This window comes from Hordeum vulgare, chromosome 5H, assembly GCF_904849725.1.
Source record: "Hordeum vulgare subsp. vulgare chromosome 5H, MorexV3_pseudomolecules_assembly, whole genome shotgun sequence".
Taxonomy (NCBI): domain Eukaryota; kingdom Viridiplantae; phylum Streptophyta; class Magnoliopsida; order Poales; family Poaceae; genus Hordeum; species Hordeum vulgare.
In genome coordinates this window covers 446164394-446236482 of record NC_058522.1, presented here as the reverse complement: position 1 = coordinate 446236482, position 72089 = coordinate 446164394, and the positions used below count along the sequence as shown (strand labels likewise).

Below are 72089 nucleotides of genomic sequence, written 5' to 3'. Positions count from 1 at the left end.
TGTCGGACTGACCAACTTCCTCATAGATAAGTGTGATCAATACTACCCCCTTACTAATTCCTTTGTTCAAAATTTCTATTTCATAAACACGCCTGATGCTCCCACTTTATGTTTTGACTTATATGAAACAAACTATGAATTTCCTCTAGAAAGATTTTGTGAAATATGTTTGCTTCTCTCTGACGGGGAATGTGTGATCCTAAGCGTGAGGAATTTGAGGACTTCCTCCTCACCTTAACCGTGGGGGAAACTAGACATGTGTCTGTTGGGGATCGTAGTAATTTTAAAAAAATTCCTACGCTATACAAGGATCTATCTATGGAGAAACCAGGAACGAGAAAACGAGTAGAGCATCTTCATACCTTTGAAGATCGCTAAGAGGAAGCGTTGCTAGAACACGGTTGATGGAGTCGTACTCGCAGCGATTCAGATCGCGGTAGATTCTGATCTATGCGCTGAACGTCGGCGCCTCCGCGTTCAACACATGTGCAGCCCAGTGACGTCTCCAACGCCTTGATCTAGTAAGGAGGGAGGAGAGGTTGAGGGAGATCTCTGGCAGCACGACGGCATGGTAACGGTGGAGCTACGTGGCACTCCGACAAGACTTCGCCAAGCACTATGTAGGACGAGGAGGAGGAGGTGTAGGGCTGCGTCGAAAGAGAGAGAAAAGTTTTCTCGAATTAGCCCCAAAACCCTCACTATATATAGGAGGAGAGGAAGGAGGGTGCCCAACCTTAGGGTTTACCACCCTAAGGGTGCGGCAGACCTAGATGGCCCTTGGGGCGGCGGCCAAGGGTGGAGGGAGCGGCGCCCTAGGGTGGGCTAGCCCACCACGCCTAGGGTTAGCCCGCCTCCCTTCTTCTTGCGCCTTGGGCTGCTGGTGATGGCGCACCAGCCCACATATGGGCTGGTTCTCATCCACCTTTTGGCCCATATACCCCTTCGGGGCTGGTGGCCATTGCCGATGGACCCCCGGAATCCTTCCGGTGGTCCCGGTACATTACCGGTGTCGCCCGAAACACTTCCGGTGACCAATTCCTCACGTTCTATATATAAATCTTTACCTCCGAACCATTCCAGAACTCCTCGTGATGTCCGAGATCTCATCCGGAACTCCGAACTACCTTCAGTAACCACGTACACTATTCCCTTATAACCCTAGCGTCATCGAACCTTAAGTGTGGAGACCCTACGGGTTCGGGAAGGATGCATACATGACCGAGACACCTCCCCGGTCAATAACCAATAACAGTGTATGGATATCTATGTTGGTTCCCACATGTTCCTCGATGATCTCATCGGATGAACCACAATGTCGGGGATTCGATCAATCCTGTATGCAATTCCCTTTGTCTACCCGTATGATACTTGCGCGAGATTCGATCGTCGATAACCCTATACCTTGTTCAATCTCGTTACGGCAAGTCTCTTTACTCGTTCCGTAACACATCATCCCGTGGCTAACTCCTTAGTCACACTGAGATCAATATGATGATGGATTACCGAGTGGCCCGAGAGATACCTCTCTGTCACACGGAGTGACAAATCCCAGTCTCGATTCGTACAACCCAACACATACTTTCGAAGATACCTGTAGTGCACCTTTATAATCACCCAGTTACGTTGTGGCGTCTGATACACCCAAAGCACTCCTACGGTATCCGGGAGTTGCACAATATCATGGTCTAAGGAAATGATACTTGACATTAGAAAAGCTTTAGCAGATGAACAATACGATCTAGTGCTATGCTTAGGATTGGGTCTTGTCCATCACATCATTCCCCAAGGATGTGATCCCGTTATCAATGACATCCAATATCCATGATCAAGAGACCATGATCATCTATTGATCAACGAGCTAGCCAACTAGAGGCTCAGTAGGGACACATTGTGATATATATACTCACACATGTATTACGGTTTCTGGTTAATACAATTATAGCATGAGCAACACGCAATTATCATGAACTAGGAAATATAATAATAAGCATTTTATTATTGCCTCTAGGGCATATTTCCAACAGTCCCCCACTTGCACTATAGTCAATAATCTAGTTACATTGTGATGAATCGAACACCCATAGAGTTCTGGTGTTGATCATGTTTCGCTCGTGGAAGAGGTTTAGTCAACGGATCTGCAACATTCAGATCTGTATGTACTTTAAAAATATTTATATCTCCATATTGGATGTATCCAAGAATGGAGTTGAAGCGGCGCTTGATGTGTTTGGTCTTCTTGTGAAACTTGGGCTCCTTTGCAATGGCAATAGCTCTAGTGTTGTCACAGAACAGAGTCATCGGGCCCGACGCACTGGCAATCACTCCTAGGCCGGTGATGAACTCCTTCATCCAGACTCCTTCCTGTGCTGCTTCCGAAGCAACTATGTACTCCGCTTCACATGTAGATGCCGCCACGACGCTTTGCTTGCAACTGCACCAGCTAACTGCCCCATTATTCAAAATATAAACGTATCCGGTTTGTGACTTGGAGTCATCTGGATCTGTGTCGAAGCTAGCATCGACGTAACCCTTTACGACGAGCTCTTCGGCACCTCCATAAACAAGAAACATATCTCTAGTCCTTTTTAGGTACTTAAGGATGTTCTTGACCGTTGTCCAGTGATCCACTCCTGGATCACTCTGGTACCTTGATGTCTACGCACGCTTCTATTCTTGTAGACTATGTTGGGCCTCCAAGCGCAGAGGTTTGTAGGACAGCAACAATTTCCGTCAAGTGGATGACCTAAGGTTTATCGAACTCAGGGAAGTAGAGGTTGAAGATGGTCTCTCTCAAGCAATCCTGCAATTAAGAAACAACAAGTCTCTTATGTCCCCAACACACCTAATACAATGGTAAATTGTATAGGTGCACTAGTTCAGTGGGGAGATGGTAAAATATGGGTGATAGGTGTGGCACAGCAAGGTAATATAAATCTGTAATAAAAATTGCAGCAAGGTAGCAAGTGACAAAAGTAGCACAAACGGTGTAACATTGGTGAGAAACAAGGCCTAGGCTTCATACTTTCACTAGTGGCAACTCCCAACAACATTAACATAGTCTAATGACAAGATATTTCCACTAAAACATGCAATCGAGACGTACTCGGAGGTCATTTCTTTGTGATCAAGAGAGGACGAGAATTATGTAGGGATACAAAAGCACACCTTAGAGTTCGTAGTTCTCATCTATGGATTTCCCAATGTCACCGCGGCCATCCAAAGAGAGTACCACAATCACCACAACATATCTCAAGGATAGTCAAATACAAGCACCAAGAGACTCTCAATCTTCAATCAATTCACAAAAGAGGAAATCACTCATGAAAATATTCTTCTAATCCATGTCCAATAGACCGCTGTCACCATGGTCTCGGAGATTATACTAGATAAGATCAAGTGAGTATATCAATCCAATGCATAGAAGAAGGGGAAATATCATGGGATCGCCCTAGATTAACATAGCCCATGATCACAATCAAGATCACATCATGGGAGAGAGAATAAACCACATAACTATTGTAGAAGACCTCAGCACCGAGGAGGAACTACTCCCGCTTCATGGAGGGAGGAAGCAACATCGATGGAGATGAATCCGGGGGCACTTCCCTGTCCCGGCAGGGTGCCGGCACATGAATTCTGGTTCCCCGAAACTTCTTAGCGATGGCGGTGGAGATCGGCATTTCTTATGGAGAAAAGGGTTCTCCAACCAGGGTTTCCTCCACGAGGGTAAAATAGGGCCAAAGGAGGGCACCAGGGGAGGTCCCACTCGCCCAGGCTGCCTGGTGGCGCGACCTCCCCCTAGACCGCGCCAGGTGGCCGCCTGGGTGGGGATGGCCCCCTCTGGCTCTCCTTCAGGCGTCTGGAGTCTTCTGGAACGCTGATTTTTTATATATTTTCTGTGGAATTTTTCAGGCACTGTAAATATGGGTATAAACCTGCAATTCACAGACATCAGCAGACAGAAAATGGCACTAAATGCACTGAGTTAGTAGGTTAGTCCAAATATGTTGAAAAAGGTATGAAAGTGTACAAAACACATAGCAATATCACCCAAAACTTGCATGGAGCAAGCATAAATTATAGATACATTTGGGACGTATCAACATCCCGAAGCTTAATTCCTGCTCGTCCTCGAGTAGGTAAATGATAACAAGCATAATTTCTGTGGTGGCATGCTAACACACATATAAGAACTTCAAAGTAAAGCAAGTAAGATATGCAATTCAAGTCAAGACAATAACAAGCAAGAGTCTATATCTACTATTGAAACTAGCAAAGTAAGAACATAAAGGTGCAAGAGCTCTCGCTGTCCGTGACTCGAATGTCTCCAAATGATGTTTGTGTGCAAGAAGTGGGAGATGGGTTTGGAGCATAAAAATACTATATTGTTTAACTGAGAACTCAATCTACTAAAACTTCACATTTGGTCTCCTTCTAATCTTATTTTGACTCGTCCCCAGACCACTAGTCAGGCACAAGTCAAAATGATCCTCTCCCTTTTGACTTTGAGCACTCATGCAATAGATGAGCGCGAGCAAGATATATTGGCACTTAGGATGGCAAAGAGAATAATGATGGGGAAAGAAGACAAAAAAGGTGTGAAAGGCTGACATCAATGAGGACAATCATAGGTGAGAGAAAGCCAAATGATAGATATGATGTGAGGAGTAGGGATTGCCATGCAACGATGCACATATGAGCTAAGGTAAGCTCTCCAATGGAACTAGTGAGGGTGCATCCAACTTGCTTGCTCACGAAGACCTAGAGCTCATTCGAGGAGGCTCATCATTCGAATATCCAAGCAGAGTTCTATAGTGTAAGGGTCCCCACATAGTTATGCATTAATGATAATCTCTATGGAGTACAAATATAACAATGGAGTACGAGCGTGGATCTTTCAAAAGGAATAGTAGTGTTGTCCCCTTCTTTCTTTTTATTTCTTTTTCTTTCCTTTTTTAATTATTTTTGTGGCCTCTTTGGCTCTTTATATTTATCTCTCATTTGTCCTCTTTGGGATCTTTTCATGTGTCCTCTTTTGGTATCTTTTAATTTGTCCTCTTTGGGATCTTTTCCTCACTTAAGGGCAACACTAGATATTTTACAAGAAATAAAAAGAAGATCTTCACACTTTATAAGAAGTACTCAACATAAAGATAAATGAAAAATGTCATGATGTATGCCAATGTATGCCTCTGCCAGTGTAGCAGGATATCCAATGATTCTAGCGTGCCATGTAGCAATAATAAGGGCAAGGCTCAACTACCATGCGGCTCCTCGATCAAGCAAAAGCATGTATGACATGAAGATCAAGTCATGAGATGGTGGATGTTGCATGGCAATGTATCTCGGAAAGTCTATGGAAATGCCTTAATAGGTAGGTATGGTGGCTGTTTTGAGGAAGGATATAATGAGGTTTATGATGACATGGCGTATCATGCCAAGGGTTTGGATGCACCGGCGAAGTATGCATCAACTCCGAAGATGAGAAAGGGCAATGCACGGTACCGAAGAGGCTAGCAAAATATGGATGGTAGAAGTGCCAACAATCGAATACTCGCATTAGTCTGAAGAATTCATGCACTTATAATCGGTAACTCTCTATCTAGTCAGGATATTCACAAAGAGACAGGTACCCCAAGGAAGAATGTTTGGGGGTTTGGTTATCCTTGCGCATCCTCGACCCATGATAACGTGAGGTTATTCTATATATTCCAACCCCTCCAGAGGTTAGCGATCCATCTAGTAGCTAGAGTTCTCAACTAATATTGTTTTTAGTTTTGAAAATACATACGGATTGCCCAAAATACGACACCTATCACTAATAGGCTCAATCTCTTGACACCAAAAGGCCAAACATTACTCAAATCAATACCTCAAAACTATTGCAAGTTACTACTATACTTAAATAGCAACCTCAATTACCTACTCATGCAAGACACACAACTCAGTGAAAAAAGCCAACTCTCGAAACAAGATAAGCATGATAACTAAGAGAGTTCCAAAAGCAACCTAAATAAAATCTCTTAAAAAGATAAAGCATGAAAACTAAGAGCTAAGCATGACAACAACAATGAAAAGATAAAGAACACACAAAAAGATAAGCATGAAAACCTATGTTCTAGGGTGAAGTGGAGCGTGTTTCTCTCCCAAACAAAGAAGGCTAGGGTCCAACTTGTTATGAACAGCAAGCAAAACTAAAACAAACTAAAAAAGTAAAGAGCGGTACGCTCCAAGCATAACACATAACATATGAAGTGATAAAAATATAGCATGGAGAAGGACGAACTGATGATTGTTGATGGAGAAGGGGATGCATGGGGGCATCCCCAAGCTTAGACACGTGAGTCTCCTTGAATATTTCTTGGGGGTGCATGGGGGCATCCCCAAGCTTGAGCGCTTGACACTCCTGGATCTTCTTTCATCATCTTTCATCGCATACTTGAAAACTCCCTTCATACAAAACTCATCATAAGCTAATTAGAGTGGTTGGTGCCCATAATAAAATAATTTTTTTCTACTGGAAATAAAGATTTTCAGGAATAGCAACTGTTTCTCAAGATTTCCAAAAGTTTTATGCAAAGAAAAAGCAAGCTTAAGATTTGCAAAACGATGAAAACGCAAAACGTGGCAGAATCTGTGAAAAACAGACCAGCAGGTAGTAAATAATTGTTTCATGGCACTTATGCAACTCAAATCAAAACACTCAGAACATACTCCGGAAATAAAGTTGTATAGATCATACTTTCAAAAAAATTCAGATCCAAAATATGATATGGTGATTTTCGGTGAATTTTTCCATCAAGCAGACAGAATCTGTTTCTGGACAGCATGTCACAACTTTTGAACTTTCTTGCAATCGAAGGCTAAAACTTGGCACAAAGCTTAAAAATAAAGATACAATGATGTTTCCACAGTAGTAACACACATCAAGACCACTAAAACCTGAAAGTAAAAACGCAAAGTAAAGATAACAAGGGTTGTCTCCCTAGAGCTCTTTCTTTATAGCCATAAAGATAGGCTTAAGATTTTAATGATGCTCTCGCAGGAATAAGAGTTGTAGAACAAAAGAGAGCATCAAGAAGCAAATACCAAACACATTTGAGTCTAACATGCTTCCTATGCATAGGAATATTACAATACAATAATTCATTGAAGCACAAAGCAATAAGCATAGGAAGGCAAAACAAGTGTAGCTTCAGAACCTTCAACATAAAGAGAGGGAACTTGATATTATTGAAATATCTATAAGCATATGTTCGCTTCTCATAATAATTTTTAGTGGGGTCATGAATAAACTCAACAATATAAGTATCACATAAAGCATTGTTACCATGATCCACATGCAAAAAGGTACTCTTACTCTCCACATAAGCATAATCTTTCTCATTGGTAATAGTGGGAGTAGGACTATCATAAACAACATGAACATTATAGAATAATTGTGTATTGGGGAGCCCATGGTTAGGACATTTTAGCATTAAAGATTTCAGTCTCCCCCAAGCTTGAGCTATGCTCTCTCCGTCATGAGGATAGAAATTATAAACATAATTCCTATTCTCATGGACTTCATGAAGAGGATAAAACTTGGAGTAAAAGAGAGATTGAATCTCTTCCCAATCCTGTAGGTGAGAATCATCTAGTAGCCTATACCATTCTAATGGTTTTCCTTTCAGTGACAAGGCAAATAATTTCCTCATGACTCCATCTCTTGTCAAACCTGAAATGTTAAACAACTCACAAAGTGCTGTAAGTTTCAACAAATGAATACTAGGATTGACTGTTCCATCTCCTGCATAACAATCATTCCTAATTATTTCAATTATCCCAAGTGCTATTTGGAATGTGATACATTTAGTATTTGGAGGAGACTTCTCTACCACGGGTGTGGTAAAGCGGTCTTCCCCAAGCAGCGAACTAAGAGTGCAGGTTTACATAAGCCTAACTTATTAAAATAAAAACAAGAAACAAAAATATTTAATTGCAAGATCTAAAGATATACCTTCAAGCACTCACCTTCCCGGCAACGGCGCCAGGAATAGCTTGATGTCTACGCACGCTTCTATTCTTGTAGACTATGTTGGGCCTCCAAGCGCATAGGTTTGTAGGACATCATCAATTTCCCTCAAGTGGATGACCTAAGGTTTATCGAACTCACGGAATTAGAGGTTGAAGATGGTCTCTCTCAAGCAACCTTTAAGAAACAAGAAGTCTCTTGTGTCCCCAACACACCTAATACAATGGTAAATTGCATAGGTGCACTAGTTCAGCGGAGAAATGGTAAAATATGGGTGATAGGTGTGGCAAAGAAAGGTAATATAAATCTCTAATAAAAATCACAGCAAGGTAGCAAGTGAAAAAAGTGGCACAAACGGTGTAACAATGGTGAGAAACAAGGCCCACGCGTCATACTTTCACTAGTGGCAACTCCCAACAACATTAACATAGTCTAATCACATGATATTTCCACTAAAACATGCAACGGAGACGTACTCGGAGGTCATTCCATTGTGATCAAGAGAGGACGAGAATTATGTAGGGCTACAAAAGCACACCTCAGAGTTCTTAGTTCTCATCTATGGATTTCCCAATGTCACCTCCGCCATCCAAAGAGAGTACCACAATCACCACAACATATCTCTAGGATAGTCAAAGACAAGCACCAAGAGACTCTGAATCTTCAATCAATTTACAAAAGAGGAAATCACTCATGAAAATATTCATCTAATCCATGTCCAATAGACCGCTATCACCATGGTCTCGGAGATTATACTAGATAAGATCAAGTGAGTACATCAATCCAATACATAGAAGAAGGGGAAACATCATGGGATCACCCTAGATTAACATAGCCTATGATCACAATCAAGATCACATCATGGGAGAGCAAATTAACCACATAGCTATTGCAGAAGACCTCATCCCCGAGGAGGAACTACTCCTGCTTCATGGAGGGAGGAAGCAACATCGATGGAGATGAATCTCGGGGAACTTCCCCGTCCTCGCAGGGTGCTGGTACAGGAATTCTGGTTCCCCCAAAGTTGTTGGCGATGGCGTCGGAGATCGGAATTGCTTCTGGAGAAAATGGTTCTCGAATTAGGGTTTCCTTCACAGGGGTAAAAATAGGGCCAAAGGGGGGCACCAGGGGAGGTCCCAATTGCTCAGGCGTCCTGGTGGCGTGGCCTCCCCCTAGGTCGCGCCAAGTGGCCTCCTGGGCGGGGGTGCCCCCCTCTCGCTCTCCTTCGGGCGTGTGGAGTCTTGTGGAATGCTCATTTTTTTATATTTTTTGTGGAATTTTTCAGGCACTGTAAATATGGGTATAAACCTACAATTCACACACATCAACATACAGAAATTGGCACTAGGTGCACTGAGTTAGTAGGTTAGTCCAAATATGTTGAAAAAGGTATGAAAGTGTACAAAACACATAGCAATATCACCCAAAACTTGCATGAAGCAAACAGAAATTATAGATACGTTTGGGATGTATCATACCTCCCTACCAAACTTATGGCAGGTTCACATCAGGTATGGTACACAGCATGGCATACATGATAGAACCTATGGCTGAAGCATAGGGGACGGTACTCATCTTCTTTCTATTTTCCGTCGTGGTCTGGCATTGAGTCGTACTCAACCTCACACTTTGCAATACAGGCAAGAACCCCTTCTTAGCCTTATCCATATTGAACTTCTTCAATATCTTGTCAAGGTATGTGCTTTGTGAAAGACATATGAGGCGTCTCGATCTATCTCTATAGATCTTGATGCCTAATATGTAAGCAGCTTCTCCAAGGTCCTTCATTGAAAAAATCTTATTCAAATAGGCCTTGATGCTTTTGAATAGTTCCATATCATTTCCAATCAACAATATGTCATCCACATATAATATGAGAAATGCTACAGAGCTCCCACTCACTTTCTTGTAAATACATGCTTCTCCATAAGTCTCTACAAACCCAAACGCTTTGATCACCTCATCAAAGCGAATGTTCCAACTTCGAGATGCTTGCACCAGCCCATAGATGGAGCGATGGAGCTTACATATCTTGTTAGCATTGCTAGGATCGACGAAACCTTCCGGGTGTATCATATAGAATTCTTCTTTAAGAAAGCCGTTCATGAATGTTGTTTTGATGTCCGTTTGCCAGATTTCATAATCATAAAATGCGGCAATTACTAACATGATTCGGACCAATTTTAGCATCGCTACGGGTGAGAAGGTCTCATTGTAGTCAATCCCTTGAACTTGTCGATAACACTTAGCGACAAGTCGAGCCTTATAGATGGTCACATTACCATCTGCGTCAGTATTCTTCTTAAAAATCCATTTATTTTCTATGGCTCGCCAATCATCGGGCAAGTCCACCAAACTCCATATTTTGTTCTCATACATGGATTCTATCTCGGAGTTCATGGCCTCAAGCCATTTGTTGGAACCCGGGCCCGCCATCGCTTCTTCATAGTTCGAAGGTTCACTATTGTCCAACAACATGATTTCCATGACAGGGTTCCCGTACCACTCTCGTGCGGAACGTACCCTTGTGGACCTTTGAGGTTCAATAGCAACATGATTCAAAGTTTCATGATCATCATCATTAACTTCTTCTTTAGCCGGTGCAGGCGCCTCAGAAACATTTTCTTGCGCTGCGCTACTCCCCGATTCGAGAGGAGGTACAATTACCTCATCAAGTTCTATTTTCCTCCCACTTATTTCTTTTGAGACAAACTCTTTCTCCAGAAAGGATCCGTTCTTGGCAACAAAGTCTTTGCCTTCAGACCGAAGATAGAAGGTATACCCAAATGCGGCAGTTTCCAATGCATATCCCCGATATGATAGCGGTAAATCGGTAAGAGACATCATAGATCGCACCATATCCAATAAAGTTCGATTACGATGTTCAGATGCACCGTTACGCTGCGGTGTGCCACGCAACATGAGTTGTGAAACAATTCCACATTTCCTTAGGTGTGTGCCAAACTTGTGACTCAAATATTCTCCTCCACGATCAGATCGTAGAAAATTTATTTTCTTGTCACGTTGATTCTCCACCTCACTCTGAAATTCCTTGAACTTTTGGAAGGTTTCAGACTTGTGCTTCATTAAGTAGACATACCCATATCTACTCAAATCATCAGCGAGGGTGAGAACATAACGATAGCCACCGCGAGCTTCAACGCTCATTGGACCACATACATCAATATGTATTATTTCCAACAAGTTGGTTGCTCGCTCCATTGTTCCGGAGAACGCAGTCTTGGTCATCTTGTCCACGAGGCACGGTTCGCACATGTCAAATGATTCAAAATCAAGTGACTCCAAAAGTCCATCTGTATGGAGTTTCTTCATGCGCTTTACGCCAATATGACCAAGGCGGCAGTGCCACAAGTATTTGGGACTATCATTATCAATCTAACATCTTTTTGTACTCACATTATGAATATGTGTAACATCATGATCGAGATTCATCAGGAATAAACCATTGACCAGCGGGGCATGACCATAAAACAAATCACTCATATAAATAGAACAACCATTATTCTCAGATTTAAATTAGTAGCCATCTTGCATCAAGCCAGATCCCGATACAATGTTCATGCTCAAAGCTGGTACTAAATAACAATTATTAAGGTTTAAAACTAATCCCGAAGGTAGATGTAGAGGTAGCGTGCTCACGGCGATCACATCAACCTTGGAACCATTCCCGACGCGCATCGTCACCTCGTTCTTAGCCACCCTACGCTTGTTTCGCAGTTCCTTCTTAGAGTTGCAAATGTGAGCAACAACACCGATATTAAATACCAATGAGCTACTACGAGCGCTGGTAAGGCACACATCAATAACAAGTATATCACATATACCTTTGACGTTGTCGGCCTTCTTGTCCGCTAAGTACTTAGGGCAATTCCGCTTCGAGTGACCGGTTCCCTTGCAGTATTAGCCCTCAGTCTCAGGCTTGGGTCCTTTCTTTGGCTTCTTCGCGGCAACTGGTTTACCGGGCGCGCCAACTGCTTTCCGTCTATCTTGAAGATTTTCTTACCCTTGCCCTTCTTGAAACTGGTGGTGTTATTGACCATCAACACTTGATGCCCTTTCTTGATTTTTACCTCCACAGATTTCAGCATTGAATACAACTCGGGAATAGTCTTTTCCGTCCCTTGCATGTTCTAATTCATAACAAAGACTTTATAGCTAGGTGGAAGCGACTGGAGGATTTTGTCAATGACCGCATCATCCGGAAGTTCAACTCCCAACTGAGTTAAGAGGTTGTGCAACCCACACATTCTGAGTATGTGCTCAGTGACAGAACTATTCTCCCCCATCTTACAGCTAAAGAACTTGTCAGAGACTTCATATCTCTCCACCCAGGCATTAGCTTGAAAAACAAGTTTCAGCTCCTCGAACATCTCATATGCTCTGTGTGGCTCAAAATGCCTTTGGAGCCCCGGTTCTAAACTGTAAAGCATGCGGCACTAAACGAGAGAGTAGTCATCACTCCGCGGCTGCGAGGCGTTCCTAGCGTCCTGGTCTTCCGCGGGAATGGGAGGATCACCGAGCGGTGCATTAAGGACATATGCCTTCTTGGAAGTAGTGAGGATGAGCTTTAAGTTATGATCCCAATCCGCATAGTTGCTCCCATCGTCTTTCAGCTTGGTTTTCCCTAGGAACGCGTTGAAGTTGAATGAGACATTTGCTTTGGCCATTGGATCTACAATATTTGTAAATACAATTTTAGACTAAGTTCATGATAATCAAGTTCATCTAATAAAATTACTAATGAACTCCCACTTAGATCGACATCCCTCTAGTCATCCAAGTGTTACATGATCCACGTCGACTAGCCCGTGTCCGATCATCACGTGAGACGGACTAGTCATCGATGGTGAGCATCTCCATGCTGATCGTATCAACCATACGACTCATGTTCGACCTTTCGTTCTCCCATATTCGAGGCCATGTATGTACATGCTAGGCTCGTCGAGTTAACCTTCTACAAGGACCGCCTTTGTCGAATCTAATTCAAGTAAGGTGGGAGAGACAGACACCTGCCAGCCATCTTTATGCAACAAGTTGCATGCCACTCGATGGAACTAGTCTCTCGTACGTGAACGAGTAAAGTTGGTCCGAGCCACTTCATCCCACAATACAACTGAATCAAGAAAAGACAAAGGAGGGAAGCAATATGAATATGAACGCCCACAAACTCCTTTGTGTTCTACTCGTGATGTCATCTACGCATAGACCTAGCTCATGATGCCCATGTTGGGGAACATCGCATGGGAAACAAAATTTTCCTACGCTCACCAAGATCAATCTATGGAGACTAACATCTATGAGAGTGGGAGTGCATCTACATACCCTTGTAGATTGCTAAGCGGAAGCATATATAACGCGGTTGATGTAGTTGAACGTCTTTGCGATCCAAATCAAAATCCATCCCGCGATCCCATCACGATCCGTCCCACGGTCCCATCACGATCCGTCCCACGATCCAATCACGATCCATCCCGATCTAGTGCCGAACGGACGACACCTCCGCATTCAGCACACGTACAACTCGATGACGTTCTCCACCTGCTTCGTCCAGCAAGCGAGGGTGGAGAGGTAGATGAGTTCTCCAACAACACGACAACATGGCACCGGCGGTGGTGGAGCTATTCCGGCAAAGCTTCACCAAGCAATACCGAAACCGATCCACAGGAGAAAACTGATCTACAGGGAGAGGGAGAGGCTGCGTCGTGGCTTGTGTTACGACTACCCTCTCTCCTCCTCACTATATCTAGGAGGAAGGGAGGAGGGGCGGCTCCCTAGGGTTTCCCCTAGGGCCGGCGGTCAAGAGGTGTCCACCTCCTACAAGAGAGGTGGGGCCACCCTTACGGAGGAGTCCCTCTCCTCTAGGACTTCGCCCACCTATCACCATTGGGGCGCATGGGCCCTTGGGATTGGCTGCTGCCCACGAGGGGCTAGTATGCCACCTCCTCAGCCCATGTGCCCCCCAGAAGGGTGGGCCCCTCCCGATGGATCCCCAAAACCCTTTCGGCACTCTGGTATATTATGGAGAACGGCCGAAACCTTTCTAGAACCCGAATACCTCTTTCCTATATATCAATCTTTGTCTCCGGAACATTCTGGAGCTCCTCGTGACGTCTGGTATCTCATCCGGGACTCCTAACAACCTTCGGTCACCATCATTCATAAATCAACAATAACAAATCGTCACTGAACCTTCAGTGTGCAGACCCTGCAGGTTCGAGAACTATGTAGACATGACCTGAGACACTCTCCGGTCAATAAACAATAGCGGGACCTAGATGCCCATATTAGCTCCTACATATTCTACGAAGATCTTTATCAGTCGAACAACGATGTCAAGGATTCATTCAATCCCGTATATTTTTCCCTTTGTCCATTGGTATGTTACTTGCCCGAGATTCGTTCGTTGTATATGCATACCTAGCTCAATCTCGTTACTCGCAAGTCTTTTTACTCGTTCCGTAATACAAGATCCCATGACTAACTCCTTAGTCACATTGCTTGCAAGCTCATTGTGATGTTGTATTACCGAGTGGGCCAAATACCTCTCCGTCATACGGAGTGGCAAATCCCAGTCTCGATTCACGCGAACCCAACAAACACCCTCGGAGATACCTGTAGAGCACCTTTATAGTCACTCAGTAACATTGTGAAGTTTGACGCACACAAGGCATTCCTCCGGTGTCCGGGAGTTGCATGATTTCATGGTCATAGGAACATATACTTGACATGCATAAAACAATAGCAATAAACTCACGCGATCATATGCTACATTCATAGTTTGGGTCTTGTCCATCACATCATTCTCCTAATAATGTGATCCCGTTATCAAATGACAACACATGTATATGGCCAGGAAACCTTGACCATCTTTGATCAATGAGATAGTCCTTTAGAGGCTCACTAGGGACAGTGTGTTGTCTATGTACCCACACATGTATTTGAGTTTCCAATCAATACAGTTATAGCATGGATAATAAATGATTATCATGAACAAGGAAATATAATAATACCCAATTTATTATTGCCTCTAGGGCATATTTCCAACATTAATATAGTTCAATCTCGTTATTTTGGATTGAATATTCAGGTTTGAGAACACTTGATGTATGTCTTGCATGCCGATACCCGTAGTGACATTGGGGTATTCAAGTGATTCACTTGATATATGCTATGGCATCATCTTGCTGATTCTAGTGTCCTCGGGGATCTATGCATAGGGGTTAATTGGACGTTTTCATAATACTGTTCTCCGATAGAAATCTTGGGGTGCTCCTTGAAGTTCTTTGTGTTGGATTGAATATGATAGATCTCAAATTGTTCGATTCATGTCACACAGTTTACTGACACATACTTCAGGTGACATTGGAGTATCTAGGTGACATTAGGGTTGATTGATATGTATCTTGGGTGTTATTCTAGTACAACTATAGGGCTGTTTGGGACACTTATAGGAATAGCTCAAAAGATTGATCAAAAAGAATAACTTTGAGGTGGTTCTACTAGTTACACCAATTTCATCTTATTGTTCTCTGATAGATAGGCACTTTGGACTGATTTTTTGTTGCACGTTGAGGGATGATCATATGATTCTACTATGTTAGCATTGTTGAGAGATTGCACTAGTGAAATTATGAACCTTAGGCCTTATTACCAAGCATTTATACAACGTTTTGCTCGCTCTTTTACACTTGCTACCTTGCTGTTTTTATATTTTCAGATTACAAAAACCTATATCTACTATCCATAATACACTTGTACACCATCTCTTCGCCGAACTAGTGCACCCATACAATTTGCAATTGTATTGCGTGTGTTGGGGACACAAGATATTTCTTGTATTTGATTGCAGGGCTCTTTGAGAGAGACCATCTTCATCCTACACCTCGCATGGATTGATAAACCTTAGGTCATCCACTTGAGAGAAAATTGCTACTATCCTGCAAAACTCTGCGCTTGGAGGACCAACATAGTCTACATGAATAAAGTTGTGTAGTAGACATCAGGCACCTCCTATTCTTCCTCCGGAGGGTTGATCCGGAGTCAGTTTGGGGCTTCGGAGAGAGGGGTTCATCACCGTCATGTCCATGGATTGGTCCATCTGTCCGCGGATGGATGCGGGAGGAAATTTGTGCATCGCAGTTGGAGTCTCCCTAAGGGCATTTCCAAAGGCGACCAACAAACTGCCTGCATCCACCCGAACCGCTCTGCACGGACCATAGAAGCCATCCAATGCGGGCACGTGTCGGTCCGTCGAGCGTGTTTTCTCTCGCAAACCGGAACCAAACATGGGAGGGGGGTTGCAGAAGTCCGGACACACGAAACGTTACTTTCTGCCCCCGACCCACCCAAAAGGAAGGAGAAGCCCACGCTTTCGTAGCACCCCACATTGTTTCCGTGCCAAAATCCCATGTTGTTCTTCACCCAATTCCCGCTCTTTCTCTCACAATCCCCTTCTTTCCGCCGCCATCGCATAGAACCGTTGGAGAACCTGGCGGAGATGGATGCGCCAAAGGTACCAGAGGATCTGAGCATCATGTTCACCCAAAAGATCAAGTCACAAAACCGCCGATTCAAAACGAAGGCCTCAAGTAGGAGAAGATCAAGAAGCATTTGGCCATCGATGGTCCTGGTGGTGACGCTGCGTGTGACGGACGTCATTGGACGGGTGCCCCACACCACAGACAACATCGTGGCGGGAGCATTACAAGCCTCCGTACTACTACTCCGTCAAGCAACTTGGAACCCCCGTCGGTAAAGTGCCTTACATCATCAACGTAAACGGGGCGCCGCTCTTCTCCAAGTATTCTTCCTCACAGCTCGTCTTGACACGGACGGCGGCCAGGGAGCAGATGGGTGCCGGCACCCTGTTCGCTACAATTCTTAGAGCGGAGGAGCTGGCGTACAATGATTAGGAGAGAAAGTTGCTCGACATCATCCACGACACAGGCGACAAAGGAGGAGAAGGTCTGTGTGATGACAAAGTGATATATTTTTGGATTCGGCCATGTAAAATCTAAGCATACCTGCCTCTTTTTAGTTGTGTTCGGGCATGTGATTCGGCGCTGGTGTGATCCGACATGCTGTGTGTTTTAGACTAAGTTTTAATTTAAAGTTGCACTTTATTGACATACATATACATGATAATATTGGATGGCGGTCTCGCACATCCATATTCGCGAACTGGTATTCTGTCTGCGGATGGATGCGGAAAAAAAATATGGATGCGAAAGAAAATTTGCGGGTTGCCATTACAGATGCCTAAAAAGGTAAAAAAAAACAATTATATTTGCACAGGAAAAGCTTACTACTATTGTACTGCTAGCAAAAAGGAGTTTGGTTCCTTAAAAAGAAAAGAGTTTGGACCATTAGTACCTCCCCACACTCAAAAAGACCATTCATCTGCGTCTAGATGCGCCTGATCTTCACTTTCTACTAAAATTGCACCGTATCAAATCCTCCCGATCTTACGCCTCCTGAGGTGAAAATAAAGCTTGATCGAATATCAAATCCTCTCTCATCCCCTTTCTCTTCCTCCTGCAAAGGACTATATGTTGCAGGCTCACAGCACGCAAAGCTGGCTTTGCACGAAACGAAAGAGAGGCGAGACTGCTGCATCTCCAAATGCCGACCGGTTGATCCCCGAGCCCTCGAATAGTCACCACCCCACGGAGAAAGACCCATCATCATATCCCCTTTCGTGTTGGGCAATCGCGTCCCTTTCACTCAACTAACCAAAGCTACTAGTACTACGATTAGTAGAATAAACGAGGAGGAAACCACATGCATATTAATCCATGAGCTGCCAAGATAACAACGAGCAACCTAAGATTCCAAGCATCATCCACACAATAAAAGAACTGAAAACATAGCACGAAAAAGGAATAACAAAGTAGGTTAGTGAGTAAAGCGTGGCGACCAAATTCCCCGTCCAACCGCAAAGGACAAACTTGTGCGTGTAAACAAATCGAAAAGTTGAGACGAGCAAAGGCGGGAAAATAAAAGGAGGACGAGGGAGAAAAGCTGATGCAGATGGAGGGGAAAGAAAGGCTAAAGCTGGCGCAAAGCCAGAAGTACCAGCCCCGGATCAATATATATACTGACGTTAAATAACAAACATGATGCTATGATAAAACTAGTCATAATGTGGAGAAAAGGGGAGGAAAATAATGACAACATTAGGAAAAAGAAAAAGAAAGAAGAAAAGGGAGTGCCCGTGGGCCGCAGCCGCTGCAGTGGGGTCCGGGCCTGCGGCCTGGTGGGAGCTGCTGGGCCCGCCACGGAGCCCACGGGTCTGCGGAAATGCGACCGCGGAGGCGAGCGGAGACCGGGTCATGCTGCATGGTTCCGTGGACGATGGCGTACGTCGAGGGTTTCCTCCGCCGTTGGTGTGGGGCGCGGCGGCGCGGCCGTCGCGGGCTCGGCTCACGGCTTGGAGACGGACGCGGCGTCCTTGGGATGCGACCCCTCGCCGTCGTTGGCGCACGCGCCTCCGCCGTTGGCCATGGCCGACTGCGCCGTGAGCACGGACATGCTCGGCGACGCCGGCACGCCGCCGTCGCCGACGCCCATGCGCATGGCGGCGCTCATGTGCTGCGCGGCGGTGAAGGGGCCCCCGGCCGCGGCCGCCGGGGGGCGGAGCTGGCACGTGGCGGAGGAGATGGCGGAGGCGAGGGAGACGGGCATGAGGCAGAGGCCCTTCCCCTGCAGGTACTGCATGGCGGCGCCCATGTCCTCCTCCATCAGCTTGGCCACCTGCTGCTCCGTCACCGTCAGGCCATCGCTCCCGTCCGCCGCGCCGCCTCGCCCCTGCAAGCACAATCACAAAGCACACACGCACATGGCCCGTATCAGCACAGTGGTACGACGTACGACGACCGGTACAGAGGGCAGCCGCGTCATTTCGCGCGGCGGCACGCGAGCCACTGTGGCATGGCAGTGGCTATCGCCTATCGGCCGTGGCGCTGAAAAGTTTGGTCACATCCTGGTGATTCTTTCGAGCGCGGAAAAGATGGAGAGAGAGAGAGAGGGGGAGAGGGAAAGCGATCGAGCTAGGCGAAGAGGAAGAGGGCGCTCGTAGTACTGTGCTGCTTGTCATATGGGAGAGAGTGCGAGTGGCGAGCGAGGGTTACCTCCGAGGACATGTCGGCCACGAGCGGCGCGACGGCAGCGGCGCCACCCAGCCGGCTCATGCTCAGCACCTGCGTGTGTGTTAGCGTAGACGTCAGCAAAATTAACCATGCACATACTATATAGGATCGACATTTCATGACGGAACGCAGAGTAGATCGATCGTGGGAGTTGATTCATGCAAGCTTGCCTTGACTTGGAGCTGGAGGAACTTGACGTAGTCGATGATCTCGTCCAGCATCGTCGCCTTGTCCGTCTGCAGCCACACCAAAAACGCGCACGCATGCACGGAGATTCAGCAACAAACAGCGAAAGGTAAACATGGAAACGCACACGCAGCAAGCTCGAGAGAAAAGCGCCGTCAAGTCAAGGACATTCTCGGAACCGGCGCCGGCCAGCGACGCGACGCGAGAAGACGAGACCCGAGCAAGACGGCAGGGATTCTAGGGGACGGGAAAGCCATGGCGGGCAGACCCCAGCATGGAGCACACGCGGTTGCCGAGGGAGCACGGCGGTGGTCAAGTAGGCCAACGTGCGGGTAAATGTGCCCCGCACGCGCGCCCACCTGTAGTACTACTGCAAGCAAACTCGATGAAATCTCAACCCGATGGCTCCAACTTTTTTGCTCCATCGGCTACTGTTGAAGCCACTATTTTAATCCATCTCCGGCCGGCCGGCCGGCATTGAACTGATGGATATGCAATTACTATAAAGCAGCAGCTTCCCAACCGAAACCCTAGTGATGAAGCTCTCGTCGTCGACCACTTGGATCTAGCTCCAAGAATCAAATTAAGCTCCAAGCACAATCTATGGATCGCTGTCATCTTTGCTCACCTTGTTGGCGTTGGGCACCAGTTCTTGCAGGGCCTTCATCCTCTCGGCGATCCTCTCCCGACGAAGCTGCGAGACAACGACGTCAGTTCATTAGGAGAAATCAGACATTAAGTGTAGAGACGAAGAAGAGGTCCGTGGAGCTAGCCGGCTAAACAAAACTGCACAGGAGTAGAGTAGAGAAGAACAAGAACAGTAGCGGGACATCTAAAAGGACAAAGGAATATTTAATAGTGGTAGTTAGCGGAAGTCACAACGATCCAAACCCAGGAAACAATAACCAAACACGGGAACTGATTAGATTAGTGCTAACTGCTCCCCTTGGTTTCATTCTCCAAGCCTAATTGCCGGCCAAAATAGCCAGTAACACTATAGCAGAGCTGGACAGATGACTTACTCGCTCCGCGATGCTGTGTGGGTCGGTGGCCTGGCCTCGCCGCGCGCGCACCCGCTGCCTCGGCGGCGCCGGCGCGCCACCGCCTCCTCCCCCGGCTTGTTGTTGTGGTTGCGAACCGCCGCCGGGAGCACCTCCTACTCCGCCAAAGGTCTGGCTCGGCATGGGCGCCGTTTGCTGCTGCGAGAAGCAAGCCATTTAGAGAGGGGGGAAGAAGATGACTCGGCGCCGGCGGCATCGCGGTAGGTAGGTTACATCTTGCAAGCAAAGCTATGTGTTGTATTTCGAACGGCAAACCTGTGGATGTGGCTGGAAATGTTGCTGTTGCTGGAGCGATCCGGCGAAGCCGCCGAAGACGCCGGCGTCCCCTCCCTGAAACCGGCAGCGAATAAAAGCGTTAACTTTTTTGGCAAAGGAAAAAGATACTCGATTCGTCAAGGTCGGGGAGGAGAAAAGGGGCTGCAAGTGGATTGGATTAATTCGAGAAAAGGAGATGGAGTATCAGTACGGCGGAATTAGCGGCGGCTTTCAGCAGGGCCTGCACGTCGCCGCCCGATCCGCCGTTGCCGAGGGTGAGTGGGAGCAGCAGGCCGCCGTCCCCGCCGCCGCCGCCGATGGACGGCGAGCGGCCCATGCCCTGGAGAAGCATGTTGTTGTGGTGGCCCTGCCTCAGATCGGCGAGCTGCTGCAGCACCATCTGCTTCGCGGAGGCCGCGGCGCCGCCAGGGCCGCCGCCAATCTGGTGCTGCCGGAGGCGCGACGCCAGCATCACTGACTCATCGTACGGGCCCCCAAACAGCTGCTGCTGCATCCCGTCGGCCTGCGCGCCGTCCTCGGGCTTGGTCCCGGCGGCGAGGTCGTGCCAGGCCGAGGGCGGCAGGCTGCCGAACATCTGGTCGAGGAAATCGTCGTACACGCCGGCGCCGGCGCCATTGGCGGCCCCCGCGTGGCCGCTGCGCAGGTCGTCGAGGGAGATCTGGCCGGCGGCGGCCATGGCTTGCATTTCCCGGGTCGTCGGCTGCATCGCGCGCAGGCTAGGGCTTACGGGACGAGAGTCGGGAGGCGGGGGTAGGTTAGGGTTAGGATAAAACCGAAGTCCGCTGAAGATGGGATGGAGACTCGAGAGGAAGGTGGGGGAGCTAAGCTGCACGGAGTTGGTGTCGTCGGCTATTTATAACGGGACGGGGGTCAGCTGCTTCTGTGCGGCGGCGACGACAATGGTTATCACTAATCAAAGCGTTTGGCTGGTTGTGCGAGCGAGTGATTGCCGATAGATTAGCAGCCGATTAGCCCTCGGTAATCGAGTTGGGGTGAAAGTAGAAGACGGACGAGGGTTTGGATGATATCCTCAAAAGTAAATCTGCAGCCACCGTTGTTTAAACCAAACAGCCTACTTGCACAGAGCCACCCACTAGAGCTGGAGTATGATATTTGCATCCGGAACCAGATTGATTAAGGTCTAGCTCCAATAATATAACAAGATAGACCCATGAACATAACCGTCTTTGTTAATTTATCTGATTGTACTGTCCCTTGCGACGTGTCATGCATAAAATGGGTTACAATCTTGCTAAATCTCGGTCAACTCGGGCTTGATCAGGGCATCTTGAACACTCACCCACAAACAATTTGGACGTGTTTTGCCATATAACACGGTCCTTCATCGGTCCACGTGGCAGCCCCCCCTCCCCTCCCCCCAATCTATGCAAAATGAAGACAAAGAGTGTGTGTGGTTGTGGGTGAGGGGGTCGAACCGTTGCCACGTCATGCGATTTCCAGACCGACGTGAATTATCCGTTATGGGTGCTAAAACCTGCGGATCTTGGCTAGGGGGTCTCTAGCTGATGAGATTTAGGAACGATGGTGAACAGAAAACATAGGGGACACTGTTTTATCAAAGTTCAAGCCCTCTTGAAGAGGTAAAATCAATTGTCTTGCTTTGATTGTATTTGATTGGACGGGGTACAAAGTACATGGTGATCTACCTCGAGATTGGATGATTCTGTTCTAAACCGTAATGACGGTATTCTACGTGTAAACACTAGACCACTTGGTTTATATATGCACCGGGAGTGCCTAGGTTACACGGACGACCGGTTGCCATCTAGGAATGTACTTGTCAACTACTAAAACACTCATTGAGGTGCACGTCAAGTATTCGGAAGCTTCCATCTTGCTCACGCCGAGGGCAACATCTTTTGTAGTCCTTCCTTGAGTGGTCGGTGGGTCATCAGCCCGGCCCATGAACGATAGGCCGTTAGAGTTGACACCCCTTAGTCCGGGACACCGTTAGTAGCCCATGAACTAGTCTCAAAGGCCGAGGACATCGACTCCCTCCTCAAAATGGTGCCTTCTTGAGGGTCTTCAGCTTGACAGGAGGGTCCCTTCTTTGTTAGTTTGTATTCGAATCTGAAACATTCAATCATTCCTCGTCATCGACTTCCTTTCAAGTTTAATAAATCAACCATGTGCCCTAGTGTTAACCTTGTTAATCAAAACATTTTTAAGAAGGTCGAGCATGAATTATATAGTAGATATGATCAACATGGAGATGTCCACCACTGAAACTATACTCAACTCACGTGATGATCGGACTTGAGTTAGTGGATTTGGATCATGCGCCAATGGAATGACTAGAGGGATGTCTATTTGAGCGGGAGTTATTAGTAATATGATTAGCTAAACTCAATTATCATGAACATAGTCAAAAGTCTTTGCAAATTATGTTGTAGCTTGCGTTGTAGCTCAACTGTTTAGATATGCTACTAGAGAAAATTTAGTTGAAAGTTGATAGTAGCAATTATGCGGGTTGGGTCCGTAAACTAAGGATTGTCCTCATTGCTGCACAGAAGGCTTATGTCCTTAATGCACCGCTCGGTGTGCTGAACCTCGAGCGTCATGTGTGGATGTTGCGAACATCTGACATGCACGTTTTTGATGACTACGTGATAGTTCAGTGCATAATGCTTAACGGCTTAGAATTGAGGGGTCGAAGACGTTTTGAACGTCACGGAACATATGAGATGTTCCAAGAGATGAAATTGGGATTTCATGCTCGTGCCCTGTTGAGAGGTATGAGACATCCGACAAGATTCTTTGTCTACAAAGTAAGGGAGAAAAGCTCAATCGTTGAGCATGTGCTCAGATTGTCTGAGTTCTATAATCGCTTGAATCGAGTGGGAGTTAATCTTCCAGATGAGATGGTGATGATTCTCCAAAGTCACTGCCACCAAGCTACTAGAGCTTCGTGATGAACTATAACAGATCAGGGGTAGATATGATCATCCTTGAGCTATTCGCGGTGTTTGACACCGCAAAAGTAGAAATCAAAAGGAGCATCAATTGTTTATGGTTAGTAAAACCACTAGTTTCAAGAATGGCAAGGGCAAGAAGGGATACTTCATGAAACAGCAAACCAGTTGCTGCTCTAGTGAAGAGACCCAAAGGTTAAACCCAAACCCGAGACTAAGTGCTTCTGTAGTGAGGGGAACAGTCACTAAAGAGGAACTACCCTAGATACTTGGTAGATGAGAAGGCTCGCAAAGTCGACAGAAGTATATTGGATATACATGATATTGATGTGTACTTTACTAGTACTCCTAGTAGCGCGAGGGTATTAGATATCGGTTTAGTTGCTAAGTGTTAGTAACTCGAAATAAAAGCTACGGAATAAACGGAGACTAGCTAAAGGCGAGGTGACGATATGTATTGGAAGTACTTCCAAGATTGATGTGATCAAACATCGCACGCTCCCTCTACCATCGGGATTAGTGTTAAACCTAAATAAATTTTATTTAGTGTTTGCGTTGAGCATGAACATGATTAGATCGTGTTTATCACAATATGGTTATTCATTTAAAGAGAATAATGGTTACTCTGTTTGTTTGAATAATACCTTCAATGGTCTTGCACCTAAAATGAATGGTTTATTGAATCTCTATCGTAGTGATACACATGTTCATAATATTGATGCGAAAGGATATAAAGTAGTAATGATAGTACCGCTTACTTGTGGCACTGCCACTTGAGTCATATTGGTATAAACACATGAAGAAACTCCATGCAGATGGATCGTTTGGACTCACTTGATTTATGAATCACTTGAGACATGCAAATCATACCACATGGGCAAGATGACTGAAGACCTCGATTTCCAGTGAGATGGAACAAAAAAGTAACTTGTTGGAAGTAATACATTTTGATGTGTGCACTCCAATGAGTGCTGAGGCACACACAGTGGATATTGTTGTTCTTACTTCACTGACGATTTGAGTAGATACATGAGTATTTGCTTGACGAATCACAAGTCTCAAATATTGAAAAGTTCAAGCTATTTCAGAGTGAATATCATCGTGACAAGAGGATAAAATGTCTATGATATGATCATAGAAGATGAATATCCGAGTTGCGAGTTTGGTACACAGTTAAGACAATATGGAAATTGTTTCGCACATCATGCCACCTGGAGCACAATAGTGTGATGGTGTGTCCGAACGTCATAGCCGCGCCCTATTAGATATAGCACATACTATGATGTCTCTTATCGAAATACCACTATCGTTTTGAGTTAGGCATTAGAGACAACCGCATTCACTTTAAATAGGGCACCACGTATTTCGTTGAGATGAAAACGTATGAACTATGGTCTAGAGAAAGCTAAGGTGTCGTTTCTTAAAAGTTTGGGGCTACGATGCTTATGTGAAAAAGGGTTTCAGTCTGATAAGCTCGAACCCAAAGCGAATAAATGCATCTTCATAGGATACCCAAAACAGTTGGGTACATCTCCTGTCTCAGATCCGGAAGCAAATTATTTGTTTCAAGAAACGGGTCCTTTCTCGAGGAAAAGTTTCTCTCGGAAGAATTGAGTGGAAGGATGGTGGAAACTCGGTGAGGTTATCGAACCGTCACCTCAACCGGTATGTAGCAGGGCGCAGGGAATTGTTCCTGTGGCGCCTACACCAATTGAAGTGGAAGCTGATGATAGTGATCATGAAGCTTCGGATCAAGTTACTACAAACCTCGTAGGTCGACAAGGTCACGTACTGCTCGAGAGTGGTATGGTAACCCTGTCTTGGAGGTCATGTTGTTGAACAACAATGAACCTACGAGCTATGGAGAGGCGATGGTGGGCACGGATTCCGGCAAATGGCTGGAGGCCATGAAATCTAAGAGAGGATCCGTGTATAAAAACAAAGTGTAGACTTTGGAAGAACTACTTTATGGTCGTAAGACTATTAAGTACATATGGATCTTTAAAAGGAAGAGAGACGATGATGGCGAAAAGTCACCATTAAGAAAAGCACGACTTGTCGCAAAGATGTTTTCGACAAAGTTCAAAGAGTTGACTATGATGAGACTTTCTCACTCGTAGCGATGCTAAAAGTCTGTTGGAATTATGTTAGTAGTTTCCTCGACGGTTTCCTTGAGGAAAGGTTGTATGTGATACAACCAGAAGGTTTTGTCGATCCTAAGGATGCTAACAAGTATGCAAGCTCCACCGATCCTTCTATGGACTGGTGCAACCATCTTGGAGTTGGAATACACGCTTTGGTAAGATGATCAAAGATTTTGGGTTTATACAAGGTTTATGAGAAACTTGTATTTCCAAAGAAGTGAGTGGGAGAACTATAGAATTTCTGATAAGTATATGTGGTTGACATATTGTTGATCGGAAGTAATGTAGAATTTCTGGAAAGCATAAAGGGTTGTTTGAAAGGATATTTTCAAAGGAAAACCTGGATAGAGCTAATTGGACATTGAGCAGCAAGATCAATAGAGATAGATCAAAATGCTAAATAGAACTTTCAATGAAATGCATGCCTTGACATGTTTTTGAAGGAGTTCAAAATAGATCAGCAAAGAAGGAGTTCTTGGCTGCGTTGTAAGGTGTGAATTTGCGTAAGACTCAAAGCCCAACCACGACAGAAAAAAGAGAAAGGACGAAGGTCGTCCCCTATGCCTTAGCCATAGGCTCTAAAAAATGCCATGTCGTGTACCGCACCTGATGTGTGGCTTGCCATGAGTCTGTCAAGGGGTACAAAGAGTGATCCAGGATTGAATCACTGAACAACGATCAAAGTTATCCTTAGTGGCTCGTGGACTAAGATTTTTTTCTCAATTATGGAGGTACTTAAATAGTTTGTCGTAAAGGGTTACGTCGATGCAAGCTTTGACACTAATCCTAATAACTCTGAGTAGTAAACCGGATTCGTATAGTGGAGTAGTCATTTGGAATAGTTCCAAATGGCACGTAGTAGCAACATCTATGGGATGACATAGAGATTTGTAAAGCACACAAGGATCTGAAAGGTTCAGATCCATTGACTAAGAACCTCTCTCACAAGCAAGACATGATCGAACCCCAGAACTGTATGGGTGTTAGATTCATTACAACCTCACAGTGATGTGAACTAGATTATTGACTCTAGTGCAAGTGGGAGACTGTTGGAAATATACCCTAGAGGCAATAATAAATTGGTTATTATTATATTTCCTTGTTCATTATAATCGTTTATTATCCATGCTCGAATTGTATTGATTGGAAACTCAAATACATGTGTGGATACATAGACAACACTCTGTCCCTAGTGAGCCTCTAGTTGACTAGCTCGTTGATCAAAGATGGTCAAGGTTTCCCGGCCATAGACAAGTGTTGTCACTTGATAACGGGATCACATCATTAGGAGAATGATGTGATGGACAAGACCCAAACTATAAATGTAGCATATGATCGTGTTAGTTTATTACTACTGTTTTTTGCATGTCAATGTATCTGTTCCTATGACCATGAGATCATGCAACTCCCGGACACCGGAGGAATACCTTGTGCGTATCAAACGTTGCAACATTACTGGGTGACTATAAAGGTACTCTACAGGCATCTCCTAAGGCGTCCACTGAGTTAGCATGGATCAAGACTGGGATTTGTCACTCCATGTGACCGAGAGGTATCTCGGGGCCCACTCGGTAATACAACATCACATATCAGCCTTGCAAGCAATGTGACTGAAGAGTTAGTCATAGGATCTTGTATTACGGAACGAGTAAAGAAGACTTGATGGTAACAAGATTAGAATAGGTATGGAGATACCGATGACCGAATCTCGGGCAAGTAACATACCGAAGGACAAAGGGAATGGTATACGGGATTATATGAATCCTTGACATAGAGGTTCAACAGATAAGATCTTCGTAGAATATGTAGGATCCAATATGGACATCCAGGTCCCGCTATTGGATATTGACCAAAGAGTATCTCAGGTCATGTCTACATAGTTCTCGAACCCGCGGGGTCTGCACACTTAAGGTTCGGTGACGTTTCGGTATAGTTGAGTTATAGGTGTTGGTGACCGAAGTTTTGTTCGGAGTCTCGGATGAGATCCCGGACGTCACGAGGAGTTCCGGAATGGTCCGAAAACGAATAATGATATATAGGAAGTTGATATTTTGATTTTGGATGAATTTCGGGCATTGCCGACAGTGTACCGGGGGCCCACCTGGTGGGCCCACCACTGCCCAAGAGGGCCACATGGACTTGACGGTGGTGCAATAGATCTTAGTGGGCTGACTAGTCAACCAAATAAAGCCCATGAGGTAAAAGTGGAAAAAAACAAAAGAGGTGGACAACTTGGGGAGGAGTCTCTTGATAATCCACAAGTATAGGGGATCGCAACAGTTTTCGAGGGTAGAGTATTCAACCCAAATTTATTGATTTGACTCAAGGGGAAGCCAAAGAATATTCTCAAGTATTAGCAGTTGAGTTGTCAATTCAACCACACCTGAAAGATTTAGTATCTGCAGCAAAGTACCAGTAGCAAAGTAGGGTGATAGCAGCAGTAGCAACAGTAACCAGTAGCAGTAAAGTGACATCGGTAGCAGCAAAGTAACAGCAGTAGCAACAGAGTAATAGTAGCAGCAGTGACAACAGTAGCAGCAAAGTAACGTAGCAATGACTGGTAGGAAAAGACTCGTAGGCATTGGATCGGTGATGGATGATTACGCTGGATGCTATTCATCATGCAACAGTTATAACACAGAGAGATAAGTAACTAGCTCTAGTTCGTCAATGTAATGTAGGCATGTATTCCGTATATAGTCATACGTGCTTAGGGAAAAGAACTTGCATGACACCAATTGTCCATCCCTCCCGTGGCAGCGGGGTCCTAATGGAAACTACGGGATATTAAGGTTCTCCTTTTAATAAAGAACCGGACCAACGCATTAACACTTGGTGAATACATGAACTCCTCATACTATGGTCATCTCCGGGAGTGGTTCCGGCTATTGTCACTCCGGGGTTGCCGGGTCATAACACATAGTAGGTAACTACAACTTGCAAGATAGGATCAAGAACACACATATATTGGCGAGAACATAATAGGTTCAGATCTGAAATCATGGCACTCGGGCCCTAGTGACAAGCATTAAGCATGGCAAAGTAGTAGCAACATCAATCTAAGAACATAGTGGATACTAGGGATCAATCCCCGTCAAAACTAACTCGATTACATGATAGATCTCATCCAACCCATCACCATCCAGGAAGCCTACGATGAGATTACTCACGAACGGTGAAGAACATCATGGAATTGGCGATGAAGGAAGGTTGATGATGACGATGGCGACGATTTCCCCTCTCCAGAGCCCAAAACAGACTCGAGATCTGCCCTCCGGAGGAAGAACAGGAGGTGGCGGTGCCTCCGTATCATAAAACGCGATGAACTCTTCTACTTGATTTTTTTCCGGGCGAGACGGACTAAATAGAGCTGGATTTGGAGGAGGTGGAGCGTTGTGGTCCCCACAAGCCTACCAGGCATGGCCAGGGGGGCCGTGCCTGGTGGGCTTGTGGGATCACGGCTCCACTTCCTCCGCTGATTCTTGCGCAAGTATTTTTTATATATTCCACAAAAATTCTCCGTAAATTTTCAGGTCATTCCAAGAAGTTTTATTTCTATGCAAAAACAACACCATGGCAAATCTGCTGAAAACAGCGTTAGTCCGGGTTATTTCCATTCGAATCATGCAAATTAGAGTCCAAAACAAGGGCAAAAGAGTTCGGAAAAGTAGATACTACGGAGACGTATCAACTCCCCCAAGCTTAAAGCCTTGCTTGTCCTCAAGCAATTCACTTGACAAACTAAAAGAGACAAAAGAAAAACTTTTACGAACTCTGTTTGATCTTGTTGTTGCAACTATGTCTAACTCATAACCAGAATTTCAGCAAGATCACAAGCTAACCGAATAAGCAAATGACATCTAGCTCTCACGGTAAACTCATATCAATGGCATAATCAACTAGCGAGCAAATAATAATAAGTCTCAAACGTCAACACTTCAATCAAAACAATCATGAAGTAGTACGAACAGATGGTATCTCGCTAGCTCTTTCTGAGACCGCAAAACATAAATGCGAGCACCTTCAAAGACCAAGGGCTGACTAAACATTTTAATTCATGGCAAAGAAGATCCAGTCACATTCATACTCAATCATAGTTAGAAGCAAAGCATAAAAATGACAGAGGTGCTCTCTAATTGGTGCTTTTATAAGAGGAGGATGACTCAACAGGAACATAAATAGACAGGCCCTTCGCAGAGGGAAGCATTGATTTGTAGGTGCCAGAGCGCAAGCTTTGAAAACAGAGATAATAATTTTGGGTGGCATGCTTTCATTGTCAACGCAATGACTAAGAGTTCTCACCATCTTCCACGCTACACGTGCTATAGGCGGTTCCCAAACAGAAAAGTAAAGTTTTGACTCCCCCACCACCGATCAATCGCACTCCACGACTAGCCGAATACTCGGGTGCCGTCCATACCAACATCAATGCAGGGGGAGTTTTGTTTGCAATTATCTTTTCGATTTGACCATGGAACTGGGCATTCCAATTACCGACCCCATTCTCGTGAATGATAGTGAATAAACACATATCGAGGATAACACGCCTAGCATGGAAGATACTGATAGCCCCCTGTCACCACATGAGCGGTTCACGCATGCAAAACAGATTATTTCTTGAAGGTTTAGAGAGTGGCACATGCAAATTTACTTGGAACGGCAGGTAGATACCACATATAGGTAGGTATGGTGGACACATATGGAACAACTTTGGGTTTATGGAAGTGGATGCACAAGCAGTATTCCCGCTTAGTGCAAGTGAAGGCTAGCAAAAGACTAGGAAGCGACCAACTAGAGAGCGACAACAGTCATCAAAATGCATTGAGATTAACCAACATTGAGTGCAAGCATGAGTAGGACATAAATCACCATGAACATGAATATCATAGAGGCTATGTTGATTTTGCTTCAACTACATGCGTAAACATGCGCCAAGTCAAGCCACTTGAAACATTCAAAGGAGGATACCATCCTATCATACTACATCATAGTCATATCGAAATTCATGTTGGCAACCAAGACAAACCATTATAAGCTCCTAGCTAATTAAGCATGGCATCAGAAACTATGATCTCTAAGTTGTCATTGCAAACATGTTTCTCTCACAACAAAGCTGAATCAGGAACGATGAGCTAGTCATATTTACAAAAACAAAATAGATCGAGTTCATACCAGCTTTTCCAGGCTCAGTCACTTCATCATATATCGTCATTATTGCCTTTCACTTGCACGACCGAACAATGTGAACAATAATAAGCGCGCTCGTGCATTGGACTAAAGCTGGAATCTGCAGGCAAACACAAAGGAGAATACAAAGTAATATGGCTCTTTAACAGATAAACAGATATGCATGCGAGAGCCACTAAACATTGTAACCATGGTCTTCTACCTTGACTCAAAGAAAAAGAAAACTATTTACACGGGAAAGCTCCCAACAAGCAAAAGAAGAAAAAGAAAATATTTTTGGGTTCTCTCAAACTAGACAGACACACGAAAAGAAAATGAGAAAAAGAAAATAAACTAGCATGGATGATACAGTGGCAAAGTGTGAACACCGACGAACAAAGTGAAAGCATAAGCAAAAAATGTAAAGTCAGTGAGAAACACGTACTCCCCCAAGCTTAGGATTTTGGCCTAAGTTGGTCTACTCCCAATGAGGGAAATAACCAGCTCCGGGGTACTCCAGAGTGGTCTGAGGATGCCACTGCTGTGTGAGCTCCTCTGCCTCCCACTGATAAACTGGCGTCTGGTACTCGACTGGTGGCTCTCGCACGGGCACCTCTGGTTGGGCTAAGCCCCAATATGCGTAGATGTCCGAGGGCATAATAATGTACCTACCTGCATGAAGATTGAACAAAGAAGGAGCAGGCAAAGTAATAGTCTCACGAGTACCCTAACTAAATACCAGGTTATAAATCATCCTTCTATTTATATCTCTATCAAGAAAGTCATGGCGAACCATGCTATCATAATCTAGATATCTCTCGGGAAGAAGAATCTCTTCTTCCTCGTCCAATCTAATAGGTATCTCAAAATTTCTAGCAAGACGAGTAGCATAGATACCTCCATAGACAACGCCTTTAGAACGGTTCGTGTTCAATCGTTGAGCTACTATAGCGCCCAAGCTATAAGTTTTATCATTATAATGGGATTCGTGCAAGACCGCAAGATCTGGGAGCTAAGGGACCCAGCTTTCCCACGGCCAAACAAACATTTTCCATGAATAATGAGAAGTACCGAAGCACGGGAAAATGTATGCTAGCAGCTCTAGTGCAAGACATTACTCTCTCCTCTCCTACAGCAATTGTATCTATGAAAGCCTCCAAGTCCCGTGGACGAGGTTCATGAATCTCCCCAACAAAGGGAAATTTGCAAACATTGCAAAACTCCTGGAGTGACATGCGCTAAGGGATATCATATAATTTGAACTCAACCATAGGAGGATTCTTCCTTGGATAGAAGTTAAAGCTTTGCACGAAGATATTGGTGAGGAGGAGGTATTGAGTACACTTATCTTCAACGAAGGCGGTAAGGCCTGCATACTCCACCAAGTGATAAAAGTCCTCATAAAGTCCGGCGGCGCGTAAGAACACGTCGCTTGGCCATTCACACGCTCGAACTTCTGCAACTCGAGGGACCGGATACTTGGGCTTCTTCTCACTTCCATCATCCTTGGGGTCACGGCTTGAAAAGCCTCTTAAGAACCTCCTCATCTTTTCCCTTTTCTATTTCTGAAAATTTATGAAATTTTTAGTGACTCTAAGGAAAAGTGAACAAGGCTCAACGAAACTCGTAGCAACTACTCCCACAAGTGCCTAGAGGCCATATTACGCATCAAAACTACTTGGGACCAGCTAAAATTAGCATGCAAAGCTCAAGAACATGGTCACCAAGGCAGCAAAAATACGTGAAGTATAAGGCACTAGAGAAAAAACTAATTGGACCAATGGAGGAGTCACTTACCAATGAGCAATTTCCCCAAAACAGTTCGGAGAATGGTGCTTTGAGCAAGGAGATCGAAAATCCCAGCAAGAAGAGCAAGAACATGGTTTTGAGCTGCGAAACGATTTTTTCTCGAGGTAGGAGAAGCATATGGGAGCTAGAATGAGTGGAGGGGGTGCACATGGGCCCCACAAGCCAGGTAGGCGGGACCAAGGGGTGCCCGCGCCTCCACGGCTTGTGGCCCACTGGTGCAGCCCCCAGACTAGCTCTTCGTCTCAGTATTTTTCAAAAATTCCAGAAAAAATCATACTTGATTTTCAGGACGTTCAGAGAACTTCTATTTTCGGGGTACTCTTCTACGGGACGCTAAAAGCAGAAAATAGGGAAAATTAAACTAAATCTATCATTTTTCTTCTAAGCAACCGAAGGTGAAAGCTTGGAACAGAGGTTGGTGACTCCTCGATTCATCCATCTCATGGTCATTGAAAGAAATCCGTCAATGATGTTGATCAAGTCTCCTTGATAAACTTTTTCGAATCGCAAAAGGAAACGAAGAATTTTCGAATAGTCACTAGGTAACCTCAATGGGGATGTGAATCTCCCCAACAAGCAAATCATACTTCATCTTAACAGGAGGAATAGGGCATTCAAAGCTCCGAATAAGAATCGATGAAGTTTTTCGATAGCATTGATGCAATGTACTCAATATTGTTTCTTCGGAAAGTGCACCGTATGCTCATTACCATTGACATGGAAAGTGACAGTGCCTTTGTTGCAATCTATAACAGCCCCTGCAGTGTTTAAAAAGGGTCTCCCGAGGATGACCGCCATGGCATCGTCCTCGGGAATATCCAGAATAACAAAGTCTGTTAAGATAGTGACGTTTGCAACCACAACAGGCACATCCTCGCAAATGCCGATAGGGAAAGTAGTTGATTTGTCGGCCATTTGCAGAGAGATTTCAGTGGGTGTCAACTTATCCAGTTCATGCCTACGATAAAGAGAGAGAGGCATAACACTAACACCGGCTCTAAGATCGCATAAAGCAGTTCTAACGTAGTTGCCTTTAATGGAGCAAGGTATAGTGGGCACTCCGGGATCACCTAGTTTCTTAGGAGTTCCACCCTTGAAGGTATAATTAGCAAGCATAGTGGAAATCTCAACCTCATGTATCCTCCTCTTATTAGTCACAATATCCTTCATGTACTTAGCATACGGAGACATTTTGAGCATATCTATCAAACGCATTTGCAGAAAGACAGGTCTAATCATCTCAACAAATCGCTCAAAATCCTCATCATCCTTTTTCTTGGATGGTTTGGGAGGAAAGGGCATGGGTTTTTGAACCCATGGTTCCCTTTCTTTACCATGCTTCCTAGCAGCGAAGTCATTCTTATCGTATCTTCTATTCTTTGGCTGTGGGTTATCAAGATCAACAGGTTCAATCTCCACATCATTATCATTGCTAGGTTGAGCATCATCATGAACATCACTATTGATATTATCTCTAGGCTCATGTTCATCACCAGATTGTGTTTCGGCATCACAAACAGAGACATCGTTTGGACTCTCAGGTGTAGAAGCGATAGGGTTGCTAGCATGCAAATCCCTATCATCTTTATTCTTCATCCTAGGATGACTAGGTGCATCAGTGCTAACTCCTTGATAATCTTGTTCAATTCTCTTAGGATGACCCTCAGGATACAAAGGTTCCTGAGTCATTCTACCGCCTCTAGTGACAACTGTAACAGAATTGTCATTCAACTCATTGAGCAAGTCATTCTGAGCCTTAAGTACTTGTTCTACTTGAGTAGTAACCATAGAGGCATGTTTACTCAGAAACTTAAGATCATTGACATTTCTGTCCACACAAGCACTTAACTGACTAAGCATACGAGCATTCTGTTCCAATTGTCTGCTAACATAATCATTGAAACTCTGTTGTTTGGCAACAAAGTTATAAAATTTATCCAGGCACAAGCTAGCAGGCTTATCAAAAGGAATATCACTCTCATCGAATCTATGCAGAGAATTTACTTCTACTGTAAGTGCATCTAGTGCCCCTTAGTGATTTTGGTGGTTTGAAGACTTATAGGTTAAGTATCTAATGTGTTTATGAGTGTACACAGGATCTATAAGTCATTGAGGAGTTTGAGATATTTGAAGAATATCGACCCCTAAAAATGTATATCTTCAGTTGAAGAAATTGGTCTGAAGCTGAAGAAATGAATCACGAGGAATCTGCGATGAAATTGATATTCCTCATGAAGATATTGACATTGAGAAGATCGGTGGTTCCCGAAGAAAATCATTCTAAAGAGATTGAAGCGTGAAGATTTAAGTTTTCTGTTTTACTTTCTTCGCATTTGATGAATAGGAACACCGTACTGTTAAAGAGGGTCAAAGTAACGCTATGGAATAAATTTCCTCATGATGCTCAACCCAAGCCAAATCCTACCAAAAGCCTCAAGTGAGGAATATGAGTGACATGAGGACTCTCACAGTTGAAGGTCCCGACCGTTTCGATAAGCCACTCCAAGTCACTGGTCTTATCCACTCCAACGGTCATATTATTTAAGGGCATTAATGTCAAATCATGTCGGGATGCTCCCAGGCTTTAAATAGCCGCCCCCCACAACCACTAGCTGGTTGGCTGCTCCGTTAGAAACTGACACTTGTCATAAGAGCAACCCAAATTCCTCAGAGCCTATGAGAGTAAATCATCAGTGAGGAAATACACCACCCACCGAAACCACAAACCAAACCTAGTGATTGAGCATCACTGAAGAAGTTGTTCCTGTGTGGGACTGAAGCCTTTTACCTTTGAGGACTGTGCATCCTCCAGACGGTTAGGCGCCATGGTCTAGAGCAATCCAGCAGTCAATTGTGGATCGCCGGGTGACCGAGTTTGTGAGGGTTTGGAAGTCTGCCCTGAAGACTTACCACGAGTGTTGGGCGAGGACTGTGTGTCCTTAGCTCAAGGAGAATACGGTAGGGACTGTGTGTCCCGGGACTGGGTGTCCTTTGGTTTCAATACCAAGCCGCTCCAAACCAGATGTACAACTGTCACAGCAGTTGGAACTGGGTCATCAACAACAGTCTTCACCAAGAATCGGGTTCTAATTCCTCAACTCTTTACTTTCTCTGTATTATGTGTTGATGACTTTCACTGTGACTGTTTGAAGAATTTGCTGAAGACTTTCTCTGAATTTCCTCAACCCCAAATTCTTCACTATAGTTAATCATCATCTGTTTTCTGTGTGACTGCTTACTGTGCAATCTGTTTTCACATTCTTCACTCTGTAATACTGCTATTGTGAAAGTTTGCACGTCTGATCCATAACCGTTTCCGCTGTAAGTTAGTCATCAGTGAGGAATTTCCTCAAAAGGAATTTCCTCAGCGATGAAATTCTAAAAATCTCCTATTCACCCCCCCTCTAGTCGATATAACGCACTTTCATCGACTACCTGTATCGGGTTATCAAGACCATGGATGTCTTCGATAGGTGGTAGATTTTTGACATCTTCAGATTTAATGCCTTTCTCTTTCATAGATTTCTTAGCTTCTTGCATATCTTCGGGACTAAGGAATAGAATACCTCTTTTCTTCGGAGTTGGCTTAGGAGGTGGTTCGGGAATAGTCCAAGCTTTATCATTGCACAAGATATTATTCAATAGGATCTCAGCTTGTTCTACGGTTCGTTCCCTAAAAACACAACCGACACAACTATCTAGGTGGTCTCTAGAAGCATCGGTAAGTCCATTATAGAAGATATCAAGTATTTCATTCTTCTCAAGAGGGTGATCAAGCAAAGCATTTAGTAGCTAGACGAGGCTCCCCCAAGCTTGTGGGAGACTCTCTTCTTCAACTTGCGTAAAGTTGTATATTTCCTGCAAGTCAGCTTGCTTCTTATGGGCAGGGAAATATTTTTCAGAGAAGTAGTAGACTATATCCTGGGGGCTACGCACACAACCATCAGCAAGAGAGGTGAACCAAGTCTTCGCATCATCCTTTAGCGAGAAAGGAAACGGCTTGAGGATATAGTAGTGGCGGATCTTTTCCTCACTAGTGAATAGGGTGGCTATATCGTGCAGTTTGGTAAGATCGGCTACAACCGTTTTAGACTCATAACCATGAAAGGGTCAGATTCGACCAGAGTGTTTAACTCAGGGTCGACAGAGATTCATAATCCTTATCAGTCACAAAGATAGGCAAAGTAGCAAACTTCGAGTCTTATTTCATCCTAGCGTTCAGAGATTTTTCTTTCCACTTGCGTAGTAAATTCTCAACATCATAGCTATCCTTACACGCAAGAAAATCCTCACCTATCTCTCCCTCCATAACATAACACTGAGGCATATCAGGCAATTCATATCTAGGAGAGCTAGTTCTAGCAGGCAAAATAGCAGGTTCTACTTCATAGTATGAGCAGTTTCAGAAGTATCATCACATCTAGAAGCAACTCTAGAAATTTGTGCATCAAGGGCACCTAGTGGCTAAGCAGTATCAAGCATAGCATCATCAGGCAAAGCAGTATCAAGCATAGCATCATTAGGCAAAGCAGTATCAAACATAGCATCATCATAAGCATCATGGGCAGCAAAAGTAGCATCATCAAGCACAGGCGACATATCAAGATTTCTAGCAGGAGGTGGTGTCGCAAACTTACTCATAACTGAAGGTGAATCAAGTGCAGAGCTAGATGGCAGTTACTTACGTGTCCTCGTAGTTGAGGGCAAGACTTTAGTTCTTGGATCTATCGGATTCCTCATAGTGACCAGCAGACGTAAATCCCAAGTGACTCAGAGAATATAGTTGTGCTTCCTCGACAACGGCGCCAGAAAAAGGTCTTGATAACCCACAAGTATAGGGGATCGCAACAGTTTTCGAGGGTAGAGTATTCAACCCAAATTTATTGATTCGACTCAAGGGGAAGCCAAAGAATATATTCTCAAGTATTAGCAGTTGAGTTGTCAATTCAACCACACCTGAAAGATTTAGTATCTGTATCAAAGTATCAGTAGCAAAGTAGGGTGATAGCAGCAGTAGCAATAGTAACCAGTAGCAGCAAAGTGACAGCGGTAGCAGCAAAGTAATAGAGTACCAACAGAATAACAGTAGCAGGAGTGACAGCAGTAGTAGCAAAGTAACGTAGCAAGGACCGGTAGGAAAAGACTCGTAGGCATTGGATCGGTGATGGATGATTATGCTGGATGCTATTCATCATGCAACATTTATAACACGGAGAGATAAGTAACTAGCTCCAGTTCGTCAATGTAATGTAGGCATGTATTCCGTATATAGTCATACGTGCTTAGGGAAAAGAACTTGCATGACATCTATTGTCCATCCCTCCCATGGCAGCGGGGTCCTAATGGAAACTACTGGATATTAAGGTTCTCCTTTCAATAAAGAACCGGACCAACGCCTTAACACTTGGTGAATACATGAACTCCTCATACTATGGTCATCTCCGGGAGTGGTTCCGACTATTGTCACTCCGGGGTTGCAGGGTCATAACACATAGTAGGTGACTACAACTTACAAGATAGGATCAAGAACACACATATATTGGCGAGAACATAATAGGTTCACATCTGAAATCATAGCACTCGGGCCCTAGTGACAAGCATTAAGCATGGCAAAGTAGTAGCAACATCAATCTAAGAACATAGTGGATACTAGGGATCAATCCCGTCAAAACTAACTCGATTACATGATAGATCTCATCCAACCCATCACCGTCCAGCAAGCCTACGATGAGATTACTCACGAACGGTGAAGAGCATCATGGAATTGGCGATGAAGGAAGGTTGATGATGACGATGGCGACGATTTTCCCTCTCCGGAGCCCAAAACAGACTCCAGATCTGCCCTCCAGAGGAAGAACAGGAGGTGGCGGCGCCTCCGTATCGTAAAACGCGATGAACTCTTCTGCTTGATTTTTTTTCCCGGCAAGACGGACTAAATAGAGCTGGATTTGGAGGCGGTGGAGCGTTGTGGGCCCCACAAGCCTGCCAGGCGCGACCAGGGGGGCACCCGCGCCTGGTTGGCTTGTGGGCTCACGGCTCCACTTCCTCCGCTGATTCTTGCGCCAGTATTTTTATATATTCCACAAAAATTCTCCGTAAATTTTCAGGTCATTCCGAGAACTTTTATTTCTGCGCAAAAACAACACCATGGCAATTCTGCTGAAAATAGCATTAGTCCGGGTTAGTTCCATTCAAATCATGCAAATTAGAGTCCAAAACAAGGGCAAAAGAGTTCGGAAAAGTAGATATGACGGAGACGTATCAGAGTCCTACTCCAAGTAGGATTGGAGGAATCCTGCTCTCTAGCGTCGGTCGAGCCCAAGGAGGTTCTCCTTGGTGCTCAAGGCTAGCCCCTCCTTCCTCCTATATATACTAGATGTTTTAGGGTTTTTGAGACACAATTTTAACCACGTGCTACCTCAACTCTAGATCACAGTTTCTCCTCTAGATCGGTTTTCTGCGGTGCTTAGGCGAAGCCCTGTAGAAATAGGTTCACCACCACCACCGGCGCGTCGTCACACTGTCGGCGAACTCATCTACTTCCCTGTCTCTCTTACTGGATCAAGAAGGGGGAGATCGTCATTGAGCTGTACGTGTGCTGAACGCGGAGGTACCGTCCGTTCGGTGCTAGATCGGAACGGATCGTGGGACGGCGGCGATTTAGATCACGAAGACGTTCCACTACATCAACCGCATTTCTTAACGCTTCCCACTTAGCGATCTAAAAGGGTATGTAGATCCGATCTCCCTCTCGTAGATGATCATCACCATGATAGGTCTTCGTGTGAGTAGGAAATTTGTTGTTTCCAATGCAACGTTCCCCAACAGGGTGCGCGAGGTCAACTATTTGGTGCACGGATGAGTGCTCTAGTGCGTGTTTTGGCCGGTATGGGAATGACCTGGCATGCTCTAGTGCCCTTGGCCATGTCCTTTAGTGTCTAGAGGCTGCATGGGGGGACTAAACAAAGAGAATGAGATCTTCGATGCCCTTGGATCGAACACAAGTGGGAGAGGGCAGAGAGAAGAGTGAGGCATGGGTTGTCTAGAGGGGGAAATGAGGGATTTACCCTATCAATAATAGTGTTTCTGCCTTGTGGTTCCTGCTCGATGTCCAAGAGGCACATGAGGTGGTGTGGTAGAAAGTTGGGGCTAAGGAGAATGGAGGAAGACGTGAAACTAGGGGGTTTACTCTTTTCCCCAAAGGTGTTTGATGGATGTTTAGGCAAGATATAAGTTCCTACTGTCCATGATACTTACCAGGGTCAAATGGTGGGTAGAAACAAGGTAGATCACATAGTTTGAGTTGGTTTGAAGAAAGTTGACAATGAAGACTTAGTAAACCCTATAAATCAATAGAATCATGTTTCTATAGATGTCGTCATGCAAAACTATTCCCCCTAATGCACCACTTGGAATAGTAACAATATTTGGGGATTAGATCACTCCTACAAAGTTTGAGAGGAATTGGAGAAACTTGACAATGTAAACTTGCTCAAGTTTGGATCTGGACACACAAGGTTTTGGAATATTTTGGTGAACCAATTCAATTTGGATTGAGATGAAACTTGGCAAGACCATTACATTTATCATGTGTGACTTTCCAGAATTTTCCTGGAATTATTTGAGAATATTTCTTATCGAAGTATTTCAAAATCTTGAAATAGGCAGAAAGGATTTTGAGGGGTTTGTCCAATATTTTGAACATGACCATGTGCTCAAACTCTTATATACGGAAATATTATGTCGAGTGAGTTTCCCCAAATTTTCTTAAATATATGAAATAATTAAAATAATATTTCTCTATAAAATACCATTTCTGTCCTTAGAAAAAAGTATTTGAATAAAATAGGAAAATAACTTTGAAAATAATTATTTCATGGTTTTGGGAATTCTTTTTGATAATAGGACCCAAACAAAATATTTGGGGCAAAACAACTTCAATAATTTGAGGACTTGTAGTACAAACCTCACTTCACGGGTTTTGAAAGCTGAAATTAAATAAATGCATTTTGGTAAAAATAATATTTTATAAAAATAGGTTTAAGTCCTATACACATGGTATGATCACTGAGTGAGGTTTGGGTCAAGGAGATGAGTTCTTGAGATTAGGAGAATTTTTGTGATTTAAAATACAATCAAGCACTCAAGCAAATAGCAACCAAGTCAAACATCACAAGCACACAAAAAGTTTTTAATTGGTCCAAATTTTTATAACTCAAGTCATAGCAAGAGGTACAAACACAGGGTGTGACAGACCTACCCCCTTACAAGAATCTCGTCCCGATATCCCTAGGCTAAGCGCTAAAGACATACGAGAACTCAGATCTAAGGTAGTCCTCACGCTCCCATGTTGCTTCTGCTTCAGTGTGGTTGCTCCACTAGACCTTGAATGTGATAGCCTGGCTTATTAGGGATGATAGACTACTCATATCAATAAGGAATTCCTTCTTTTCCGGGAGCCCATTCAAACAGAACTCCCAGGTTAAGCGTGCTCAGCTTAGAGTAGTTCTAAGATGGGTGACCGACCGGGAACTTGGTCCCGGGTGCGCATGAGTGAGGACAAAGTGCGCAGAAAAGACTAGTATTGATATGTGGGGCCAGTCTAGATCCCGCCAGGAGTAACGACCGTCGGCGGGTGTGTCCGGGGCGTTACAAGTTTGGTATCAGAGCCGACCCTTGCGGTTACACGGATGTTTGCGGACAGGTGTGCGGTCATGTTGTTCATGACGTTTGTGACCCGTCATGGCACACGGCATGGTACATGTACTGGACTGGATGCACAGACGTTTGTACCAAGAGGGAACGTTCCTGTGGCCTGACGAGGACGTCGGTTCCTCTGAGAGGTGGTGTATGTGATAGCCTGGCTTATTAGGGATGATAGACTACTCATATCAATAAGGAATTCCTTCTTTTCCGGGAGCCCATTCAAACAGAACTCCCAGGTTAAGCGTGCTCAGCTTGGAGTAGTTCTAAGATGGGTGACCGACCGGGAACTTGGTCCCGGGTGCGCATGAGTGAGGACAAAGTGCGCAGAAAAGACTAGTATTGATATGTGGGGCCAGTCTAGATCCCGCCAGGAGTAACGACCGTCGGCGGGTGTGTCCGGGGCGTTACATTGAAGTACTTGATGGCGTGGCTCCTAGTGCAACGGTCAACTTCAACCAAAACGTGAACTGGTCTCTCACGATAAGTGAGATCTGACCGAAGGTCGATGGCTTGATGATCGATGTTCATGCAGAGATCGGGGCGGTTGGCAACTTGGAGGCACTTCCTGAGTTGTGACACATGGAAAACATTGTGCACATCATAAAGCTCGGAAGGCAACTTCTCCTCATCTTGCGGTGATCTCGAAAGGGCCTGTGTATCTTGGTGCAAGCTTTCCCTTGACGTCGAAACGCTTGGTCCCTTTGAGCGGCGTGACTCAGAAATGTACATGGTATCCGTTGTTGAAGCTCACTTCTCATTGGCGGGATTCGGCGTAGCTCTTCTTTCTTGACTTGAGGTGTCCAGATGTTCTCTGATGAGTTGAACTTTCTCTTGTGCTTCATGGAGGATGTATGGTCCAAAGATTAATCCTACTCCTATTTCTCACCAACTGAGGGGTGTGCGGCACTTTCACCATACAACACCTAAAATGGTGCCATCTGAAGGTTGCACTGGTAACTGTTGTTGTAGGAGAACTCGACGAATGGTAAGAAATCTTCTCACTTTGCTCCATGTGCCAGAACACAAGCACAGAGCATTTCTTCGAGTATCAGATTTACTCATTCCGTCTGTCCTCCTGTCTGAGGGTGAAAAGCGGTGCTGAAGGATAGCTTCGCTCCCATGGCTTCTTGAAATTTTTTCTTGAATCTTGAGGTAAACGGGGTACCTCGGTCTGACACGATCTCCTTTGGAACTCCTTGAAGGCTCACGATGCGGTTGATGTAGAGATTGGCTAGTTGTCTTCCATGATAGTTGGTATTGACGGGAATGAAGTGGGCTATCTTGGTCACATGGTCGACGATGACCCAAATGGAATCATGTCCTTTGCTTGACCTGGGCAATTCGGTGATGAAGTCCATCCTGACTTTGTCCCACTTCCATTCAGGCACTTTGAGAGGTTGTAACAATCTAGCGGGTCGCTGATGCTCAGCTTTGACCCTCTGGCATATGTCATAGTTAGCTACAAAAGAGGCTATTTCTCACTTCGTGCCATGCCACCAGAATCTTTCTTTGAGGTCATGGTACATCTTCGTTTCTCCAGGATGGATGGAATATAGAGTGTCATGGGCTTCTTGCAAGATAAGGTTCTTGACCTCAACTTTGTTGGATATGCACATGCGATTCCCAAACCACACAACTCCTTGTTCATCCACTGTGAATCATGGGGCCTTGCCTTTCTTGATCTTCTTATTGATGCCTTCAATTCTCTCATGTCCCTTCTGAGCTTCCTTCATATCATCCATCAATGTGGGTTGTGCTTCGAGGTTGGCCAAAATTCCTGGTACAACTAGTTCCAACCCAAAGCTTTCAAGTTCTTCATACAAGGCGGGTAGCCTTTCCTTGATCATAGCATTCAAGGAATAAGCCTTTCTACTCAAGGCATCAACTACCACATTAGCCTTTCCAGGGTGGTATTGAACACTGAGGTCGTAGTCTTTTATCATATCTAACCATCTTCGTTGCCTAATGTTCAATTCCTTTTGAGTGAAAATATACTTCAAATTCTTGTGGTATGTGTATATCTCACATCGTTTTCCTAGAAGGTAACATCGCCATGTCTTCAAGGTGTGAACCCCAACTGCCAACTCTAGATCATGAGTGGCATAGTTCTCTTCGTGAGGATGTAGTTGTCTGGATAGAAATGCTATGACTCTACCTTCTTGCATCAGAACACCACCAAGCCCGGTTATCGATGCATCACAATATATCACAAACTCCTTGTGAATATCGGGGCTGGCCAAAACTGCGGTTGTTTTCAATCTCTTCCTCGGCTCCTAGAAGCTTTCTTCACACTTTGGCGTCCATTCGAACTTCTTGTCCTTCTTCAAGGGATGAGTCATAGGTCAGGTAATGCTTGATAATCCTTCAATGAACTTGTAGTACTATCCGACGAGTCTGAGGAAGCTTCTCGCTTCCTTCACTTTGCTTGGAGATTGCCATTCATTCACTGCTTCAATCTTTGCACGATCCACTGACAATCCTTTTACCATCAACACATGACCCAAAAATCCAACCTCGCGTAGCCAGAATTGACACTTGCTGAACTTGGCATATAGTTGGTCCTCTCAAAGCTTATCCACGACCATCCTCAAGTGTTGTTCATGCTCTTCTTCAGGCTTGGAAAAGACGAGTATGTCATCGATGACTTTGTTGATGAGGTACATGAAGTAAGCTCGGGCATTGGTTAACCCAAACGACATGACCGTGTACTCATACATGCCATATCGGGTCACGGATGCCGTCTTTCACATGTGTTGGGGTCTGATCTTCAACTAGTAGTACCCAGACCTGAGATCAATCTTGGAAAACACCTTGGCACCATTCAGTTGATTGAAGAGGTCTTCAATCTTGGGGAGTGGGTACTTGTTCTTTATTGTGACCTCATTGAGAGAACGGTAGTCGACATAGTGTCGAATAGTTTTGTCCCTCTTTGACAAAAATAGAACATGTGATCCCCAAGGAGCGGCACTAGGGTAGATAATTCTTTTTCTTAGTTGCTTAGCTAGTTGCTTCTTTAGTTCAGCCAACTCTTCGGATCCCATTCTATAGGGCTTCTTATAGATGGGTCCTCCTCCGCGCATTAGCTCAATTATATAATTGATGTCACTATTAGGAGGCATTCCGTGCAGCTCATCAGGAAAGACATGTGGGTATTCACATACAACTAGCTCTTGGTTCAACTCAATTCCCGAAAAACAACTGAGGGGCTTGAGCGGAGGTAAGGTTGGGGACATACTTGACTTCAACTCCTTGGCTATTGGTCATAGTAACAATCCGTTTGGCACGATCTAGCAAGCCTCAATGCTTCGGCAACCAATCCATGCCAGGGATCACATCCAAGCCTTGCGACTTCAGGATGATAAGATCTTCTAAGTCTACCCTGTTTCTGTTAATCCCAACTCCTTTACAACCTATCTTGGTCCTTATAACTGATCCCGGGGTTTAACCAACATATGACTACCCAAAGGGGAATGTCGCCTTGTGGCTGCTTCTGGTGATCCCCACCTTGAAGGGTGGTATGCTGCATACCACTTTCCAGTGCAAACTTTTGGGTAACAAAATAATGCGAAGCACCATAATCAAACAAAACGGTTGATGGGGTTGAGTTGACAAGGAACATACCGAGTATAACATTGGGGTCTTCTTGGGCTTCCTCAAAAGTGACGTGATTCACACGTCCTTTGCCTTTGTTGGGCTTGTTGCGGGTAGTTGGGTTCCTTGGCGGTGCTCCACGGCCTTGACCTAGATATGGCGCGTTGGGGCGTAGTGCATTTGGCTTCTTATTAGGGCACTGCCTCGAGTAGTGTCCAGGATGACCACATCCAAAGCAAGAAACTAGGCTAGGGTTGTTGTTGTTGCCACCATTGTTGTTATTGGGGTTGTTGTAAGATGGCCTAGGATTGGCATACCGCTAATACTAGATTGTAAGATGTCCTAGGATTGGCATACTGCTAAGACTAGGAGTGGCTCGGACGAGGTGCACGAGGCCTAGATTGCTCAGGCTGATAGGTTGGCCTGGCTGGAGCTGGCTACCAGGGGCGAGGTTTCTGGTTGCACGAACTACCCTTGTTGCTCATCTTGCTCTTGCCAGTGTCTTCCATGGCACGATGCTTGTCTTCAGCATGAGAGCCTCGTTCACCAGGTCAAAAAAGGTCCGGTAGTCGCACACAATAAGCTGATACTACACGGCTTGCTGGAGACCTTCCATTAAGTGTTCCATCTTAGCCACCTCAGTGTTGACATCTTCAGGGGCGTACCTTGATAGGAGGTTGAACTTCTACATGTACTCCTTGACAAAGCCACTTCCTTGCTTCAACGCTCGGAATTCACACTTCTTGATAGCCATGATCCTAGAAGGAATATGGGCTATGCAGAATCCTTGCTTGAAATCATCCCAGGTGATCACACGGTCGCCTTGCATGACCTTGAATCCATCCCACCAAGCTCTCATGGTACCTCCGAAACTGTGAAAGGCATATAGAACCATCTCATGATCCTCATTTCACTTGACCAATGCAAGCAGGTCCTCGATGGTGCGGATCCAGTCATTAGCATACAGAGGTTCAACAGTCTCGGTGAAGGTTGGCGGCGAATTCCTCATGAACTCCGACATAGTGGAGCGACCATTGTCGTTCCTTCCTTGTTGCTGGTTTTTCACAAGGACTTGAGCCATTTGTTGCATATCAATAGAGTTGGCTTGCGTTCCTTCTGGAGAATTTGGAGAAACTCAGCTATGGTCATGTTCTCGGTGGAGGTGGTGGCAGGGGAATGTCGCCTCGTGGTTGCTCCTGGTGATCCCCACCTTAAGCAGACCCACCAGCCGTCGGCTGCTCGCTAGAGTTGTTAGTGTCGAGGTTGTCGAAAGTGCTAGTGCAGGTTGTAGTCACCATCCTGTTTGGAGCAGCCAAGTCAAACAACTATAATAGGCAAGAGGGAAATGGCAACAAGGGGGAAAACACGCCTAAGGGGCTTGGTATAGTGCAAGTGTGACAAAACAAGGGTGAAAAGACCAAACATATAACATTAAGATAAGATAGGCGATGTAGTGTTGCCTAAGGCAAAAGTGCGACTTGCATCGAAACACAAACAACAACACAAGCACGAAGCACACATGGTTTCATATGAACCATTACATGGAGTCGACTTCGCATGAGGGGTACATGTCTTATCCTACCCTAGGGGGTCTCGGACTCAAGTGGTGGAGTGCTCGGTCTCGTGCTCACTCTCTTCTTGGTCTTCCTCCTGATCATCATCCGTATGGGCGTCGTCTCCGGTCAAGGGGGTTGGAGGGCGAGGAGGTCCATCCTAACGATGTTCACCGATGGGTCGGTGAAGAGCAAATGGTAATCCTTTGCATTCATGTGACAAAGACGTATGGGTGCATCTCTAGCTGGGGGTACTCCTCCTCTCTAAGCGATAGCTAGTCGTCCCTTGGGGGCTCCATTCATCTTGACCCTGTCTGGCTTCGCCTTAGCTTGCCGAAGTAGCTCGCAGGTGTGGTGAGGTTCCTTGCGGAGCTTCATGGACTCCTTAATGAGGCTGTGAGACAGACTATCGACGGAGAGGCAGAAGTAGGTCTGGAATCTGAGTGGTGTTCCATCCTCCTTCGATGGGACCAGTGTCCAACTTTATCCAATATCATCCTTCCTGAAAGGAAGGTTGCGAGTATCCGACTCGTCAGCCATCTCTCAGATGAGGTCTCCAAGGTGGATGAGTGCCTTCCGTGGAGCTGTCTCGACTGCTAACTGATACGTCTCCAACGTATCTATAATTTTTTATTGTTCCATGCGGATATTTTATCATTCTAGAATACTTTTTGGGTATTTATTTACCAATTTAAATTATTTTTTAGCACTAACCTATTGACCCAGTGCCTAGTGCCAGATGTTGTTTTCAGCATGTTTTTCACTTTTCACGTTTCCAATACCAAACAAAGTCTAATTGACCTCAAAATTTTTATAGATTTTTTATGGACCAAAAGAATACCAATGAGAATCGGAAGAACTCTCGAGGCCACCCGAGGGCCCCACAGGCCAACCCGACGGGGCCTCGGGACGCCTTGATGGTTTGTGGGCCCCTCAAGGCCCTCCCAACTCCGTTCTCTCGCTTATAAATTCTCAAATATCCTAAAAACCTAAAGGTAGTCCCGAAACACTTTTTACGCCGTCGCAAGCCTCTATTCCGACGAGAGGCCATCTGGACCTCGGTTCCGCCATCTTGTCGGAGTGGGTATGGATCACGGAGGGCCACTTCATCAACCTTGTTGCCCTCATGATGATGCGTGAGTAGTTCACCACAAACCTACGGGTCCATAGCTAGTACATATATGGCAATGTCTCTCTCTCTCTCTCTTGACCTTCAATACAATGATCATCGCATCTTCGCCTTGATCCACATGATGTAATTTCTTTTATGCGGCCCGTTTGTTGAGATCCAATGAATTGTGGGTTTATGTTCTGATTATTCATGATAAATATTTGAGTCTTATCTGAATACTAAAATGATTCTTATGTGCATCATTATGTTAGCTTCGTAATTCTCTCCGGTCTATTGAAATGGTTTGGCAACTATACTGATATTTCTTCAGTGGGTGAGCTGCGTTGTAGTAGGTCCAACCTAGCGAATTTCTATATCCCAGTGATAGAAGGAGACAAGATGCGTCTTTGTGTTGATATTACTAAGGATAAAATGATGGAGTTTATTCATATTGCTTGAGTTTACTTTGTCTATATCATGTCATCGTTCTCCATGCATTACTGTGTTTTACTTATGGAGTTTATTCATACTCTAGATGCATGCTGGATAGCGGTCGATGAGTGGAGGTATAGTAATAGGTGCAGACAGGAGTCGACCTATTTGTTTATGGACATGATGTCTGTATACACAAGATCATTGTCGCGAATATTGCATAACTATCCGCTTTTCTATCAATTGCCCAATAGTAATTTGTTTACCCACCATATGTTGTTTTTCATGAGAGATGCCATTAGGGAAAACTATGGCCCCCCGGGACTATTCATCATATAGAAAACCTTCAATACCTTGCTGCCACTTACTTATTTTTATTTTATTTTGCAATTTAGGATTATCTACAATTATCTACACACCTCATTTGCTTGCAATTAACAAGATCAAGGGGATTGACAACCCTATTGCCCGCGTTGGGTGCAAGTTGTTTGCTCTTTTGTGTGCAGCCACTGAAGACGGTTGTGGTTGATATTCCTATTGGTTTAATAAACCTTGGTTTCATAACTGGGGGAAGTGCATACCCGCATAGTGCTGCAATAACCTATTACTTTCACGAAAAACCCAATGGAGATCACAAGTATGAGGAAGGATTTCCAGCGCCGTTCCGAGGAATATCATCACCAACTACCAAGTAACTTCACACAAATTTTCATTCATTTGTTATCCTTTTTATTTACTGGTATATTTAGTTTGTCTCATAAAAAATTAAAAATACAAAAAAAATTATCTTTGTTTTTTTACTAATTTTCTTGTTTGAATTCATGGCTAGTTCTTCCTTTGTTTGTGTTACTCCTAATAATGATGTTGTCAATTTTAAACAAAGGGTAGGAAAGAGTTTGAAAGATGCATGGTATAGGATTTTCTACGCTCAAAATAAAGCAACTAATAAGCTATCCACCACTACCTTGCTACATAAATTTTATGTTGGTGTGACAACTTGGTATAGGTTTGTCCTTGACAGCATCACTAACGAGAACTTTTTAATGTGTGACACTTTGGATGCTTGTAATGCTATTGAAAACATCGTTGGAACACCACACATTATCATTAATGAAACCAATTTAACCTTGGAACATGTTATGCAAAGGCTTGATGCTATTGAAAGGAAAATGATTTATAATGAACCAATTGAGGAGTTAGATAAAAAACTACATAACCATATCACTCAACTTGGGTCACTGTAGGAATGACTTTGAAAACTGTAAAGGAAAAGGATACTATTATTGATGAGAGGGTAGAACAAGGTTTGAATAGAACTGATAAAATGGAGGAGAAGATCGACAAAGTGGGGTCCACCTTCACACCATCTAAAACTAATCCTAGTGCTTTTCGAAACAAAAGTCTCAAGTTCATATACATTCCTAAGAGCATTAGTACACCTCCTACCAAAACAAACGAGGATCTCAAAACGATTAGTGTTCACACCAACTTTATAAATCTGATAAAAGATCTGATTCTTAAGCATCCTCTGGTTCCTATTATTCATGGTTGGGTCATTAAGCAGCTTGACGTCAAAGATGATAACACTTGAAATTATGCAATATGCCTAGCTAGGGGGAGGGGGGGGGTAAAACAATAGCGCTTGTTGGGAGGCAACCCAATATTTATCTTTATTTTTGTGTTTCAATTTCCGCTTGTTTGTGATAACATGATTATTGCCTCTATAATGATGATGTTTTTATGTTTTAATTAGTGTTTGTGCTAACTAAAGCCTTCGGGATGATTTGTATGATGAGTAGAATTGCTACGATGCAAAAACAGAAACTTTGACGTCTAGTGCAGAATTTCTCTGATTTTACTGGACGTCTTTTTAAACTTCATTTTTTACACAGTATTGCTATACAAATTCCTCAGGTCGTCCTATGTTCTCAGAAATTTTGGAGTTACATAAGTATAGGTTCATTACAGATTACTACAGGCTGTTTTGTTTCAGTTAGATTCTGTTTTTGCTTGCGTAGTTTGCTTGTTTTGATGGTGCTATGGGCAGTATCATGGGGTACAAGCCATGGATAAGTTAGAATACATTACCTTATGCTAACGGTCTGTATGTGATATGCTGCTTATACTAACGGATCTCACGAAATTTTGTTGAGTTTTATGTGATTGAAGTTTTCAAGTTTTGGGTATTATTCTGAGGGACAAAGGAATGATGAGCATCAAAAGCCTAAGCTTCGGGATGTCCAAGGCTCCCCAAGGTAATATTCTCTGAAGACTCGAGCATGTAATCTTGTGGATGCCCCAGACGGCACCCCCTCTTTCGTCTTAATCGATCGGTATGCTAATTGGGGCTACATTTTTGTTCATCACATGATAAGAATTTTGCTTGGAGCGTCGTTTGCCTTTGTTTACTTTTACTTTCAGTTTTCCACACGTAGCGATGCCACACCTTTGTCTTTCGGTGCGGCGGCTAGTAGCAACCCCACAAATCATGTCTTCACGTGCCATGCAAAATTAACCGAAGTCTATATTACAGGCCAGACACGTAGTATATCACGACACAGTAATAGCACAACACTTGTGGGCTGAGAATGCATGCATGTAGGCATCTTAAATAGTAGAAAAAGAGTACTGCATGCATGCAAAACATAGCATAAGAAAAGGACCGTGTAGTGGTATCGCTAGCTTAGTACTAACATAAGTAGGTAGGCACTGTTGGCATAGCCAAAAACAAGCCATATGTATGTGCTTGGGACTTATTGTCAAGTTTCAAAAATACTTGCCAAATTGTTTATATTCAGTTGTAGTCGTCAGATTGCAAAATATTTGATTGTCAATTTAAACATGCTTAGTTGCCAAATTATTTATATTTAGTTGTCATATAAAGGGTTAGTTTTGAGATTATAAAAATATCTAATTGTCAATTTAAACATGCTTAGTTGCCAGATTATTTATATTTAGTTTTCATATAAAGGGTTGGTTGTGAGATTACAAGTTATAAAAATTCATTAATTTGTAACAATAAAAAACCTTGCTAGAGATGACGATTGTGAGGTGGTAGTGTAAATGTTGAACAATAAAGTGTAGTCTATAGAGAAAGGGAAGGTTGGCGCGTACATGCAACAAGGTAAAGAAACGATGCAATGACTGTTGAAGAAAAGTGTTTCAGAAACAATGCAAAAGTTGTACCCCTAGTGGTCTCTGGTAGGCTAGTAGCACACAATTTCGTCAGCTAAATAAATGGGTTCATCTAAGATGCCTATATGGGATGCGCGCGCATCTCGACCATGCGATACATCTACAGGCCGCTGCATGGGAACAACCAAATGTGCAAGCTGTAGATTAGATTTGCCCATCATTATTTGATGCACACACCTATTTGAGAGAGATACACCAACATCATAATTTGTTAGAATATTGTATGTGCTTCACTTATATCCTTTGAGCTTAGCAGTTGCTCTAGTACTTGACTTGTATCTTTTTGAGTACGATGGAATATATTTTATAGAAATATTATGCTCTCATTCTTCACTTATATTTGTTTGAGAGTTAAATAAATAGTGACTGTAATCTGCGTGGGTCATAAGACTAGATCAAAAATAATATGTGTTCAATGAATGATAATTAAAACCATCATGTAGCAGATGAAGAGAAATTATGGGTTAATGATATTGATGTGGTGATATGAAAAAAGATGTGAGTGCATTATTATTAATTTAGAGAGGTGTTGATACTAAGATATGTTAAGCTTCTTGATCGTTAAAAAAATAGAAGGGCATGGTGATGATGTGTGAACATTTCTATTCCTTATTGAAATCCTAGTGTTGTTTTGAGTTGGAGTCGCACGATGGTTAATTCCTCTCAACCATGTCCCTCGGGGCATGCTAGTAGTACTTTGATTTGTGGTAAAAACTAATAAAACTTTGCAACAAGTATATGAGTTCTTTGTGACTAATATGACACCATGTACATACTCAATCTCACCTCCTCATATTTGCTAGCTTCTTTGGTACCGCGCGTTGCCCGTTCGCACCTCGAGGACCGATGCAACTTTCTCCGGTGCATCCAAACTCCATAACATGACACACTCTATTGCACATAAGCCTTCTTATATCTTCCTCAAAACAGGCACCATACCTATCTATCATGGCATTTCCATAGCCATTCAGGGACGTATTGCCATGCAAATGCTATCGTAGTTTGACATGAGTAGTTCGTTCATCATCATAATGCATTGCATGATCATATAGAGCTGACATAGTATTTGTGGCAAAGCCACTGTTCATCATATTTTTTATACATGTCATGCTAGATCTTTGCACATCCTGGTACACTGCGAGAGGCATTCATACAGAGTCATATCATCCTATTGGTTTTCATATTGAGTTGTAAGTAAATACAAGTGTGATGATCATCATTATTAGAGCATTGTCCCAGTTAGGAATTAAAAATGGGGGAGGCCAAATGAGCCCACCATAATAAAGTGTATGAGAGAAAAAGAGAGAAGGGACTTTGCAACTATCCGTTACCACACTTGTGCCTCAAAGTGCCACCTTGTTCTTCATATAGAGAGTTCCATGTTATATTATCTGTATGCTAGTGGGAATCACTTTTTCATAAACATGGCTTGTATATTCTGATGATGGGCTTCCTCAAATGGCCGAGGTCTTCATGAGCAAGCAAGTTGGATGCACACCCACTTAGCTTCAGTTGAGTTTTCATACACTTATAGCTCTAGTGCATCGTTTGCATGACAATCTCTACTCCTTGCATCGATATCTATTGACACGCATCTCCATAACCCGTTGGTACGCCTAGTTGATGTGAGGCTATCTTCTCCACTTTTTACCCCTTTGATACCTACCACTATATTCTATTCCACCTATATGTTATGTCCAATGATTCACTCTCATGTATTTCGTGAAGAATAAAAAGTTGATGCATATTGAAAAAGTACGATCCAATTGCGTGACTTGTACACCGTGGTGCTTGACATTTGTATTAATGTGGTGAAGATGGAGCCATGCCTTGCCAATATAATAAGATGAATGGGGGTAAAACAATATTTGAGGATCGTATAGTTTGAAAGATTAATGATTTTTGCTACTTATACTTCAAAGTATTGCGATGTTAATATTTGTTAATTCATCGTTTCTCAATGAGCATACATGCATAAGGTTACATAATGGGTACCATGTCACATAAAAATTTCTGTTTTTATTATTTACCTACTCGAGGACGAGGAGGAATTAAGCTTGGGGATTCTTGATACATCTCCAACGTATCTATAATTTTTGATTATTCCATGCCGATATATTATGATTCTAGAATACTTTTTGGGTATTTATTTACCAATTTATATTATTTTTGAGCACTAACCTATTGACCCAGTGCCCATTGCAAGTTGTTTTTTCTGCATATTTCTCGCTTTTCAGGTTTCCAATACCAAACGAAGTCCAATTGACCTAAAACTTTTTGGATATTATTTCTCAACCAAAATAAGACCAACGAGCATCGGAATAAGGCTAGAGGCCACCCGAGGGCCCCACAAGCCAACCCGGCGCGACCTCGGAGGGATCACGCCCTGATCGTTTGTGGGCCCCTCGATTCACTCCCGACATTGTTCTCTCGCTTACAAATTCTCAAATATCCTAAAAACCCTAAAGGTAGTCCTGAAACACTTTTTACGCCATCGCAAGTCTCTCTTCCGACACAAAGCCATTTGGAGATCCGTTCCGGCACCCTGTCACAAGGGGGATCGATCACGTAGGGCCTTGCCATCAACCTTGCTACCCACATGATGATGTGTGAGTACTTCACCATAGACCTACGGGTCCATAGCTAGTACCTAGACGACAATCTCTCTCTCTCTCTCTCTCTCTTGATCTTCAGTACAATGATCATTGCATCTTCGCTTTGTTCCACATGATATAATTCCTTTTGTGCGATGTGTTTGTTGGGACTGATGAATTGTCGATTTATGTTCATATTATTCATGATAAATATTTGAGTCTTCTCTGAATACTAATATGATTCTTATGTGCATGATTATGATAGCTTCGTAACTCTCTATGATCTATTGAAATAGTTTGGCCAACTAGATTGATATTTCTTTGGTGAGAGAGGTTGATACGTCCATTTTGCATCATGTTTTCATGTTGATATTTATCGCTTCTTTGGCTGTTATTTCACTTCACGGTACAATTATTATGCCTTTTCTCTCTTATTTTGCAAGGTTTACATGAAGAGGGAGAATGCCGGCAACTGGAATTCTGGCCTGAAAGTGGAGCAAAGTTGAGATATCTATTTTGTGCAACTCCAAATGCCGTAAAAATCAACGAGGATTTTTTTTCCGATTTATCACAAATACTGGGCCCAAGAAGCACCAGAGGGGGTGTGTGCAGGTGGCCACAAGCCTGCACGGAGCGGCCACCCGCCAGGCCGCGCCATGAGGGCTTGTGGGCAACCTGCTGGCCCACTTGCCCCCCTCTTTTGCTATATGAAGGGTTTCGTCGAGAAAAAAAATCAAGGAGGAGCTTTTTCGTGGTGTCGCTGCCGCCACGAGGCGGAACTTGAGCAAAAACAATCTAGAGCTCCGGCAGGACGATCCTGTCGGGGAAACTTCCCTCCCGGAGGGGGAAATCGTTGCCATCGTCATCACCAACACTCCTCTCATCGGAGGGGACTCGTCACCACCAACATCTTCATCAGAACCATCTCATCTCCAAACCCTAGTTCATCACTTGTAACCAATCTCCGTCTCGCGACTCCGATTGGTACTTGTAAGGTTGCTAGTAGTGTTAATTACTCTTTGTAGTTGATGCTAGTTGGATTATTTGGTGGAAGAGTTTATGTTCAGATCCTTGATGCTACTCATTACCTCTCTGGTCATGAATATGATTACGCTTTGTGAGTAGTTACTTTTGTTCCTGAGGACATGGGATAAGTCATGCTAATGGTAGTCATGTGAATTTGGTATTCGTTCGGTAATTTGATATGGTGTATGTTGTTTTTCCTCTAGTGGTGTTATGTGAACTTCGACTAACTAACACTTCACCATTATTTGGGCCTAGAGGAAGGCATTGGGAAGTAGTAGGTAGATGAGGGGTTGCTAGAGTGACAGAAGCTTAAACCCTAGTTTATGTGTTGCTTCGCAAGGGGTTGATTTGGATCCACTAGTTTAATGCTATGGTTAGACTTTGTCTTAATTCTTCTTTCGTAGTTGCGGATGCTTGCGAGAGGGGTTAATCATAAGTGGGATGCTTGTCCTTCAAAGAACCAGCTTGTAGGGGAGTCGTTTGCCTTCACGATAACATCAACATGGTACTCCTTTGTGGTGGCATCGACCCGGTGCTTGTGGTAGAGGAAAACGGCTGGTCGGTGAAATTATCACTTCTCGAGGCTATCCTCAAGGAGTAGGGGAAATTAGGATGATAGGAGGTCTTCTGGTACGACGACCATCTACAAAGGTTTACGAGGAGGGTGTCAGTAAAGTTTTTAAAATAGAGTAGAAGAGGTCAGAAGTGCATAAACTCCTAAGTATAGGTACTGGGTTTAGTCTTCGAAGGGATTTTATCCTAACTAATGTCCATGCTAACTAAGGCTTCCAAGAGTCATGATGGCCCTCATACCAAATCTGCGGGGACCACAACTTATAAGGTGTGATCACCGAATGCACATGAAAAGTGATCCCACAGATCAATGCTCATTGAACACACAAAAGTTGAATAACAAGAGTCTTATATCCATACATAACTTTTGATACAAATAAAGACTATTAAGGTCAAGTCTTACATAGATAGAGCCTCGAAGGCCAACACACCAAACATAGCTAGCAGTAGAAACCTTGAACGAAAGCATGAGCATATGCTATATGCCTTAACCCTACATGCATTCTGACTCGGAAGTGACCTAGTTCGCATGTTCATCATCAACAAACTCTTCTCCATATTCCCGCTCTTCCATGTGTGGCCAATTAAATAACATGTTGCATGCCAATGAGTACTTTGAATGTACTCGCAAGCAAGCAATGTCTTGGAACAATGTATAACAATGCATGATATAGCACTAAGTATGAGATTTGTAGAAAGCTAATTTTGAGTGCAATGACATGGTCAATAAACTTGTAAAAGAATGTATCAACATGTTGCAGACATCCATGTGAACAAGTTATATATATCAATATAAGCATGGGTTGAACATCTCACGTTCGATCATCATGTTAAGTCAACTGACTTAACTCAAGTATCACCTTTCTCTCTCACACACACCAAGTTATGTGAAACACATGTATGTAGTTCAAGTAGCACCACCCAACTGTCCTTGACCGTGGACACGACTATTCAAATATTTTTACACTCTCCAAAGGTTGCGTGTTGTACCGACAAGACTCGGGGAACTTCAGTGTCATCCACGACTCGTGGTATATGAAATACCCGAGGTAAGCACCTGAACAATGCCTTTCCCCTAGCGACACTAAACAAAGAGTCCACTCGTTGGCCCACGTCCTTATGATGTACATCATATGAGCCTCGCTCAAGATTGTACCATCCCTGAGAGGACACAATGGTGTGCTCGGTGTCTGTGAAACAGCCCACGGTCGCCCTACTTGGCACGATCCCGTATCGAGAGGGTAACTTTGTTTCTCTCGCCACTAGTAATGCGGGATCTGTGCTAGCATCTACCAAGGTAATCAATAGGTCCCCGTCCCATAAGGGGTATCATGGTCTCACATGTAACGTTGGGATGATTGAGAAATCTTAAATCTAATATATTTTTGAAAACACACACACAACTTGCTCCGGTACACCACTCCATTCTCAAGTGGTTACCTAACTCAACATCATCTCCTTCGAGCATTAGTGGTACCCGACAGGGTTTTCGAAAAGTCTTTGAAGTCATTTACTTTCTGATACCATGCATTTTTCCATCCCACTTGCATAGCAACTACTTAGCATCCTAACTACTTACCACCCGCACAACACTCATAGGAAGGTAGGGTCATGCTCAATGCAAGTATCAATGAGGAAAGTAATGGAGGCAACCCACCACGGTGGTTACCGACTCATCATGATTCAATGCAACAAAATGAAGTGCTATATTCCATGCACAAAAATAGTTTCTTAGACATTGACAAAGGGTTGCTTGCATGGCTCAACAAAGTCTTCGAAGTCTTCAAAATCTTTTGGTCCAACTCATTCATCAACAACGCAATCTACCATTGCAATACATGATCAAACCCCAAAGCTCATTGGATGTAAATCAGACGGTGATGTGAGCTAGATTATTGCCTCCAGCACAAGTCGAAGACTATTGGAAATATGCCCTAGAGGCAATAATAAATTGGTTATTATCATATTTCCTTGTTCATGATAATTGTTTATTATCCATGCTAGAATTATATTGATCGGAAAGTTAAATACATGTGTGGATATATAAACAACATTGTGTCCCTAGTGATCTTATACTAGACTAGCTGCTTGATCAAAGATGATTAAGTCCTAGCCATGGACATAAGTTGTCATTTGATAAATATATCACATCATTAGGAGAATAATGTGATGGACTAGACCTAACCATAATCATAGCATTTGATCGTATCACTTAGTTTATTGCTACTTCTTTCTTCATGTAAGTATCTATTCCTAAGACCATGAGACCATGCAACTCCCTAACATCGGAGGAATGCATTGTGTGTATCAAACATCACTTTGTAACTGGGTGATCATATAGGTTCTCTATAGGTATCTTTGAGGGAGTGTGTTGGATTGGCTTGGATCGCGCGTGGGATTTGTCAATCCGTATGACGGAGAGGTATCTTTGGGACCTCTCAGTAATACAAAATCACAAGAAGCTTGCAAGAAATGTGACTAAGGAGTTAGTCAAGGGATCTTGTATTACGGAACGAGTAAAAATACTTGTCGGTAACGAGTTTGAACTAGGTATGAACAAATCGAAGATCGAATCTCAGACAAGTAACATACCGCTGGACAAAGGGAACTCCATACGGGATTGATTGAATCCTTGGCATCGTGGTTCCACCGATGAAGATCTTTGAGGTATATGTGGGAACCAATATGGGCATGTGATGAGGAGTTGATGGATATACTTCTTGCCCCTCGGTGGTTACCCCAAGTGGAAGGTGGAGATATAGTCAGCAGCAAATTTCCCTTACACGAAGGCTGTAAGGTTTATCGAACCAGGAGGACTCCTATGCTCAACAAGTAGGTGTCTTCCACCCTGGCGCTAGCAGAAGACGTGGACCTGCACACGCAACAAATAACTTTGCTCCCAACGAGTACAGGGAGGTTGTCAATCTCTCCGGCCTTGTAGTTTGCAAAGGATCAAAACACAAGCGGGAAGGTAATAGTGATTGCAAGGGAAAAGTAAATGAAAGCGGTAAATGATGGAGGTGTAAACAATGATGGTGATATGGACTGTAGTCACATTATGTTCACTAGTGATGTCTCTCTCCCAAAAGACGATAAACAATTATGCTTGGGTAAACAAATCACAGTTGGGAAATTGGCAGAATTATGATCGCACCGCAATGCTAATTATGCTCCTTGATAGTTAGAGGTTCAATAGTAATGGGCAATACGCCAAGACAAGTAGACCGTTTATTCATCAACATCTACTTACTAATCATCCACCTTGAGATATCTATCCAGAACATGACACCAGTATTAAGTTGCGAGCCCCACCCAAAGTGTAAACTCAAAGCAATGGAAAACTGCATTAACGAACTATGCATAAGGTAAACAATCCTTGCAACCGTGGTCACATGCACCGTTGTTTTCTCCCTGGTGGCAACAAGCACATCCCCTAGTCTCATGTTTCTGTCACTCAAGCTAGACATCGAGGGGCCCGAACCCACAATTGTGCATAACGCTCCCTCTTGGAGTTACAATCTACTACTTGGCCAAAGCAATAAAAAGCAAGGATAACATGCATGAATCACTAAGGAACATAATATAAAAAGGATAATCAAATATATATAACTCGTAACAATCTGAACATAATCTCATAATCCATCGGATCCCAACAAACCGAGCATAGCAAAAGCAAGAAAATTACATAGATGCCTTGATAATGTAGGGAAGCTCACAAGGACTAAACATTGAAGCACAAGATTGGAGAGAAGACATCACATAACTACTGGTCATGGACTCATGGTCCAAGGAGGACTACTCACGGCACGTCTAGGAAGCGTCCATGGCGGTGGAGAAGCTCCGGAGGTCAATCCTCCCTCCGACAGGGTGCCGGGAAGAGGTCTCCTGACGCTCCCGATCTTGGAAGCGATGCAGCGGCAGAACGATGGAGAAATTCGCGATTATAAAAAGTCTGCGAGGGTTTCCTCTCGGGACCCTAAATATAGGCCAAAGGAGGGCACCGGAGGTGGTGGGACCCACCCAGGCGACCTCCTGGCGCGGCCTAGGGCCTGGTCGCGCCAGCAGGCCGCCTGGGAGGCCCCTGGTCCCCCTCCAGCCCTCCTTTGGTCATCCAGAAGCTTCTGTTTTGCTGATTATATATATATATGTATTCTAGATTTTTTCGGGCTTCGGAAAATTGGGTAAAAGCCCCTGCAAAATAGACATCAGCAGACATAAACTGGCACTAGGTGCACTGCGTTAGTAGGTTAGTCCAAATATGTGTAAAATTATATAAAAGTGTAGAAAAACATATAACAATGTCACCCAGAAGATCATGGAACAAGCAGAAATTATAGATACGTTTGGGACGTATCAACATCCCCTAGCTTAATTTCTGCTCGTCCTCGAGTAGATAAATGTTAACACAATCATTTCTCTGGTGACATGCTAACACACATATAATAACTTCAAAGTAAAGCAAGTGAGATATGAAATTCAAGTCAAGACAATAACAAGCAAGAGTCCATATCTAGTCTTGAATTTAGCAAAGTAAGAACATAAAGGTGCAAGATCTCTCGCTGTCCGTGACTCGAATGTCTCCAAATGGTGTTTGCGTGCAAGAAGTGGGAGGTGGGTTGAGATTATAAAATATTTTTTAATTGAGAACTCAATTTACTAAACCTCACACTTAATCTCCTTTGGAATCTTATTTTGACTCATCCCCAGACCACTAGTGAGGCACAAGTCAAAATGATCCTCTCCCTTTCGATTTTGAGAACTCATGCAATGGATGAGAGTAAGCAAGATATGTTGGCACTTAGGATGGAAAATAGAATAATGATGGGGAAGGAAGACAAAAAAGTGTGAAAGGCTCACATCAATAAGGACAACCATAGGCAAGAGAAAGCCAAATGATAGATATAATGTGAGGAGTAGGGATTGCCATGTAAGGATGCACATATGAGCTAAGGTGATCTCTCCAATGGAACTAGTGGGGGTGCATCCAACTTGTTTGCTCCTGAAAACCTAGAGCTCATTTGAGGAGGCTCATCATTGGAATATGCAAACCAAGTTCTATAGTGTGAGGGTCCCCACATAGTTATGCATGAATGATAATCTCTATGTAGTACCAATATAGTAATGGAGTACGGGTGTGGATCTTTCAAAAGGAATAGTAGTGTTGCCCCTTTCTCTATTTTTATTTCTTTTTTATTTTTGGTGGCCTCTTTGGCTCTTTCTTTTTATCTCTCATTTGTCCTCTTTGGGATCTTTTGTTTTGTCCACTTTGGGATATTTTCCTCACTTAAGGGCAACACTCCGTGTTTTACATGAATAAAAAGAAAAATCATCACACTTTATAAGAAGTACTCAACATAAAGACAAGTGAAAACTATCATGATGTATGCAAATGTATGCCTCTGCTAGTGTAGCAGGATATGCAATGATACTAGCGTGTCATGTAGTAGTAATGAAGGCAAGGCCCAACTAGCATGCAGATCTACGATCAAGCAAAAGCATGCATGACATGAAGATCAAGTCATGAGATGGTGGATGTTGCATGGCAATGTATCTCGGAAAGGCTATGGAAATGCCTTAATAGGTAGGTATTGTGGTTGTTTTTAGGAAAGATATAATGAGGCTTATGTATGACAAAGCGTATCATGTCATGGGTTTGGATGCACCTGTGGAGTTTGCGCCAACTCTCAATGTGAGAAAGGGCAATGCACGGTACCGAAGAGGCTAGCAAAATATGGATGGTGGAAGTGCCAACAATCGAATACTCACATTAGCCCGAAGAACTCATGCACTTATTATCGATAAATCTCTATCCAGTTAGGAAATTTACAAAGAGACAAGTACCCCGAGGAGGAGTGTTTGGGAGTTTGGTTATCCTTACGCATCCACGACTCATGGTAACGTGTGGGTAATCTATATATTCCAATCCCTCCAGAGTTTTGCGATCAATTTAGTAGCTAGAGTTCTCAACTAATTTTTAGTTTTTGAAAAACACACGAATTTCCCAAAATATGACACATATCACTAATAGGCTCAAGCTCTTGTCACCAATAGTCCAAACATTACTCAAATCAATACCTCAAAACTATTGCAAGTTACTACTATACTTAAATAGCAACCTCACTTACCTACTCATGCAAGACACACAACTCAGTGCAACAAGCCAACTCTCTAAACAAGATAAGCATGATAACTCAAGAGAGTTCCAAAATCAACCTAAATAATAGCTCTTAAAAACATAAGCATGAAAACTAAGAGCTAAGCACGACAAGAGCTTATGAAAAGATGAAGAACACACAAAAAAGATAAGCATGAAAACCTATGATGTGTTCTAGAGTGGAATGGAGCGTGTATCTCTCCCAAACAAGGTAGGCTAGGTTCCGACTTATTATGAACAGCAAGCAAAACTAAAACAAACTAAAAAGCAAATAGCGGGACGCTCCAACCATATCACATATCATATGAAGTCATAAAAATATAGCATGGAGATGGACGAACTCCTGATTGTTGATAGAGAAGGGGTGCACGGGGGCATCCCCAAGCTTAGACGCTTGAGTCTCCTTGAATATTTCTTGGGGTACATGGGGCAATCCCAAAGCTTGAGCGCTTGACACTCCTGTATCTTCTTTCATCATCTCTCCCATCGCATACTTGAAAACTCCCTTCATACGAAACTCATCATAAGCTAATTAGAGTGGTTAGTACCCTTAATAAAATAATTCATTACCTGCTGGAAGTAAAGATTTTCATGAAAAGCTACTACTTCTTATGAATGCCAAAAGGTTTTTGCAAATAAAAAGCAAGCTTAGGATTTGCAAAACAATGAAAACACAAAACATGGCAGAATCTGTGAAAAACAGAACAGGTAGTAAATAATTTATTCAGGGCACTTCTACAACTCAAATCAAAAAACTCATAACAGCTGGCAGAAATACAATTATATAGAGCATGTTTTAAAAACAATTCAGATCAAAAAGATGATCTGGTGATTTTTGGCGAATTTTTCCGTCAAGCAGACAGAATCTGTTTCTCGATAGCATGTCACAACTTTTGAACTTTCTTGCAATCGGATGCTATAACTTGGCACAAAGCTTAAAAATAAAGATATAATGATGTTGCTACATTATTAACATACATCAAGACCACTAAAACAGAAAGAAAAAACAAATTGGGTTGTTTCCCGACAAGCGCTTTCTTTTATGCCTTTGAGCTAGGCATAATGCAAGAAGATCAAGTGTTATCAACTCCAAAAGAATAACTTGGCCGTGTAACGGACCCATAAGGTAACTTAATCTTCTTTCTAGGGAAGTGTTCCATTCCCTTTTAAGAGGAAATTGGAATTTAATAATTCCCTCTTTCATATCAATGATAGCACCAACGGTGCGGAGAAAAGGACGTCCCAAAATAATTGGACATGAAGGATCACATTCAATGTCTATAATAAGAAAATCAACGGGCACATAATTGTCATTGACAATAATAAGGACATCATCAATTCTCCCTAAAGGTTTCTTTATGGAAGAATCAGCAAGACGAACACCAACAGAACATGGATCAAAAGGTTTCCAAACAAGGATATCATACATTCTTTTTGGCATAACGGAAGCACTAGCTCCAACATCACACAAAGCAAAGCAAGAGATATTATTCAATTTAATTTTGACCATAGGATCCCAACCATCTTCTAGTTTCCTAGGAATATAAGTCTCTAGCTTGAGGTTCTCCTCCCTAGATTTGATAAGAGCATTGGTAATATGCTCGGTGAAGGCAATATTGAGTGTACTAGTGTGGGGGTCCTTAGCCATTCTTTGCAAAAAGGTGATGACTTCGGAAAGACTACAATTGTCAAAATCAAGGTTACTACCATTAATTAAAGTGGTAGTAATATCATCTAATCTCATTCTTTTAGTAGTCTCTAAATTCATAGGACCTTCTTGTCCTATAGTTGAGGTATTAGCATCACCATTAATAGGTCCATTGGGACTAGGAGTGCGATGGGTACTAAAAGTTTTGAGATCCTCAACAACTTGTATAGTAGCAATGGTAGTGTGTGTAGGAAGGCTCTTAATTCTCTCTTCCTCTTCCTTTTCTCTAGCCCATCTATCCTTAAGTCTCGCTAGCATTCTTATGTTCTCATTAATTTGGACTTGGATAGCATTCATGGGTGTGGTGTTCCTTTCCTCAAGGGGTGAAGTTCTAATTTTAAGCATCTCTACATCATGAGCTATGTTGTCCACCTTCAAGGAGAGATTATCTATTTTTTCTAGTTTCTCTTCTACATTCTTGTTGAAGGCTTTTTGAGAGGTGATAAAATCTTTAAGCATGCTCTCTAATTCAGAAGTGGAGTTTTTGGTGCTAGGATAATTGTTGTTGTTCCCATAGTTGTTGGATGGGAACGGACTAGGATTGCTACCAAAATTACTCCTATAGACATTATTATTGAAGTTGTTCCTAGAGATAAAATTAACATCCACTTGCTCTCTTTCTTGAGCAAGCAAAGAATTTAAAGGAACATCATGAGGATCAATAGGAGCTTTCTTAGTAAGTAGAGTCATGATCATGTCAACCTTATCATTAAGGGAGGAGATCTCCTCAACACAGTTTACCTTCCTACCTATTGGAGCTCTCTCGGTGTGCCATTGAGAATAATTTGTCATCATCTCATTCAATAGCTATGTGGCAGCACCAAGTGTAGTTGACATAAAGGTTCCTCCCGCGGCGAGTCTAACAGATTCCGTGAGGTAAAGTTCAATCCTGCATAAAAAGTTTGGATAACCATCCAAGTAGTCAAACCATGTGTAGGGCAATTCTTAACAAGAGATTTCATACGTTCCAAAGCTTGAGCAACATGTTCATTATCCAATTGCCTAAAATTGATAATGTTACTCCTCAACTGGATAATCTTAGCAGGCGGGTAATACTTCCCAATAAAAAGCATCTTTGCACTTATCCCAAGAATCTATGTTATTCCTAGGCAAAGATTGAAGCGCACTTTAGCTCCTCCTCTCAAGGAGAAAGGAAAAAGATTAAGTTTAACAATATCACCATCTACTTCTTTATATTTTTGCATATCACAGAGCTCAACAAGATTGTTCAAGTACAGAGCAGCATCATCTCCAGCACCGGAGAATTGATCTTTCATAACTAGGTTCAGTAAAGCAGGTTTAATATCATAGGACATGGCACCAGTGGTGTGAATAGCAATAGGAGTGCAGATAAAGTCATTATTGTTGTGACTAGTGAAGTCACACAACTTGGTGTTTCCAGTGCAACCCATAGCAGCGGCAACAAGCAAGAACAAAGCAAATAATTTTTTTGTGGTTTCTAGTATAAGACTCTAAAGCAAAAACTAGAAAGCAAACTAACAAGACTAAAAAGCAAAGGTAAAAGATAGTGTGCAACTCCCCTATCTTGAAGACTGGAGTCCTCGGCAATGGCGCCAAAAATTCGCTTGATGACGAGTTGATGGATATACTTCTCACCCCTCGTTGGTTACCCCAAGTGGAAGGTGGAGATGTAGTCAGCAGAAAATTTCCCTTACACAAAGACTGTAAGGTTTATCAAACCAGGAGGAACCCTAGGCTCAACAAGTAGGTGTCTTCCACCCTAGCGCTAGCAGAAGACATGGACCTGCACACACAACAAATAACTTTCACTACAATAGGACCACACCTATAGCAACGCTTTTTCCGTATCTAGAAGTCTATATATGCGTTGCTAGTGCTTGTACCAACGGTTAAGGATGTGTTGCGTTATCCAGTGTTGCTATCCGCTTAATGCAACGCTTATACTGTCGTTGGTAAAAGAGACCGTTGCAAGAGTACAATAAATAAAACCGACTTTTACAACACTTATATACATTGTGCATACATGAAAACAAATCTCATTACCTTGCAATAGAAAATTTGCAACTCTTCAAGTGTCAACAATTAAATTAATACTCCACATAATGGTGATAATTATGTGTATCAAGAGAGGAAAAAAGAGAATATACTCATGAGACGAGGAACCCATATACTCAATAAAACTATTGGATTACAATAGTTGATATTGCATGCAGAACATCATCCAAATGTGATGCATAATAAAAAAAATCTTTACAATGAAGATTAAACTTAAAGCATCCATCAAAATTCCTACAACTTAACTAATACTTAGATGAAGAAAAATATCCAACAGGAACAACATCCCCACAAGTTAACTAAAACTGAAAGCATCTATCGTCATCTTCATGGACCAGAACATCATCATCATCATTGAAGTATACTTGCCACGCACCCATATAATCATCCATATATATTTTGTAACATCCCAAATTTTGGAATGTTAATATAATTATTATATTAATTGTTTGTTAGTTTGAGTGAATGAAAACTGGAGTGAATTTGAAACTTTTTCAAAAATATTTTGAATGAGATGGAATAAAATGACTTTCCTTTTTTCCTGTGAATTCAAATTCATCTATTTAAAATCAGCGAGAGGAGATAGCATGACTTCTTCAACTATAAAGAATTTGAATCAAGGTGGCATTTGAATTTCTTTCGATTTTGTTTTGCATTTTTTTTCTTCTTCACTCACGGTATGCCGGGAACAATACCTTACCAAGCAAGAAAAAGAAAGGAGGAACATGACCCTCCAAACACGGGGATATTTTTTGAAATATTTGAGCTATGAAACCCAAGATTTATTTGAGAAAATATTTGCAAAAAGAAATAAAGCATTTAGGGGATTTTCTGAAAAACATTTTTTTAGTTTTTATTTTGGCCGTGGAAAAATGTCCATCATTTAGATTTCATTTTTCTGATAATTTTAGTATATAGAAACTCTATATTCCGAATTTATTTGGTTTCCCTTTTATCCTTTACTTTCCGGTTTTTGAAAATAGGGAAAGATATCTCGTTTATTAGGAAACCTTGCGCTCGCCCATTAAGGACTTTCCAACTTGGCCCAACCGGCATCATCTCCTACCTCTCGTCACTTTCCCATGTACACAAGCTTTCCATGGCAATGGAGACATGAATCTCCACTTGCCCGATCTACCTCTCCTTTCCATCCCGGCGCCTCCCAACCCCCACCCCTATAAGAGAGCGCTGACTCCCCTCGTCCCATTTTCCCTCTCACCACAACCTCTCCCTGCCCGCAGCCACCTCGCCACCACCCTCCACTTCGCTGCCTCGCCGAGCTCTATAGGAGTTTCCCCAGCGCCCAGGCTCCCTGCCGAGCTCTCCCTTGGTACTCCACGTCGCCCCCTACACCAACCTGCAGCGCCCCATCGCCCTCCCCCTTGCCGGAGCAGCCCCACCTCGTCGGCCAACCTCCCAGCCACGGCCAACCTTCCACCCACGGTGAGCTTCAAGAAAATCCCATCATGGTTTTTTTCTTCAGAAAAAGAGCAAATTTATAAAATTCATATCTATTACTCTATAACTCCGAATTAGGTGATTCGTTTGGCGTTAGATCACAAATTTCTTGTAGTTTCCGAAAATATATAATTTGTCTATGTTTGGATTTGTAAAATTTGAATTAGATCAGATTTGATATAAATCTTGTTTTACTTATACCGGGAGTTTAAAAATAGCTCTAAATTAATTCTTTTTGCTACTGTTTCCTATTGATCATATCTTTCAGTAGTTTAAGTTTCAATTTTTTAAAAATATTTTTCCTTGGAGTTTTTACCAAAACATATTCTGTTTTAGTTCTTTTAGGATTATAGCTATTTGTTTGTAAATTAGTTACTTTTATATTTGAGAATTTTTTTTATTTTGTTTTGTGTTAGATAACAGTAGGTTTTCAACAAAAACAAAATTTTATTTTTATTTGTTATCATGAAATCAATTCTAGTTCTCAAATAACTTGCAATTGATTTGCCTACTAGTTTACTCCCATTTGAAAATACTTTCAAAATTGTTTTTTGAAAAGTACTTTATTTTATCTTAGTTAAATTTATATTTTATTCTCTGTTATTTTACTATTTTAGTGTTTTATTTTTCAGTTAGAACAAAAACTATTTAGTGTTTGATGTAGTAGAAGACTCCCTAGTTTTCTTTGAAATTTTCTTTGGATTCTTATTCGATCTTTCTTATTGTTTTGATTGCATCAACTTTTATTGTTGTTTGTTATTTGATTGCTAGTGTGATTGCTTATGTGAATACTATGTTTGATTATATAGATTTCATCGGAGAGTGACGAACAGTTCTATCACGTATTTCCCGACAGCGATAATTCTTCTTCATCAACCTCACCAGGCAAGTCACGTTGATCATATTATTACCTATGTTTTATATGCATAGTAGTTCTACCTTTCTTCACCCAATTGCATGCAAAGTAGGTACTTGGAAATTTTGGATCTTGATGTAGTATCATGTGGTAGGCACCCACCCCCTTGTTACATTGGCCGGGACGTTATTATGCTATGCTCCTAGTAGACGGGGTTTTGGTTGAGTGTGTACCATGAGTGTTGTGAGAACTTAATAATCAAGACCTGAAGACTCCAAGACTTGCAAGAACTCAGAACGAAATATACCTCTGGGTGAAGGACGGTTTAGATGGGCTCCCTGGAGAAACCAGTGGACGACCCGGGATGCATGGGGAAGCGCCATGACATCTTGCGGAAAGCTTGACCCAGGCTCAAAGAGACGGATGTATATTTTCAAGACCCAAGGCTTACCTGCACAACCACAAGTCATTATGGGCTCTGGCTTGGTTGGACAACGTGGCGACTCTGGACAGGCGGTGCTAGCAGATGTAGAAGAACGGTAGGATTGGATGGGAACTGACAGGGGATCGGAGGGACCCGTTGAAAGACCATGTTTTGATCATCCGGTCTTCAAACACCCTGAAGTGTGAGGACATACACGGAGGCGATCAAATATTGTGGGGAACGTGTGCAATACTCTGCAGAGTACTCAAACCTAATCGATTAGCCATGTCCACGGTCATGGACAACTTGAGCCAAAGGAACTGAAGCTATCAGGAATTCTCAACACCATTATATATATTTGATGTGGGTAATATTGATAACTTGGGTATGAGAACTAGTTGGCGGAACCATCTCATTAACAACCAATAACGTAGTAATATTTTGCTTTTAGCCCTCTCTTGTTGTAGGGGAAAACTTGCTTTTCGCTAAACACTTATAGCCCCACCTGCCATATATGCATATAGTATAGATGATTACTTTTCACCCCTCTCTTATGTGACTTGCCGGCATATTCAATATGCTGACCTACACGGCTGCAACGTATTATGTTGCAGATATTTTTCTTCGACGAGTAAGAGTACGATTCAGGGTTACGGTCTACACTCAACTTGTCGTTGGTGTTTATTGGGACTCCACTCCCTTGACTGCTTCCGCTGAGATATTTAAGGTATATATCAGTTTTATGCTATTTCCATGTGATTGCACTTTGATATATACATTTATGTACTGTGTGTGCCAGCATACTGATCCAGGGATGGCACAGATACACAGAGGCTTGACTCGTTTTGATTCGGGTCGCTATAGATATGGTATCAGAGCACATGTTGACTGTAGGACGTGACCGTAGAAATTGGAAATCCCTTAGGAAAGGATCTCTCAAAAATTTTATTTCCTAGAACATCCTTCGCTTCTCATCTCTTCTGATTTCATCAAATATTCTCACTCACCTCAAATAGTTAGACAATACCCTTACCTCTTTGACCACATGAAGGATCAACTGAGTCAGCACTTCAATGTAAAGCGAATTTCACCATGCATTGGAAGAGTTGAAGCCGCACCAATTGAAGACTCTCAAGACTCGAAGAACTCGAAGACCCTGAAGCGTTCCAATATTTATATGACCATTAGAAGTCCAAACCCCTGATATATACCCACGTTAGATACGATGATTTGTGAGCCGTCATTGGTGTGTGTTTTTCGACGGCCACAAATAAGACCTATTCTCAAAACTTTTGTGTGTATTGTGTGTATCTCCCTCTCTCTCTTACCCATCTCACCCCCAAAACCTCAACCCTACCAGATGGAGTATGAAGCTGGACTTGTAATCTCTGGACCAATGACCCAGCTGGAGGCTGAAATATGGATTCAGAACATGGAGAACCACTTCGGGAGCAATTTTATTTCAAGGAAATATGAAGTGGCACACGCTCTTCAGTACTTTACACAAAGTGCTGCTATTTGGTGGAAAATGCATCATGCCATACAAGGATTTAGTGGAGCACAAAACTGGGGTGAATTCAAGAAGACTCTGTTAAGATCCCGTCTTATTCAGAGGTGCTATGACAGCCGGATAAAGAAGCCTTGTGCATGCAAGATCTATGGAGAAATAGGACACACCCAGCAGGAACACAAGGATGGATGCACTCATTGTGAAGAGAATCACCCAGCGGAGGAATGCCCAACTAGTCAGGTGCCTTGTTTCTTGTGTGAAGGAACCACCCACTATCCAGCCAAGTGTCACATTTACCCCAAGGTGCAACAAGTTGCCAAGCCGCAGAAAGCAGTAATGAAGGAAACTCTCAAGAAGAAGATTCTAGAAGAACCTGTGACAAAGGAAAATATAGAAGACCCTGATGAACAAGGCCTAACAAGATTTTCTCCCATGCCTGTTACTCATGTGGAGAAGAAGGACATCTCTCAACGGATTGCATGAAGGACATCCATGAATATCTCGGAAACTTCCCGAAGGAAAAAGTAGAGTTTGATCCACATGAAATGGAAGTACTAACCAGAATGAAGCAGTCAGGAAAGAAGAGAAAATACAGCAGCGAGAGCCAAATCACTTCACATAAAGACCTGACTCATATCAGATGTTTCAAGCGTAAGGAATTGGGCCACTACATCAATATGTGCCCAGGAAGGAAGCAAGAAACCCAAGGAGCAAAAGCAAACACTAAGAAGCCTAGAGACTTGTCCGAACTCATTTGCTTTCGTTGCAAGGAAGCAGGACATTATGCTAGTGATTATCCACATGGGAAGAAAGCTAAAATGGAGTAGTTAAGTTTCGACAGTGGCAATAAGTGTAACGTGAAGCACTCTTGTTTTTCATGAGATTATGGAGTTGAATTTTTGTAATAGAAGTCCCTGAGATTGTAATAACTTCAGGAATCCATAAAAAAATATTGTGTCATGATTGCCTATGTTGAAACTGTATGCGTTGTTTCTCTACGAACAAAGATCTCTGAACATTTATGAGGATATGAGAAAATATGGTCTATGCAGGCATGAGTATATTTCATTTTAAGTGTGGTTGTAATCGGTAAACCCACATGATCCAATGAGTGGAAATATACCATGCATACCAAGGAGACACATACATTCCTCTGAGTACCCATTTTTTTCTGACATGTGCAGATGACAACCCTCTACAAGTCATTCCTTAAGGGCCCAGAAACGATCATGACCCTGACTAGTGATCATGATTACCCAAAAATCCTGAAGGACATGATGAAGCACATTCATCTTGAAGGAGATGCAGTCTACAAAGGCTACCCATTCATGGAAAGTGGAGTGGAAGTTTGGTATGTGGAAGTACACCTCCACCATGTGAAAGGAGTTTGTCCAAAGACTATGGGGCAATAATTTTTCATTCACGTGTACCACGAGCAACCTTCTTTGATGCTGTTCGTGAAGCTGCCATGGAAGCCATACGTCAAATTGGAGAAATACTTGAAGCAAGGCTCCGTCATACCCAGGAATACCTGAGTGAAGTGCATGCGGAGATGATGGAGATGAAGCTCATGGCCACCATGATAAAGAAAAAGATGGATGATTTCAAGGAGCACATTGGAAAGTTCCAGTGGAACTAAAGTATCTCCAAGGGATACAAATGAATAAAGTTGGCAGAAATGCTTGACCATACCGAACAATGTGGATGGCAGCATTTGTAATAAAGTACTTTTAAATTAGAGTTTCTGAGAAGAAATTAAAGAATGTAATAAAGGATTGAATATGAAATGTATATGATTTATGGATGAAGAAATACCTTTTTATGGTAAACACACCCATGGAAAAAGAATAGTATCCCACAGAGTGGAGTGTGTACCAAAAACAAGTCGGAGGATTTTTATTATATGATGGTTACCCCAAGAGTATGATGGAACGAAACACTATAAGATTTAAAGGCGGAGTAATTCCAAGTATGCATGCAACCCACAGACCCCGGGACTAATAAGGATCAAGTACTACCTTTCTGGAGAAAGAAACTTGGAAGAAACTATGATGGATCAACAAACGTTTTCTTAGGACCATACGAAAACCCGAGAGTTGTGAAGAAATGATAGATGTTTGTTCATCTTGCAGAATCATTGGATTTATCCGAACTTCTTTCGTGGAAAAAGAAATTCTGCAATGCTTGTGAGGATGCCCAAGTGTTAGAATGCGAGATTCGCTAAACCTTATACAGAGAAATGATTTGGGTGTGGAATGGATTGATCACCATGATGACTTATTCTTATCATTTATCTTGCTATACGGAATGGTAAATCTGAGAGACTTACCCATAGAGAGAGACAACGTTCTTTGAAGCTTTTGTTTAAGCCTTACAATGGTATGATGAAAACCCCATGAACATG

At 43.1% G+C, this 72089-nt stretch overlaps 1 protein-coding gene across 2 annotated transcripts; it reads right to left on the bottom strand.

Annotated features, from left to right (window-relative positions):
- Nucleotides 1-18362: 18362 nt before the first annotated feature.
- On the bottom strand, nucleotides 18363-21599 carry LOC123399014 (bHLH transcription factor RHL1-like). 2 transcript variants are annotated; one of them, XM_045093449.1, is made up of 7 exons: nucleotides 20896-21599; nucleotides 20685-20759; nucleotides 20391-20567; nucleotides 19997-20062; nucleotides 19353-19418; nucleotides 19165-19233; nucleotides 18363-18841 (listed from the first exon to the last, which is right to left on the bottom strand). In XM_045093449.1, the coding sequence occupies exons 1-7, from the start codon at nucleotides 21409-21411 to the stop codon at nucleotides 18458-18460; spliced, it is 1353 nt and encodes a 450-aa protein (XP_044949384.1). In that variant the 5' UTR covers nucleotides 21412-21599; the 3' UTR covers nucleotides 18363-18457. The 2 variants fall into 2 exon arrangements, with proteins under 2 accessions (XP_044949384.1, XP_044949385.1); XM_045093450.1 differs by having other exon boundaries at nucleotides 20391-20564.
- Between the last annotated feature and the right edge of the window lie 50490 nt (nucleotides 21600-72089).

Bases quoted from the DNA above. Each gene is read 5' to 3' on its own strand.
- LOC123399014 (XM_045093449.1), bottom strand. From the start codon at position 21,411: ATGCAGCCGACGACCCGGGAAATGCAAGCCATGGCCGCCGCCGGCCAG. The intron at 20,760-20,895 runs GTACTGATACTC...TGCCGGTTTCAG, and splicing joins AAGCCGCCGCTAATTCCGCC to GGAGGGGACGCCGGCGTCTT. The intron at 20,063-20,390 runs GTAAGTCATCTG...GTTGTCTCGCAG, and splicing joins CACACAGCATCGCGGAGCGA to CTTCGTCGGGAGAGGATCGC.